Source organism: Marmota monax, unplaced genomic scaffold (genome assembly GCF_021218885.2).
Source record: "Marmota monax isolate L192 unplaced genomic scaffold, Marmota_monax_Labrador192_F-V1.1 WCK01_AAM20220418_F8-fsc00106, whole genome shotgun sequence".
NCBI lineage: Eukaryota > Metazoa > Chordata > Mammalia > Rodentia > Sciuridae > Marmota > Marmota monax.
Window position 1 is genome coordinate 6472827 of NW_026695218.1, and position 72089 is coordinate 6544915.

The 72089-nt window shown below is 40.0% G+C and overlaps 1 protein-coding gene and 1 pseudogene across 2 annotated transcripts; both read right to left on the bottom strand.

Annotated features, from left to right (window-relative positions):
* Positions 1 to 10181: 10181 nt before the first annotated feature.
* Stambp (STAM binding protein) lies at positions 10182 to 40960 on the bottom strand. 2 transcript variants are annotated; one of them, XM_046432331.2, is made up of 10 exons: positions 40898 to 40960; positions 38433 to 38650; positions 27362 to 27437; positions 26983 to 27078; positions 25155 to 25521; positions 21988 to 22112; positions 20954 to 21091; positions 13294 to 13406; positions 12322 to 12421; positions 10182 to 10821 (listed from the first exon to the last, which is right to left on the bottom strand). In XM_046432331.2, exons 2-10 carry the CDS (start codon positions 38633 to 38635, stop codon positions 10765 to 10767), a joined length of 1275 nt encoding a protein of 424 aa, XP_046288287.1. In that variant the 5' UTR covers positions 38636 to 38650; positions 40898 to 40960; the 3' UTR covers positions 10182 to 10764. The 2 variants fall into 2 exon arrangements, with proteins under 2 accessions (XP_046288287.1, XP_046288288.1); XM_046432332.2 differs by lacking the exon at positions 40898 to 40960 and adding an exon at positions 40587 to 40890.
* An 11166-nt stretch (positions 40961 to 52126) lies between these two features.
* On the bottom strand, positions 52127 to 58706 carry LOC124084835 (uncharacterized protein C2orf78-like; annotated as a pseudogene).
* Positions 58707 to 72089: the final 13383 nt, after the last annotated feature.

Below are 72089 nucleotides of genomic sequence, written 5' to 3' on the forward strand. Positions count from 1 at the left end.
TAGTCTCAAACTCCTGGGCTCAAGTGATCTTGCCTTAGTCTCCTGAGGGCTGGCACTACAGGTGGATGCCACCATGCCTGGTGCCATTAACTGTTTTTTAAAAAAAGTGAAATGAAGATAGGAGACTGCGTTGCTGAGGATGGTGAAACTAACTACAGGGAATGGTGGAGGAATATCTAAGAATAGACTTACTTCCTTCAGCCTAGGAGATGTTTCCACTTCTGTCACCCACCAATAACCCATTACAATTTGTCCAACAGAAGTAACATCCTGTGTTCTCACTCAGGCCCAGAAAAAAAGACAGAAATAAAACCTGAGCCATTGTGGGAGTTCTTTTCTGGAGAAGGGTGAGGATGGTAAAAGCGATTCTTCCCCATGAACTGATTATAGAGAAGATATGCTGAATATCCTGAATATCTCAGGACTTCTGCAGGCCACAGACCAGTAATTCCCTGTTTAGGTCAGTTCTTTCTTGGTTCTCTTTCTGCCAGGTTTTGTCCAAAGATCTCCACTAGCTCTTGCAGGCAAGGTTTATGTTGAATGGGTTCCAGCGGTGAGGTCACCCGCATGGAAAGTTTCCATATATGACATGTCTCTGCTTCTACGCCCAAGAGTTTTCCCAAGGCCCTTTCACTGATGCTGTCCAAGAATAAGTCCTTGGCTGGATTCCCACATTGATGGGACAGTGGTGTCGTGGTTTCTGAAATGTAGGAGGTATTGTCCTTTTTGTCTAATTTTAAATGCAATACATGCTCCTGAAAACTAATATTAACATACTGATTACTCCTCCTCCTCCTCCTCCTCTTTCCCCCTCTTTCTTCTTTTGGTACTGGAGATTGAACCCAAGGGCATTTTACTGGGTTACATCCCCAGCCCTTTCTATTTATTTATTCATTTTTTAAAATTTTGAGGAGCTTGCTATGTTGCGATCCTCTTGACTCAGCCTCTCAAGTTACTGGGATTACAGACATGTGCCACCATGCCTGGCTCTGATGATCTTTCTTGTAGTTTTTCTGAATACACATGTCTTATCATATTGTAGGAGGCAGTATTGCAGTATGTTTGAGTATTGATTTGGAAGTTCAACACCACTTGTTTGGAGTTTTATGGTCTTGGGCAACTTAAACACTTTAGATCTTTCTTACTCCCTTCAACAATAAAATTTGCTAATTTTTACCCTTGGACAGCATCATGTTATTTTAACTTTTAGGTTTATAATAAGAGATATCTGGTAATAAAATTTCCTCTGACATTCTTCTTTTTTCAATTTTTTGTTGGTTATTTCTTGTACTACAGATTAATTTTAGAATAATCATTTCAAGTTCAAAAGTAAGGTTTTTTTTCTTTAGTAGACTTGCATTTAAATTTGTGAATCAACACCTTTAAAGCAGTGAGTCTTCTCCTAGGATGTAGTGTGTTGGTCTTTCCACTGATTTTCTTCATGCAGTTTTCTTCATATAAGATTTATACATTTCCTATTAACTCCATTCCAAGATATTTTATATTTTTAGTTCTAGGATGAATGAAAATCCTCTTACCTCAATTACAACTGGCTATTACCCTGTACTGGAAATCTATTTACAAAGTTTTAAAACAATCTCTTGTGGTGGGTAACCTTGCAACTCTTTTTTATTTGGTCTAACTGCTTCCTGGAATTGATTATCTTCAGATTTCTAAATGGATACTTAGTTTGTAGCCAAAACCTGTGTGTCTCCATTCCAGCAGTACACTCTTGGCTAGATTATCCTTTAGGATACTATTAGTAGTTAGAAATGGGTTTATATTGTCTGTGACAACACTATTTGTTTACTAAGAATGATGCTGGGAGAAGATATATTTTCTCATGTTAATGAAACCTATTTCTTTTCTAATTTATTGGAGGAGTTTAAAAAAGAAAGAATAGGGAACATAACTCAGTGGTAGAGTGATTGTCTAGCATGCATGAAGCTCTGGGTTTGATATCCAGTACCAAAAATTAGTAAATAAATGGATATGGATTTTCTATCTTAAAATACTTTTTTAGGACAGACTCTTGTTCCTTGTTTGGTCTTTTTACGTGATGTATTATGCTAGTGGATTTCTTTTAATGAGGCCATGATTCTCTTCTAGGGACAAAATCACCAAATGTATCATGGGCTTTGGGGTCAGGTAGACCTAGGCTACCAGCTCAACCCATTTCTTACCAGCTAGGGAATCATGGGCAAGTTCTAAATGAGGATACACAAAATGTGCTGGCAGTTATGATCCATTATTTCCTTACTATATTGATAAATTTATTAATGCTTAACTTAGGATTTTTGCATCTGCATTATTGATATTGATGTGAAATATATGTGGATCTACATTATTAGGTTATGTTCATTACAAATGAATTATGTTGGTTTTCTTATTTTTCCCATGCCTACAACAGTTTAAAAACATGAGATTTTGTATACCCAAGTTCATAGGGGCATTATTCACAATAGCCAAGAGGTGAATGAATAAAATGTGGTATATACATGCAATAGAATATTACTTAGCCTTAAAAAGGAAAGATATCCTGTCACATATTATAAATCAGATGAACATATAAGGACATTATATGAAGTGAAATATGCCAGTCACAAAAAACAAATACTGTATGGTTCCACTTCTATGAGGTATTTATTTTTTATTTTTTTAGTTGCAGTTGGACACAATATCTTTATTTTATTTATTTATTTTATTGTGGGGCTGAGGATCGAACCCAGTGCCTTGCATGTGCTAGATGAGCGCTCTACCACTGAGCCCCAGCCCCAGCCCCTCTATGAGGTATTTTAAGAAGTCAAATTCTTAGAGACCAAAAGTAGAACATTGATTAACAGGAGCCGAGGATGAGGGAAAGGGGAATTACTGTCCAGTTTCAAAAGATGGAAATGTTGTAGAGATCTGTTTTACAATAATGTAAATATCCTTAATACTACTGAACTGTGCACTTAAGAATGATTATGTTCGTGCTATGGTTTGGATATGGTTTAAGTGTGACTCAAGGGTTCATGTGTTGAAACTGAATCCTCATTAGGTATTAGGAGGATGGAAACTTAGTGACTGGTGGCTCACAGGTGGGGCCTTTGGACATGAGTAGGATTACATAGTCATGAATGAAGTTCCTATGATGGAAACTTAGTGGCTTTATAAGAAGGAGAGAGACCAGAAGACAGACAGACAGACAGACAGACACACACACACACACACACACACACGATCCCCATTTCTTGCCATGTGATGCTCTGAAAGGCCTTGGGACTCTGCCAGTAAGAAGGCCATCATGAGGTGCGGGCCAATGATCTGGACTAAAACTTTGAGCCAAAGTAAACCTAGCAAATTCATCAGTCCAGGTGTACACACAACTTTCTTATATCATGCTTTCATTGCAAACCCTTGCTCATTTTCGATTTTGTTTACATTTTTCTTTTTTCTCTTTGGTTACTTTACTGCTTTTTCAAAGATTGACATAGTGATTTCATCACTATTTTAAAATTTTTGTTTTACCATTTACTTCTTCCCTTTTGGCTTTCCTAATATATTTGGTTTTATTTTTTTCTAATTTGAGCCTAGAGAACTTGATTCAATCTTTTGACTCTTTCTTTCTTTTGGTACTAGAGATTGGACCCAAGGATACTCTTATCACTGAGCTACATCTCCTTCTCTATTTTTTATTTTGAGACAATATCTCACTAAGTTGCTGAGGCTGGCCTCAAATTTGCAACCTACCTGCCTCAACCTCTTGAGTTGTTGGGATTGCAGGCAAGCTCTACTACCGCTGGCAATGTATTTTATAAAGAATATTTATTTATTTATTTTTACAGCACTGGGGATTGAACCTCATATATGCTAGGCAAGAATTCTGTCACTGGTCTACATTCCTAGCTCTCTTTTAACACTTTCTTATTAATTAAAGCAATCAAAGTTCTAAACTTTTCTCCTCTGTGAAACTTGTAGAAATTCCAGAAGTTTTAATTTGTGAGACTGCATTAATCATTCACCTCTAAATAAAAAATGAATGGCTATATATTAGTTTTTATTTTCTAACTTATTTTATTTCTTTTACATGATAAACTTCTGTGTTAGTCAGCTTTCTGTCGCTGTGACAAAATACCTTAGACAACTTAAAAAGAGATTCATTTTTGTTCATGGTTTCAGTCCATAGTCCATTGTTGTTTTTTTTTTGTTGTTGTTGTTTTTTGGCCTGTGGTGAAGTAGAACATCATGTCATGCTATGTGTGGTGGAGCAAGGGTGCTTACCTTATGGTGAGAGAGAGAAAAAGGGGAAGGAAGGAAGGAAGAGACCAAATTCCCATATTCCCTTCAAGAGTATGCTCCCAATGACTTAATTTCCTTTCACTGGGCTCTGACTCTTCAAGGTTCCAACACCTTCCAACAGTACCACAGGCTGGTGACCAAGTCTTTAGCAATGGGTCATTAGGGAACATTTAAAATTCAAACCATAACACCTTCTGTAATTAACTGGTTGATTTTTTTTTTGTACTGGTGATTGAACCCAGGGGTACTCTACCAGTAAGCTACATCCCCAATTATTATTTTCTTGAGATACGGTTTTGCTAAATTGTGGGGTTGACTTTGATCTTACACTCCTCCTGCCTCAACCTTCCCAGTCACTGTGTTACTAGTTATTTTTAAAATTGTACGATCTTTAAAATATTCATTGAAAATATGCGCACATTGACTGCTCTATTACCCCAAAAGCAAAGCTTTGCCATTTATTAGCTGATTGACTTTGGACAAGTCTGTATGTTTATTCACACCTTATTGTGTGTCAGGTACTCTTCTGAATGCTGAGAATACAAGGTGAACAAGACAAAGTTTTTATTCTTGAATGGTATACTTTATATATGAAAACTATAAATAAAGAGGACAATTCCAGTAGTGACAGTGCTATGCAGACAGTAAGGAAGGTGATGTAACAGGGTAGAAGATAGAAGGGTTTTAAGTGGGGTTGTCTGGGGAGGCCTCTCAAACTGCAAGATCCCATGGACTTGTTTGGGTTTTAGTCCAGAAAGCCTATTCTGAGCCATCTGGTAGCACTGATGTCCTTTTTCCTTTGCAGTGCTGGGGATGCAGCCCAGCCCCCGATGTCCTCCTTTAAACTATTTCCTTCCTTGTTTTCTTAAACAAGATCTCAGTGTCATGATCTCCTGTTTCCTTCTTCCTTTTTTCCTCCCCCTTTCAGCCTTTGTACATCCTATTCTAACAACCCATTAAATGGGCCAGTTGGGAAGGACAAACACCTGTCCTGGAAGCTAGAAGGAGAGCTCTGCTGTAGCACAGGCCCAAGACATGAGACTGAGTCAAGGAGCTGAGATGGCTTTTCACAAGGTGGGGGCAGAGTTTCTCAAGGCTCAGGCATGGGTCCAGTTGACTTCCTGAAATATGATTCAACACAAGGGACACTATTTCAAGGAGCAGCTAAACAATAAGGAGTGCTATACTGAGAAAAAGGCATTTAACACGGTGTATAAAGCAAACATGATCCTTGTCCTAAGAGAATTTCCATGAGAGTTCAGATATGACTCACATAAGACAATAAAAAAACACAAAACATTAAAAAAAATCTACCAAATTGTGGGAAACAGGCTATACATGCTATTAGAGTGAATTTACCAGTGAGAAAAATCACCAGAGTATGTGGGACTTGAAACCCAGTTTTAAGGGAAACAGTTTTGATCACTAAAGGACACAGCATGCAGGGCTATTGGACTGGATTCTGGATCTAACAGACTCAATGAATGCTGCTAGACACACTGTCTAAGCCCAGTATTCCATTTCTAACCTAAACTAGGCAAAAGCTAACTAAACTTCAAAGCCTAGAAGAAGGAGTAAAGACTTCAGTGACATTCAGGAGCCTGAGGCAGGAGGATGGTAAGCTCAAGAATAATCTGAGAAACTTAGCAAGACCCTAAGGGCTGAGGATGTAGCTCAGTGGTAGAACACCCTCTTCTAGGGATTTTAGAGAAGTATGGGAAATTAATTGAGTTTCTGGAGAATTAATAGATAGGCCTAGAAGCAAAGTCTTAAATGTTCAATCGGGCGCTTTCTCTCTAGACTATAATGTTCCAGTGGTTCTGATCCAAACAGGACTTCTCAGTGCTCCACACAAAGCTTCTCACAAAAAAGAAACAAGCCTTGGTCTGGGGTTGTGACTCAGCAGTGGAGCATTCGCCCAGCATGTGATAGGCCCTGAGTTCAATCCTTAGCACCATATAAAAATAAATAAATAAAATAAAGGTTTTGTGTCCAACTACAACTAAAAATAAGTATCAAAGAAAGAAAGAAAAGAAACAAGCCTTGACTCAGAAATCCCACTCTGCCAGATGCAGTGGTGCATGCCTGTAATCCTACTGGCTTAGGAGACTAAGACAAGAGGATCGCTAGTTCAAAGCTAGCCTCAGCAGTGAGGTGCTAAGCAACTCATTGAGACACTCACTGAGACCCTGTCTCTAAATAAAATACAAAATGGGGCTGGAGATATGGCTCAGTGGTTGAGTGTCCCTGAGTTCACTCCCTAGTACTCTGCCTCCCACCCCCCAAAAGAAGCCCCACTCTGGGTTTACTTGCTTTATAGATCCTTGTATAAATGGGTCTCCATACCCAGGAGAGGTTAAAGCATTGAGATCTGAGTTGGTGGATGATACAATACCAAGAGTTTTAAACTATTTTCTAGGAACAACATCTGGTCTGGTCTGTAAACTGTGTTCTCAAAATCCATTCAAAACAGACCAAAATTGCAGGATTCACTGGAATTTGACCTAAGCAGTCTCCATCCTCTCAACCCCATCTTAAAAACATCTCCTTTCACTGGGGAAACTGAAACCCAGAAAATCCATCAGTAGGCAAAGGGGATAGCACATTTAAAATTTTGTTGTACCAATAGAAAGCTGAAGCCCTTGTCTCTTAGGCAATAAACACTAGGACACTGGTCCAGCTAAATAATGCTTCTCCCACATTGCCTCTGAAGGTGTTTGGTACCCTTCAAAGTACTGTAAAGGCTTAAGGATTTCTTCTTCCTCTTTGGTCCCATTTAAGTAGGAGTATGTGTGAATGACCACATGAAAAGCCCAGTCCCACCTTGACCCCCAGCAGCCCTTCCAGAGTTCTTTCAGCACTGGAGGGTCTGTGTTTCTGAGGCCAACTGTCATGCATATGTCGCCTCTGTCTCTCCTCTCAGCTCTGATAACTAAACATGGTGCTTGTACAGCTTGGGAGAGCAGAACAAGCTCCTGGCCTTTGAGGCTCAAGAGTCCAGGTGTGTTGGTCTTTTTCAGCTGTGTAGTCATTATCCTTTCCTTTTTCTTTGTCTTTTTTTTAATTTTATTTTTTAATTCTAATTTTATCAATATGGGGTTCTGTCTTCGGGTTTCATGATCTGAATCCCACTTAATATCCCTTTCTTACTTTCCCTATAACTCTAGCATCTTTCTCCCATCAGTCTACACAATTCCCTGCTTCCTTATGGGCTGGCTTGATATCATACCTCTCCTTGAGGATAGATAAAGAGAGACACTGAATCCTGGGCAGAGTGTCTCTGGGTGGCTAGATGGTGGCAGGTGCAAAGAGGATGTCTACAGACTGATTTTCTGCACCCATCTAGTCACTAAGGTATCTTGTGTATAGGGGCAATGGTAAGAAAATAGCAAGAATACAAGTAACAATAAATGTTGGTGAGGGTGTGGGGGAAAAAGTTCACTCATACATTGCAGGTGGAACTTCAAATTGGTGCAACCACTATGGAAAGTAGTGTGGAGATTCCTTAGAAAACTTGGAATGGAACCACTATCTGACCCAGGTATCCCACTTCTTGGTATACTACAGTGATGCAGCCATATCCATGTTTATAGTGGCTCAATTCACAATAGCTAAGCTTTGGAACCAATCTAGGTAATCTTCAACTGATGAATGGATAAAGAAAATGTGGTATATATACAAAGTGGAATATTATTCAGCCATAAAGAAGAATGAAATTATGGTATTTGCTGGTAAATGAATGGAACTGAAGTCTATCATGCTAAGTGAAATAAGCCAATCCCCCCAAACCAAAGGCCAAATGTTCTCTCTGATAGGTGGCTACTAACACACAATAAGATGGGTGGAAGGAAGAATAGAAGTTCATATGGATTAAACAACGGGGAATGAAGGGAAGGGAATAGGGATGGGGATAGGAAAGACAGTAGAATTAATTGGACATAACTTTCCTATGTTCATATATGAATATACAACCAGTGAACTTCCTCATCACGTACAACTGTAAGAACAGGATCCTAATTAGAAAAAGTTATACTCCATGTGTGTGTGTGTGTGTGTGTGTGTGTATGTATGTATATGTGTGTGTATGTATGTATATGTGTGTGTATGTATGTATATGTGTGTGTATGTATGTATGTATATATGTGTGTGTGTGTGTATATATATATATATATATATATATATATATATATATATATATATATAATATGTCAAAATACACTCTATTGTCACATATACCTAAAAAGAACAGATGAAAAAAAGAAAATACAGCAGTTTGGTGATTAGTTGGTGATCAATATATGACACATTCAGTTCACTTGGACTTAATTTGAATTGATATTTGCAAATATCAGTGATATGCAAAGATTGATGAGAGCTCCTAATTCTTAGGTATAAAGAACCATTGCAGTGATTTTCAACCCTGGCTCCCCCTGAGAATTCCATCAGCTTTATAAACAAATTTTTGTTAAAAAGAAAATAAATAAGAACAATATCCTAGAAATTTGGGGGACATGAGAATCAGTATCACTTTAAAAGCTCCCCAGGTATTTGAATGTGTAGCCACAGGTAAGAAATTCAAGTGGTCACAGGAGGAAAGTTCTGAATAAGGGCTAAATTTGGGCTTTCAGGTGAATGAAAGTCATTGCCGGTTTCTGAGCCAAAGAAAAAATACAAAAATGATGTAATATGCAGAATATGGAATGAAGAAATTATAAAAACAAAGAGGCTTGGTAAAAGCCTATTGTAATAGTCTAGGTAAAAGATAATATAGGCTAGGTACAGTGGCACCAGAAACTCAGAAGGTTGAGGCAGGAGGCAGGAGGACCACAAGTTCTAGGACAACTTGAATAAATTAGTGAGACCATGTCTCAAAATAAAAAATAAGTAGGGCTGGGGTAGTGATTCAGTGGCAGAACACTTGTCTAGCATGTGTAAAGCCCTGGCCTCAATATCCAATACCAGGGGGAAAAAAGTAATATAGGCCTAAACTAAGTGGCAAACTAGAGAGTGGAATACAGGGATGGGTTCCCTAGGAAATATAGGACCAGGCAATTTCAGGACTGTTCAGGGCAAGTTGGAAGAGTCAGGCTGCCTCTGGGTTTCATCAGAGGAGTTGCTCTTCCCCTTGTCCAAATCCACTTGGCTCCCCAATTGGAACTATACCAAAACTGCAGAAGAATTTCTGGTATCTTGGGAGTTAAGAACCCAAGAGGAGAAAAAGAATATAGAAACTTGGTTCTTTGAGGGGAAAGGTTCAAGGACCATGAGCCTAAGCAATAAAAACTGGGCAAAATTCAGGACACAAAATCTAAAATGAAGCAAAATTTTATACATTTTCAGATTCCCTACACCCCATGCATTCTGATATAGACCAAATATTCTCTCCAAGGTGTTTACTCTCCTGTCCTCACATGAGGTGTCACAAATACCACCATTATTTCTAGGCCACCTTAGGACAACACTAGGCTCAGCTCATAGAAAGAAAAATGTAGTATCAAGTACAGCTTCACACACCTTCCGAGATGTTGTCCAAGTTGGAAAGAATAGCCAACACAATAAAATGAGCAGGGTAGGTGGCTAGGGAAGATAACCATTTACTTGGAGTGTACCTGGTATTCCAAACAAAGGCTCCACTATCCCCAGATGAAAGCTTGTGGTACAGAAGGAGGAAGTGAATGGGATGACCCACTTGAGATAGCACCAAAAGAACAGAGATGACTTCATGCTCCTGGAAGATGGCAGTAGGCCGAGAAAAAAACACTGAATAATTAAAAGTGAATTGGGACACACCTTTAGTGTCAGTACCTATTTTCCCCTCCCCTTTCCCAGAACCACTAGATATTTTACTTAGCCTATTTATGTGATGCTTGATCAAACAGATCACTCTAGAACACAACAAAATAAGTTGTTATTTTATTGCAGAGGAAATATATCCCAAAATATTTGTTAAATAACACAATTCCAGACAAAAATCATTCATCAGGGTTTGTGAGTCTCACTGTCCGTTCAGATGTAGTGAGATGTGCCCCACCCCTTGTAATAAGCTCCATTAATATTCCCATAAAAAGGAAAACCCAAAAGGTTTCTAGATGGCTTCCAAATTTCTGCATAGATGCCCTCATTTAGTTCAAAGGTAGATTATAAACAAGTTGGCAGATAAATTATAAGATAGCTTAAAAGAAAAAAAGGTTAACACTTGGTGAATCCAGAAAGAAGGACATATGGGTGCTCCTCATACCATTCTTTTGACTTAATTTTTGAGTTAGTTGCTTTACTGAGATTATGCTCCTTTCCAGATTTGCCTAAAAAATATAATCAATTATTTCTTTTTAAACCAGAAATAAAAAATTAATTCTTCCCCAGGTGTTGCTACCTTCCTATTCTGTCTTAAAAAACTTCCAAAGCTTTCCAGGAAGCTTAAATTAAGGGGCTACAGTACATTGATATAGTTTTATAATTCTCAGAAGGTGTTTGAGCAAATTCTCATCGAAGGTCTGTGACGGTCACTGCTCTGTCCACAACAGTCACATGGGTACAGCTCTGCAACAGGAAAAAAGAAAGGTGAAGTCCTAGAAAATTCTGAAATGTCACTTTTCAAAACCCTTTATTTAAAATACTCATTCAAGGCCATGGTTTCCTAGTCTGGAGACCAGACTACCACTTAAGTGGCGGTTACGATAACAGGTCTGGGAATCAGCACTACTCATAGACTGAATTAAGGTCTGTCCATATATCTTGTTTATTTTTCAAATGTCCATTTGAAGAAAAAACAGTTATTTAAAAACATTAGTAAATTTTTTGGTTATTATGCCAATCAGATAATAAAGTACACCTATTATTACATGGGGGAATACACACTTGTGACATGTGAGTTTTTATAACTGGAAACCTGTACATTGGTCCCTGTTTTTTTTTTCCTGGTGGTGCAGTTTCTATTTCAACATCCCAGAACTTAGATATTTATTATGTTCCAAGGCAGACTGATCTATTTTTTAACAGATTGGTCTGAAAGTTCTTCCTCAAGGAGAATGGGGGAAGGAGGAGAGATGGGAAAAGGATCTGAAATCAAATTCCATGCATATATGATTTTGTTGGGATAAACCCAACTACTATATTTAACTCTCTAATAAAAAAAGAAAAAGCTCTTCCTCATATTCAGTTGAAGACTTGTCATTCCCTGAGGTCTTAGTCTTAGTGCTGGGAGTGGTATAAAGAACTCCAGATCTTCCTGTGGTTTCTCTTCCAAACATCCCCAGTTCCTTTTAGTGACAAGGTTCTGAGTCCCTTTTTCATATTGTCTTTTTTTTTTTTTTTAACTCTGAGCCCAAAAGAAATAGTAATACTCCAGGCCAGTGTGGAATAAAAAACACTATCACATTAGATATGAGGGGCAAATTGAAACAAACTGATTTAAGATCATCATCTAAGCTTGTTATTCACAGGACACAACTTTGGGGGGAAATTAAAACAACTTCTGAGGAAGGATATAAAATCCCTATTATCTAAGCAAAATTCTAGATCAAATATAGTTAATTTAGCTATCTTAGGTTCTTTTTTCCTTTGCATTCAAATCTCTTACCAAAGAATAGGGTTGGCAATTGGTGAAGAACAAAACTAACATTTAATTAGCCAGTACTGTTTTAGATACTTTCTGTACATTACTTCTTTTGTGTATGTGTGGGGATTGAACCCAGGGCTTCATGCCTAATAAATACATGTTCTACTACTAAGCTATACCTCCAGTACCTACTTTATTTAATTCTCTCAATAACCTTATAAAGCATGTTTTATTATTATCCTCACTTTATAGATAAGAAAGATGAGACCCAGGAAGGGTAAGTAGCCTCAAAGACACACAGTCATTAAGTGGCAGAGCTAAGATTCAAATCTGTTTAGATCCCACAGTGCTTCTCATGTCTGTCCTTATTATAGAGATCTGAAAAGATAAGTGACAAAGCAGATCTTCCAGATGGGCCAGACAGGACCATGCACCTTCCTTGCCTGCAGTACAGCTCTAATTTTTTCTAACAGGATACATACACAAAACAGAGGTGGATCCTTGCTGTGGGGATGAAATCCTTTCTGGCGACATGAAGAAATCTCTTCTAGCCCATGGTCAGTTAATTTAAAGAATCCAGTTCTAAAATAAAAAGGGCAGGTTTAGAGGCAAGCAAAGGTGTTCCCCAGCACCCCCACACTACAGGACCAGGCATGCACTCTCACACACAGTAGAACAGAGGTCATTTTAAGACAGGTTCCATAGTATGCTGGCTTACAAGTCTCTTCTCTGGTGAATGAATCATACTTAGGGAATGATTCATCACTGCTACCACACTGGTTTTGCTGGGAGAACTCATAGTAAACAACAGGTTTTGGAATGAAAAAGAAGTAACACTCTGATATAATGAGTTTGATGTTGAACTTCTGTGTGTCTGTGTGGTACCAGGGATGGTACCCAGGGCCTCACACATGCCATGCAAGTGCTCAACCATTGAACTCTATCCGCTTAGCATATATTTGAAATTCTTTAATCTCAACTCACTCAACTCTTGGAATGCCTATCACTTCAAGTCAAACACTCTTAAGTTTCTTGTGGACTTTTTCTTCTTCTTATTTTTTTTTTTGGTACTGGAGATTGAACCCAGGTGTGCTTTATCACTGAGCTATATCCCCAGCCCTTTTCATTTTTTATTTTGAGACAGGATCTCACTAAGTTGCTGAGAGTCAATCCTCCTGCCTCAGCCTCCCAAATTGCTGGGATTATAGGCATGTGCTACTGCATCTGGCTCTTCTGATTTTCTCTTATAAAAGCAACAAAACTGTTGCTTATATATCTTTTAAAACAAGCATGTGTATCATAGGTTTATCAGAATAGACTTTTAGAAAGCAGCCAATTACTGCTACAATCTAGATATTTTATAAAGAAGGAGTCTCAAGTATAAAGACCTTTTGCTGAGTCTTTCTTTGCTACTGCTTCCCTATAACACCCAGAACCAAGTCCTGTGTACTCACTCCTGAAACTTGGGGGAGCAGACAATAGCTATTGACTCTGGCAGCATCATCTGGTAGGAACAGTGAGTGTGTAGGTCGACACTGGAGAGAAAGGCGGTCTGTGTGGGATGGGTCTGAGAAGAGAAAACAAGCCAGAGAACTTTTGGTGAGGATGGGCAGTCATGCCTGGTCCATGAAGAAAGGTATGGCCAAGGCAGGACTTCTCAACAATTGGCCCTAACATCCTTTTCAAGTAAAAAGCTGTTTACAACCATGAGAGGTACACTTGAAGTTCATACAAAGTAAGGACACTTCTTCCAGCCTTGTAACAAATAAATGCAATACAAGTATGTGAAGAGACTCATAATTTATTTTTTGTTATTATTAAAAGATTTCTTATACAATATGGTGACTGCATAGTTCACTTTCTTCCTCTTCTTTTTTTCTTTTTTTTTTTTTCAGAGCTGAGAATTGAACCCAGGGCCATGCATATGCCAGAGAAGTGTTCTGCCACTGGGCTAAATCTCCAACCCCAAACAATTTGATTTTTTTTTTTGTTACAGTGCTGGGAATTGAACCCAGGACCTTACCTAGAGCTAGGCAAACACTCTCCCACTGACCCATATACCTAGGGTGACTACATAGTTAAAAACAATGTATTATATACTATAAAATTGGTAAAGATTTATTTTTCCATTGGGATGGAACCCAGGGGTGCTCTACCATTGGGCTACATCCCAAGCCCTTTTCATTTTGACATAGGATCTCACTAAGTTGTTGAGGGTCTAAGTTGTTGATGCTGCCCTTGATCCTGCGATCTTCCTTTCTTAGTTCCTGAGTAGGTGGAATTGCAGGTGTACTACCACCATGCCCAGCTGCTAAAGAAATATTTTTACATGTTCTTACCATAGAAAAATGATAAAGATGCCTATGTTAATCAGCTTGATTTAACATTCTATATTTAAAATATCATGTTGTACATCGTATTTATAAATATATGATTTTATTTGTTAATAAAAAGAAACATATACTTCTATTACACAGTTTCATTTATTTACTTATTTATCTGTTTATTTATTTATATTTTGGGGGGGGGTACTGGGGATTAAACTCAGGGGCACTTGACCCTGAGCCACATCCCCAGCCCTATTTTGTATTTTTTTTATAGACAAGGTCTCATCGAATTGCTTAGTGCCTCGCTGTTTCTGAGGTTAGCTTTGAACTCATGATCCTCCTGTCTCAGCTTCCTGAGTGCTGGGATTATAGGTATGTGCTGCCATGCCCAGCCTATTATATGGTTTTGGAAAACAAGAAATAAACTGGATGCAGTGGCACACACCTGTAATCCCAGCAGCTGGAGAGGCTGAGGCAGGAGGATTGCAAGTTCAAAGCCAGCCTCAGCAACTTATCGAGGCCCTAAGCAACTCAGCGAGACCCTGTCTCTAAATAAAGTATAAAAAAGGGCTGGGGATGTGGCTCAATGGTTAAGCACCTCTGGGTTTAATCACCAGTACCAATAAAATAAAATAAAATAGCTTATAGAAAAAAGAGAAATAAGCAAAATTTTGAATTTGGAAGAGTTGCCTATAAGTGAGGAATACAGTGAGAGAGGCAAAGGGGATAAAAGTGACTAAGAAAATAGAACAACTATTAGATCTGGTCTGTCTCTGCATAATGATAACTACATAGGTGGGGATTTTTCTTGAGAGCAATTGTGGGGAAAATCCCACTTCAGTGTCATGTATCCTACTGTATCAGAGATGCCCTCATTAGACTGTGCAGAACCACAATTTGGAATTCTTTGGAGGGTCTGATAGATAGAGTGATTTTTACCCAACAGAAAGAAATGCAGTGTTAAGCCCAGGCAAGTACATACACCGCCTTACCTCACAGATATAAACAACATAGGAAATAAGCTAGCACATTTCATTTAATTCACCCATAGGACCTTTGCAGGAAGAGAGGTCTGGAAGAGTAATGCAGAATGGAGTTAATAGTAAGCTGAAGACAGAGACTTGAAACTTTCTCACTTCCTGTTTGAAGAGAGTGAAGGTGTTAAGCAGCCTGAACACTCATGATGGGGTTGGGGGGTGGAGGGGTGGTAGGCAGACAAAAAGAAGGGAAGAAAAGAATGGGAAAAACTTTTCTCTGGACTATTTATAATGGAAACTTTTATCCCACTGGTTCATGAGGTCCAATGGGTTCTGGAATTCCTGGTGGCTGGCCAGCTGTAGGCTGTAAGCTGTGGAGCTTGGGGGAGGGAAGTATCAAAGCAAAGGGCGAATAGGAAATCAATTAGTGGGGTATGGAGAGGGCAGAGGGCAGAGCTCAAAACTTCTATCTGGGATATCATAGGGGAAACATACTGATCTAAACTATTAAAATCTAAAGACCATTGCACAGAGGGAGAATTGAATTCTGAGTTCATAATGGATAAGGCAGAAGTCAATGTTGTGCCATATTCTGATTACACAAGTTCGGACCTCTCTAAAGGAAATCCAGATCTAGGTCCCAGGTTTCCCTGGAGTTGGTGTGGGCAGGCCAGGGGACTGGTGTGGTGAGCCATGTGGGGAGCCCCATTGTGGTCCAAGACACTGGGAAACTGGCTAAGAGACCCGCATCAGGCATGTAGCAGGATTCAGACCCTTACTCTGGATTTAGCAGGTATGGAGTCCAGGAAGGAGATCTCTAACATAGGTGTGGCAGGTGTCAGGGCTGTGGAGTCACATGATATTAATGTATGTGTGTGTGTGAAAGAGCATGGACATTGATATTAGGACACAGAGCTGCATGAGGCCTGCATTGGGGACTCTAGTGCATCAGGAGCTGTATCTTACACATGAGACCAAGAGACAGGCTCACGGTCATAGGCATTGGGGATATGGAGATGAAAGAAGAGACCTCATTGTGGAAATTGCAGGTGAAGAGACTAGCATTGTGGGAGTTGGGGGTGTGGATCCCAGCACATATTGTGTCTCAGACATGGCAGATGGGAAGATGTATTACAGGTGTCCCAGTAACTGCCTCTCTCTGGAATAAAGACAAGAGGGGAGACCACTGCGGCTATCATGAGATGAATGGGGATGACTGAGGCTACCTGTAGTGCAATAATCACAGGCCTAGCAGGACAGAAGACCCATAAAGGCATCTGTGCCTCAGGCTTGAAGACAAGGGAGGAGACTATTTGCTGATATTTCCTGCTCTGACCTCCTGTTTTTGAACCAAACAGGAAGGATTCAAGAACTCTAATGTTGGATTCACCTGGGACCTGAAGAACTGAAGCTTGAAGCTGTTGGTGAAGTCATCTTGGGCATCCACTGACAAGGTAGGTGGGTTCTTCTACAACTGTGAATGGAAGGAGAGTGAATTTCTCCTTTTTATCGTTCAGAAGTGTGAGCATCTCCCTGGACAACTTAGGTTTCAGTTGTTATAGAGACTCATAAGTTCTAACTGACCGTCAAGGCCTATTTGGCTTCTGGTGAGCTCTCTCTAATCATGGAGAATCATTCATTCTGAAACAGAGGGCACATGCTGCCCAATATTTCAACATGATAGAAATCAAGGACTTAATAAGCCACAAGTAAGATGAATGATTCTTCCTGAAAGGTGTTAAAAGGTCACATGTGAATCTGAAGTTCAATGGATAGTCATTCTGAGGTTAAAGCATCACACAAGAAAGATACAGGAGTTAGGAAGCTACTCAGATTCCAGGAGCTAGCTAAATTAGGCAAAGGAGCCTGTGCTGTTTAGGAGAAGATGTTGAAATTTGAGGTAATGAGTTCAAGTAATATTTAAATGTTTATTCACTTTATTTCATTTGTTACCAACTATTTCATGTTTTATTAAGCATATTTCTTGTATATAAAATAGACAACTATATAATGACATGTTCATCTTAGAGGGGGTATGGTATTAGGTAACAAAAATTGGAAAAAGAAAGTATGATTCAAAAAGGACACCAACCTCCACTGACAGAAAATAAGTGGAATCAACTAGTATATTCAAATGTGCTGTGCAAAAACTGAATCTCTTGAAGAGCTTGTCAAAAGCATAGACTCCCACACCCCACCCCTGGAAATATCCATCATGAGAGTGAACACTTTTTGAAAGCTCACTAAATGATTCTTATGTATAGCCTCCTGTTCTTGAACCAGAAGAACCACTCCACAGAAGACCATGATGAGCTCACTAGGGTTGGAGGAGGTCTTTTGGGCAGGGTCCTCAAAGGGCATGGAAGAACTTTGGTGACTACAAGGGGAAAAAAAAGTTTCTATCTGATGATAATATAATTCTTTAGACTGCTAGGGAGCAATAGCCTGTGTCAATACCATTCATTTCCCGGTTAGTGCCCAGGATTCTAAACTGGAAGCAAACTAGGCCTACACAATCAAGCTCCCAAATTTAAAGTTGGGTAGCTTAAAAGATTATAAAGGGACATAAGGACAGAGCAGGGGCTTAATAAATAACTGTAAAACTAAAAAACAAAAATAAAAAACCTTACCTTGGTTCCCTGGTCCCTCTAGTTCTAAGCAAGTTCCCTCAACAATAGCTATGTTCACGGTGTCTACCCTGCTGGGGAGAGAGGAAAGCCTTTTCATGAAACAATGTGACAAAGGAGCAAAATGAACAAGGAGAGTGAATGCCAACGGCAGCCTCAGCACCTGGATGAGAGCAGAGTGGCCACGTGGGAGGGCCAGTAAGGGTTAAGAAGGGCTGAGACAAGAAGAGAAGGAGCTTCTTCATATGGGATCTCCAATAGCTGGAGATCAACATGTGACTATGAAATGTTTTTGACCAGGGAAGCTGTTTTACAGTTGACAAAGTAAAGAAGAAAAAAAATGATCTTTTGCATTCCCCTCTTGAAATTTTAAGATCTGAGCAAACCTTATAGTGTGCTTTTGTATTGTTTTTAATCCTAAACTAGGAAGAAATGGTGCAGAAATATCATGGGAGGTGGGAGGAGCTGAACTACTATCAATTTCATGAAGTCTAAATAGTAATCATCACAAACTTTCCCCCATCTACTCCTGTTTCTAAATCTACCTCTCTCTCCCTCCTGCCCTGCAGTAGACCTAGACTCCAAACCTTATGGAAATCAAATTTTTACCTGCCTAAAAAGTTCCCTTGATTGGCCAAAATATCATTTCAAAAATCTCTCCATATATCCATCTCTCTTCCTTCAAGTCTGTCTTAGAGGAATGGATACTTTCTACCTCACAGGAAGATGAACCTCCCTTTGTACTTCAGATTTGATATTTTCCTATTGTCATAATACCTTGGCTCTCTTGTCCTTTTAACTCTATTCCTTTGGCTCACTGGTCATACATATTCAGATAACTACAATGAGAATTGTAGAATAAATTGTAGAATGTGAATAAACCTTCAGAGAGTAGAGCAAAAGAAGACATAAAAAACACATATAATTCTGTTTACAAAAAGGACAAAACCAGGCAAAGCTAAACTATAATGTTTCAGGATACACATTTAGGTGGTAAATTACAAAGAAAGCAAAGAAGGGGTGATGAGAAAACTCAGGAGAAGGCTCACCTTTTCCAGGGAGGAAGTGTGACTGGGTAGGAGCAGGCTCCTGGCAGCATCCTATTTCCTATCTTAGGTAGTATGGGTACATAGATGTTTACTTTATGATTCATTATAGTGTACATTCAGCTTAGGTACACTTATAAATGTATTATATTTAAAAATATAAAGCTTTTGAAAAAACAAAATCAAAACACATTTAAGCCTTTTCATACTAAACAATCAAGGAAACATTCTCTAAGTCCACTTTTGCCATAAGCCACCATTCCATTTCTCTTCCTCCTCTAGAGCTAAGCTCCTCAGAATGGTCATGTCCATTTCACTATTGCCACAACCTCAATCCCCATGACTTCTTAAACCTTATAGTCTACTCCCACCAAGGTCTAAAATCCACTAAACTGGGTCTTCAACAACCTCACCAAATCCAAAAGGCTGATCCAAATCTTCACCATGCTGGGGCTTTCTAGAGTATGTGGTAGGGTTAGTAGCCTGAAATTTCTTTTTATAATATCCCTCCTCCTGTGGATCTTGTATCCTAACAGGAACCTGACTTTCTCACACATCTCTTTGTCTCATTTTCACTATCAACTAATTTCTCTGCTCCTCTCAGAAGCCTGTGAATCTCTTCTTGCCCTCAATTCTCCTTAACTTCCAAGGCTAGCTCAATGTGGAAGACTTTCAGATCCCTGCTTTGATTTTGCTCCTGAGTACCTGCCTCCAACTACATGATGACTACCTCCAACCATCTGGTGTCTCACAAGTACCTTAATTCAACCTGCTCAGAATTGAAACCCACTTCCAAAAATTAGTCCTCCTTCTGGATCCCCTGTGTCTGTTTATGAGATGATCACTGCCACCCCCATGAGCCAGGATCAAAATCTCTGAGTCATCACTGGCTCTTACTCATTATCCTCTATTACTCATTTCCCAAATCCTCTGAATTCATCTCCTCCTTCCCAAACATACTGCCATCACCCCAGCTCTCATCTTATTAGATTTTATCAACGCACTAACCTCTTAAATGATCTCCCCACCTTAACCTACTTTAAAACTACCTTTATGTTAAGTTTTCTAAAGTATGGTTTTGATCCTATCACTACTCTGCTCAAAAACCTTTAAGAGTTCTCCACTTACTAAAAGCAGAACTACTTTTCCTGTCCACCCAAGATCCTCAAGAACACAGCTCCAATATAGCAGATTAAAGCATACCTACCACCATTTCCTGACATGAACCATAAATCCCAACAAACTGTACCCTTAGTGCTCTAGGAACACAGTCTACCTATTCTTAATGCCGTCCCCTCACATGGAACTCTCTTTGGCCCATCTTGCCAAAATTCTCTTAAATCATACGAGGTAGGATCCCTCCTGCCTCTGAATTCCATGGTGCACTGTTAGTACCTCTCGAGGCCCTTAGCACACTCTACCTCATGTGAAGAGTTGTTCATTGTCTATTTCTATCATCTCTTGTATGGGACTAAAATCATATCTTACATAAATGTGTATTCCTGGGCAGACAGGGGACATGTTTTCTATCCCTCATCTACTACAATGAGGGGGAAGACTACACATAAACAGGTAAGTCAGTATTTACTTCTGTAATTGGATTAAAGGAAGATCAAAGGCACATGGGACTGCCTTGTAGGTCACTATTTCTCTAGTTCTGAATTACAAGTATGTTCAATCTTCTCAAATCCAGAAATATGCCAATTTAATTGTCTATAATTCATGCATGTCACACAATATGAAAAGCAGCTTGGTATGTGAAAGTGAGGGATTGAAAACAATAGAAAGAAAAATTAAGAAATAATCTTTATGCAAGAAATTATATTTTACCTGAAAGTTACAAGAAGTATACCCAAGATATGCAAACACTTGAAAAACTATATTGGAGGCACTTATGGTTTACATGAAGGTACATGGTGCATAATAAAGACTACAGGCTATAAATAAAAAGTTAAAAAATCACTAAGTAGTACTCAAAAATCAATGGTAGACTACAATCAGTCAAGTATACTAAGAACTGTATCCAAAGGAGAGAAAAAGAATAAATAACCTAGATACAATCCATTCAAAGAAAGAAACAAGCAGTGTCTATAACAAAGAGAAGAGGGGAATCCTCAGTGAGCTCAGATTTGCTTACATGAATCCAGCCCAGTGTGATGAGACCCTGCTGATCCTGTATGAGGAAAAGTTCTTCTTCATTCTCCGTGTTGCAATAATCAGACCCAGCACTTTGCTTGGGGATGAGAACGTGGGTAATGGTAAATTCATTCCTCATCTGCCAAAGGAAAAAATAGCTTGTCACAATTCTTGGGCACTCCTGCAACCCCACACATTGGAGAGTCAAACTTCTACACAAGCAAAGGTACTTCCCACCATAGCATGAGTCTCCTTCATGTTCCCTGAATCCCTCACCTCAGTGGTTCACAACCTTGGCTGCTAATGTGCATTTCTGGGGGGCTCTGTGAAGCCAGAGATGCTGAGACCAACCCCAGGTCCCCCTCTGATGCATAGCATGGGTAACTGCCACAGCCCTGTTGAAGTGCACTCGTGGTTCTTGAAAAGCTCCAGGTGGAGTACCATTCTCTTCCTTTGCTCATGTCTAAAGCAATTTCTCTCCACTGTTAAGTCCTTCTCATTAAGACTCAGGTTAAGTTTGTTCCACTTCCTTCATGGATTCATTCAGCAGTTAGTAATGGGTTCTTTAAGCACCTCTGTTCATTGATCTTTCCTCCTCAAAATTCCTAGTGATTGTATGGTACATAGTATCAGAATGCTATTTATCTTTTATTGTATATCTCCCATCTCTCCAGAGTGATTGGACACTTTTTGTGGACATGTACTCTGTGCCTTACATATATTTTATATTCCTAGGGCCTATCAAAAAGTAGGTGCTTAGAACATAGTGATATAGGTAGTGGCTAGATTTTCCTACTAACTTTAGTTAGCTATTTCTAACTATAATACTAATCAGTTCAATTCAAAGGACTCTGAAAAGCAACCAAATACAGAGTCAACAGATCCAAAGTGACTATAGTATATAGTTCATGGTTCCTTTCTTGGAATATTTGATGTAAAGAGACACTGGCCCTGAATATCTTCTCTGAGAGTCATGGGAGGTCAAAGAAAAATAAACAGTCTCAGTTCAAAGAGTTTTTTTTTTTTTTTTTTTACCAGTTTTCCACAGAGAATTCCACATGTTTCTACTCCCCGAGCAGTGTTGGCACTGGCTAACTGGAGAAACTGTGGACACAGCCTCCCAGGCACCACCACATGGCGCAATCCATCGATTGTAGGAACTGTAATTGAGAAGGGAACATGTCTGAGACCATGAAGCTGAATCATTCCAAGCAAACCTCACAGCTGCTAGCATTGGGAGAGCAATGCTAAGTCACTGGAATCCCTGCAACTTTAGACACTGAGTGGGCATCTCACTCTAATGGCATAAAAAAGTGTTGTAAAGTCTCATCTCTACCCTGTGGCCACAGCTCATTAGGAGATGCGATGGTTAATTATAGGTGTCAGCTTGACTGCATTAAGGAATACCTATAGGGTAAAGAATTATTTATGGGTGTGACTTTCATGGGGTTTCTGAAGGAAACTGATGTGTGGTTCTACAGACTGGGGAAGATCTGCCTTCAATATGGGTGAGCATCGTGCAATCAGCTTGGGGCCCAGATAGAAACACAAAAAAGGCAGAAGTAAGGCACTCTTCTTTTCCTGCCCCTGGGAAATAAAAACTGGCTTTCTAGGCTTTGAACTCCAAGACTTGTACCAGTGGCTCTTAGATTCTCATAATTCCCAGACTGAGAAATATGCCATTAGGTTTCCTGATTCTGAGGCTTTTGGATGTTGACTAAGCCACATGACCAGCATTCCAGGGTCTCCATCTTACAAAAAGGCTTTTGTGGGACTTCTCAACCTCCATAGTCATATGAGCCAAGTCCCCTAAGAACTGTGAGACCATGTGATCTCTGTCTAGATTTCAAAATATGTTTCAGATAGCCTGAGGGTCTGGACAGAGACATTACACAGGAGCAGGGTCATCAAAAAGAGTCCTCTGTAGGGCAATGCCTATTAGATTTGTAGGAGTGGAGCAGCTCCTCAAGCACCTAGAACCATAGAGCCATCAGCCCATAACTCCAGTCTGTACAAGATGAGGACAAAAGACCCTAACTCCTATGAGAGCTGCTGGGTGAAATGAATCCAGCAAAAATATAGCAATGAGCTGTCTGAGGTCTTGAGGGGTCCAATCCTTGTCCTAGTGTGTCCAGGATGGATGCAGGACAGGAAATCAAATGAGATTGTTCTACAACTTTTCAACTTAATGTTGTTTTTCCTTGTTTGTATGTGCCCAAGCTGGCCTTGAACGTGGGAATCCTCTCACCTCAGCCTCCCACATAATGGGATTATAGGCATGCACTACCAAGCCTGCTCCAATCACTCCATTCTTCATTTGTTTCTCCCTTGACTGTCCTATACCTGTTCCACTCTTATATTTTGGAAGCATGTAACTTATTCACTTCACGGGCTCAAAGCTGGAAAACGCCATATCTGATTTAGAGAAAACTTTGGACATTTGAGTTGATGCCCTTGATACTTTAGGAAAACAGTAGGCTTTAATTATTCAAGGTAAGATGAAGGTAAACTACTATGTTCAAAAACATTTCTAAGATATTTAGGAATTTTCTGTCAGAATCTAAGAAAAAGATTAAAAAATACCCCCCCCCCATTCAACTGAACATTTTATTTTTTATCTCTCTTTGAACTCATAAGAATATCAAAGTATGATTTTCAAAGAAGCATACAATGATGTATATATTGTCTTGATAATATAATCTGACTTAGGTAGTTATTTACTTCTGAATTTAGTCTTTTAGAAGAAAGTTTAAATGCCAAACCCCACCCTGATGAAATAACAAAAAACTTAAGTCTGATCCCTCTAAAAAGACATGAACAAAGTAGCTCATAAAACTGCTTCAGGATGTCAAGAATGGACCCAGTTCCTGAGCACCATGGAGAAACCCCATGAAAAAGTCAGCAAGTTAAGGTTAGGAAGCAACTTTCATAGCCATATTTTCATATTAAGGAAAAAAGTTAAAAAGTATATTCTGTTTCTGCACATTGAACAGCAAGGCCTGAACTGCCAGAGAGGTGACAACAACAGACCAGGGGATACCATCATTTGGTAGTCTGATGATGACATCTAAGGATGATAATTAAGATCTGGCACAGTCCCTTCCCTTCAATTCAATAAATTCACTTACTAAATGCATACCAAGTAGACACTGTGCTCAGCCTACACAGGGAACACAAATGTGAATTAGACTCAAGCAAGACTCAGGTCCTAACTTTCAGGAAGTGAAAATCTAGTTATTGACAAATGACTACATGATCAGGTAAATGATCTAAATTGTATTAGAGATAAAAAGAGCCCTGGGAGTTTTACAGAGAACAGAATCAATCTGATTGAAGGGAGAGGAACTGGAAAGACTTCAAGAAAAGCAGGAAGGCAGAAACAGAGAGTAGGTAGAAGGCAAATGTTAACAAACCTCTTTAGGAAGGCAGTGCAGGGAATGTCCTGGGAACATGACAGTTCAATTTCCCCAAACTTAGAATATGTAGGAAAGAACAGTAGTGGGAGATAAGCCTGCCAGAAAAATGGGGGTGGATGTCAAAAGGTCAGGGCTCAGAGCCCAGCCCTCCTTCCCTTCTTACATTGTACCTGTAAATGGGTTTTTAGCAAAGCTGACTTCTTTAAATGACTACTTGAAAGTCGATTCTGGCCTTCCACAGATTCCTCTAATGATCAAGACATACTCATCAATTTACCCCATTATTATTTTCTTGATTGCCATTAAGGTGACAGGAGGAAAGACTGACCACTATACACAATATTTATCTTGACTAAACTCTTTAAGAATCAGAAATGCTTTCAGGGCAAGCACAATTCAGTAGCCTGTTTTTTTTTCTTATTTTTTAAAGTTAGTCACTGAATTGCACATGGTACTTATATTTTAAGATTATTTTTTACAAAAAGCTAATGGTAGTTTCTAACTCACTGACCATTTTAAATCCCTTAAAAGCTGAGGGTTTCACTTTCAAGGATAGCACCAGTTTTTCAAAAAACTGACCTGGCTTCAGGTAAACTATATGGTTTCAACAAATGCTTCTTTTACAAGACAGCCAGTGTGACAGAACACAGTATGGCAGTCCTTATTAAAGGAAGTTCTGTTATTAGAGCTTGATAAGTGGGATCACAGAGGCACTCCTAGGATGAATCCCCCAGAATGACACTGGGGTAGCAAAAAATGGAAGAAGACAACAGTAAATAGACTCACTACTTTCAGAGTTGCTCAGTGCTCCAGGTTTCAAGGACCTGTCCACCACTGGTGGCTTAGCTGGCCTTGCGGTTGTGTTACAGTCTGAAGGCTGTGTGGATGACACAGGCAAGGTAGGGAACCCATCTAAGGAGGGCTTCTCCAAGTCAGGCACCAGTGGGCCACCTAGGCCAGGGTCCACCTTTCCAAATTCCTGTACAATTTTCAGTCGCTCTTTTTCTAGCTCCTGGTTCCGGATCATTTCCTCAAAGGCATGGAACTGTTCCTGTTCCAGCTGTTGCTGCTTCTGCTGTGCTATCCTCTGTCTTTCCTTTTCCAATTCTTGCTGGATAGCCATATTCCGGGCAAATTCCTCCGCTTTCTTCTTCTACAAAGGGAGGAAAAGACTTAGGCTAACACTTCACACCTTAGAAGAAACTCTTCTCAGGGAAAGGGAGATTTCCAAAATGTACTTCTGTGCTGATCTGATTTTCCAATACAAGATCTATGCTTCCCTTGGTACCTCTATATTAACGGAATACAGTCCCCACCCCTTTCTACCCAGACACCATATACCTGTTTTCAAATACAGTTAAAGTCCCAATCCTTTCAGTTTTAGGTGTAACCAAATGTGAAACAAACCTCCACATTCATCCTCCCTTAATGACTCTACCTATTTTCTTCTGTACTGAAATTTTGATGTTCCTAATTATCTGTACCCAATAACTTATATCATGTACAGTTCTGTTCTTTAACTGTGCCATGTAAATATCCTAAGTAAGGCTATAAAATAGAATCAAATCCAAACTTATACCTGCTATATCAGGGGTCTCCACTGAATTTCGACCCAAATGAAGTTTTTCTGGTGATCAGTTCCACATAGAGTAACAATTAAAACTAATAAGAAATAATAAGTAAGCCAGGTTCAGTGGCGCATGCCTGTAATCCCAGCAGCTCAGGAAGCTGAGACAGGAGGGTTGCGAGTTCAAAGCCAGCCTCAATAATGGCGAGGTGCTAAGGAACTCAGTGAGACCCTGTCTCTAAATAAAATACAAAAGAGGGCTGGGGATGTGGCTCAGTGGTCGAGTGTCCCTGAGTACAATGTCCAGTACCAAAGAAAAAAGAAATAATAAGTAATAACCTCCTTCATTAAAGTTTTAAGTTACTCAGTGCCTTAGAAATACATACCTCATAGTTGTTCAAACCTCTGCTAATTTTTAACACTAGAGTCCAGAACAGAGCCTGGCAGACAACTACACAATAACATGGAAATTCTTGCAGTATGTATTCACATCTGAAATGACATCACTGTAGATCCCTGGCATTTCCCCAGAGGTTGAACTTTTTTTTTCTTTTTGTGCTGGGGTTGGAACCCAGGGGTACTCCACCACTGAGCTACATCCCCATCCCTTTTTATTTTGAGACAGGGTCTGCTAGGTTGCCAAGGTTGGCCTCCAACTTGAAATCTTCCTGCCTGGGATTAATTCTTAACAGGAATCATTTGAAGGCAGCTTGAATAACCAATGATTACAAACAGCTTTATGTTTAACCAAAGGTGAATCAAACCTCCAAATTCTATCTTTAAAACCTGTTTTGGTAAGAGTTTTCATTGTTTTTGATATTTGTGCCCGAGATATAGCAGACAGGCAATAGATTTTAATATCCCTCAAGTTATCTTCTTGGAAAAATAAACTAAATCTATGCTAGAATACTCTGTCTAATCATTTCTTTTTTGTTACTGACCTTTGCACCCCCAAAATGAACTATCACATTAAAATCATAATATCAGGGTATAGCCTAAGGAACCAAAATAATTTTCTTTTCTTTTTCTATACATTTATATACTGACCTTTTCTTCATTATACTGTGCATATTCTTTGGTATATCGTTTTAACAGCTCTGCCTTCAGCTCTTCTGCTTTGGGAAATGCAATCTCCTTTAATTTCTGAGATATAAAACAGAAACTAAGAATTAGAACAATTCTAATGCCAGCCAATAAGTAGAGAAAAAGATTTAGGTCAAACTTATGTGGCAACAATGTTCAAAAAAGTGATTTAAATACCTGCTAATATATCATACCTTCTACCTCATAACTGTTGTGATGAGATGGCCTTAGCACCTATCAGCCGGGTTTGATGCTAAGATGCAGAGACTACTACTTTTGTCTTAAAGTTAGTCTGTGCTGCTTTGAAGTTTTTTGATGGGCAACTATGAAAATGAAGACCCACCTTTACTGTATCTTTCTTTTCAGGAATGACAGCCGATTTATAATCTCGATGCTTAGGTAGTTTCTCAATAAAGAGCCTAAGGAAACAGATCAGAATTATCATGATTCAAGAATAATTTCCAAATATCCATAAGTCCCCAAAGTAATGCATCTCCTCTAACTTGCAGACACTGAATGAGAAGTTTCCAAAGGCACAGGGCATAGAGAACAGGCATACGTACCCAGAAAAGGTAAGTGCCCTACCCATCTCCATGCTTGGAAAGCACAAAAAGCCTTTCCCTCTTCTTTCAAACCAGGCATGGGCAGCAAGCATCAGATTCTGTTACAATTTAGGTATTAGGTGTCCCCCAAAAGCTCATGTGTGAGTCAATATAAGAAGGTTCAGTGGTGAAATGATTATGAGTGTTGTAACCTAATCAGTGAATTAATTCACTTATATGAAGTAAGTGGATGATAACTACAGGAGGTAGGGTGTGCTGGAGGAAATAGGTTACTTGAAGCATGTCTTGGGGTTTATATTTTGTCCTGGTGAGTGGAGATCTCTACTTTCTTGATGCCATGTCCTGAATTGCTTCCTCTATCACACCCTTCTGCCATGATGTTCTGCCTCAACTTGGGTGCAAAGCTATGGAATTGGCTGACCATGGACTGACCCTCTGAAACTGTGAGCCAAAATAAACTTTTCACCTCTAAATTCTTGTTAAGTCTTTTGGTCACAGTGATGAAAAAGATAACTAAATCAGACTCCTATAACACAAAGGATGGCAAAAAAACCGAAACCAAAACCAAAATTTTTGGTTTTCAAATCAAACCAAACAAAGCCTATCCTGTACCCAAAAAAGTACCTCCAAAGAAAGAGATCCTTTTCATGTTGTGACATGTCAAGACTTTCAAAGCAAAGGACCTTTGTCACAAAACATTCTTCAGAGGACAAAAGTTTGGCAGTCATGAGCAGAAAGTTAAGAGAAAACCATGTTCATTACTATTCTTTTTTGGTCATCTTTTTAAATTGATTTTTAAAAATAAATGACAGCGGAATGCATTACAATTCTTATTACACATATGCAGCACAATTTTTCATATCTCTGGTTATATATAAAGTATATTCACACCAATTTGGGTCTTCATATATGTACTTTGGATAATGATGTCCATCACATTCCACCATCCTTTTTAACCCACTGCCCCCTCCCTTCCCCTCCAACACCTCTGCCCTATCTGGAGTTCGTCTATTCCTCCCATGCTCCCCTTCTCTATCCCACTATGAATCAGCCTCCTTATATCAGAGAAAACATTCAGCATTTGAGTTTTTGGGATTGGCTAACTTCACTTAGCATTATCTTCTCCAATGCCATCCATTTACCTGCAAATGCCATGATTTTATTCTCTTTTATTGCTGAGTAATATTCCATTGTGTATATATGCCACATTTTTTTTTATCCATTCATTTACTGAAGGGCATCTAGGTTGGTTCCACAGTTAAGTTATTGTGAATTGTGCTGCTATAAACATTGATGTGGCTGTGTCCCTGTAGTATGCTGTTTTAAGTCCTTTGAGTATAGACAGAAGAGAGGGATAGCTGGGTCAAATGGTGGTTCCATTCCCAGTTTTCCAAGGAATCTTCATACTGCTTTTCATATTGGCTGCACCAATTTGCAGTCCCACCAGCAATGTATGAGTGTACCTTTTCCCCCACATCCTTGCCAATACTTACTGTTGTTTGTCTTCATTCATAATAGCTGCCATTCTGACTGGAGTGAGTTGTGACATTTAACTCTGACATTTTTTCTTTGGAATTCATATTCCTTCAAAGAATATTCTTTTACATCATACTAAGCATGAAAATGCTTAGATAATATATGTGTTATGCATATACTATACATATAGCATGCATTGTGATCTTTGATTAAGTGGTTAGATAAACATCAGTTCTACATGTTCTCTTTTAGTTATTTTGTTGGCTAGAAAGCTCAGTGGGGAACATAAATTGAATCAATTCACAGAGATTCATGGTATCTCTTTTGGGACAGTGAAAACAATTAGAAGTCCAGCAACTTGTCACAGCAAGAAAGTGGCAGACTCAGAATTTGAACTATTCCATATTGCCTCCATAAGGCTCTTGGACTATCTGGAACAAACATGTCATAATAGAATAAGGATGTGATATGTATAAACTGAGATCCCAAACAAATAATTCAAGGGTGGCTTGTCCATGGCTCTAAATACTATACTGCAGTTGAGATAAACTTTTTCAACCTTCTGCCCATGGAATAGGAGTACATGGAGGAAGAAGCCTCAGTAAGAAGACCACATCTAAACAAACCCTTTGTAGATAAGTCTTCCTCCTTCAGTTCTCTTCAGTTCTATATCAGACACATGAAAATTTCATTTTAATACAACTTGACCAGACTCCTCACACAAGGATGAATTCTAAAATCATAATGGCTCTAAAAATCTTATACACACACACACACACGGCAGGTTTCTGGAAGATTCATTTGTTCAAACTGCAAGATGCTAAAGATTTGGTAAATAACACTAGTTCTTATATTCTAGAGATTTATAATTCAGTAGATCTCCCACCTTGACCCCAAAGACCAAGGTACATATTTACTACCTTCAGACAGCTGAATCTGCTTGGGAATCTGCTTGAGATTGAGGCCATGAATAGCCATGAAAGCACCATGTCATAGAAATAACATACTTTGTGCTACCATTACAGAACTAGATGTAAACTTCTTGAGGCCAGAGATTTCTGTCTTTCATATTTTTTTTTTTTTTTGTAAAAATCTTCTAAAACCAGCCCAGTGCCTTGGGTAAAGGGATACTCAATAAAGATGAATGAAAGTGTTTTATAACCTCTGGATTAATTGAGTGAAAACATTTAGAAGTATACATAGTATGCTACTTTATGTGTAAGAGTGGTAGATATTTTATGTATGTAGGTATTTATTTTGTAAGTTTGTAAAGAAACAGAAAATATGTTTGGAAGGCAGGGGAAACAGAGTAGATGAGATCAGAGTGGGTATGAAACTTTTCACATATCCCTTTTTATATCAGTTTGACTTTAACCATGTAAATGGAAGCAAGTTTTATAAGATAAAACTTCCAGGCTTGCATGTGAATATCTTTCCCTTGTTTCAGTCACTGTAGTCAATTTTCTGGATGGGGACATATGGGCAAAAATGCCTATAGAATGGACAACATATCCCATTACAATTACTTGACGTAACAGAGCTTAACAGACAGGTGGACAGGCTCTGGAGCCACTCTGCCTGGGTTCAGATCCTTGCCTCATCATGTACTAGATGTATGAACTTAGGTAAGTCACTTACTCTCATCATCTCTCAGTTTATTTATACATATAAATTATAGACATGGAGATAAACTAGAAATCCCTAATAGTGTTGCTATGACATAAAGAGATAATAAAAATAAGGGGTTGGGGGTGTAGGTCATGGAGTACAGCATTTGCCTAGCATGTGAAAGGCCCTGGGTACAATTCCCAGTACAAAACAAAACCTATATATACAACACATAACAATCAACAACCACAACAAAGAGAAAATAAAAGTGCTGCCAAGCATAGTGCCTAGCATGAAGCATAAAAACTCACTGGATATGTGCTTATATGATTATTTTTTAGGGAAAAAAACAAAAATATGAACAAGAATGAGCATGAAGATGTGCACACCAGAGTTAGAAACTTTCCAGGCATAAAGTGGTGGCCCAGATGTATACTGTTCTCTGGGGTTATGTCTGGTTGCAGCCTAGAGAGAGGAAATGTACTAAAGCAAACAATGATACACTAGCAAAAAACACAGGCAGAACAAACTAAAAGAATCATGGAAAAATAAGAGACAAATGTAAAAGTAAATATAGAAGGTGAATAAATATGTGAAATGGTGCCCAGCTTCACTCATAATGAAAGAAATTAAATTAAGATATCATTTTTATTCTTCAGATCGGCAAAGCCTTAACAGTTGGTTATACCTGGTATAGGTAGGTGTGTAGGGAAATGGGTGTTCTAATACCTTGTTAGCAGGATTGTAAATTGATATATTTTTTTTCCTTAGGGGAGGAAAAAGATGGGAGACAATTATTCAAAATTTAAAATGTGAGTAAACAATTCCACCCCCAGGAACTTATTCTAGAGATCATGATACAGTAGTACAAAGATATACATATAAAACTATTCAATTGAATTGTTCAGAAAAGTAGGGAAAACAAAATTGAAAGAAAATGTCCATCAATAGGGGCAGTTTAAAAACTAAAGTATACCCAAATATGAAAACAATGTAATAATTTACTCATCCATTAAAAAATATTTACAGAGCATCAACTATAGGGTCAAACATTATTCTAAAAGCAGTGAATGACCCAGAAAGAAATTTCTTTCCACCAGGCACAGTGGCATATGCCTATAATTCCAGCAACTAGGGAGGCTGAGGCAGGAGGATTGCAAGTTTGAGGCCAGTCTCAGCAACTTAGTGAGGCCCTAAGCAATTTAGTGAGACCCAGTCTCAAAATAAGAAAGCAAAAAGGACTGAGGATGTAGCTCAGTGGTAAAGTGCGCCTGGGTTAAATATCCAGTACCAAAAAAAATTTTTTTCCAGAATAGTATGTACATTATGGTAGGGGAACGGTCAATATAATAAACAAAGTAGTTTAGAGAATCAGCATTAGAAAGGTCATTATTAATAGGAAAGAGGAAGGGCTGGGTATGTAGCTTAGTGATAGAGTGCTTGACTAGCATGCAGTGTAGAGCTCTGGTTGGATTCCCCCAGTACTAAAAAAAAGGAAAGAGGAACAGAGAGTAATAAGGGAGAGGTGAAATTTTATTTATTTATTTGTTTGTTTGTTTGTTTATTTATTTATTATATTTTTATTTTGTTTATTTATTTTTATGTGGTGCTGAGGATTGAACCCAGGGTCTCACACGTGAGAGGTGAGCGCTCTACTGCTGAGTCCCAGCCCCCAGCTCGAGAGGTGAAATTTTAGATAGAGCAGGTAAGGAAGGCCTCAATAAGAAGGTGGCATTTGAGTAAGGACTGGAAGAGGATAAGCCATGAAGAGATCTGGAATGAGACTCATGGAGGAAGAACTAGTTCTGAACTGGATGGTTTAGTATGTCCTCATAAGGAAAAATGCTACTGTTAAAAAAGCAAATTGTAGATAAGAACACAGAATGTGATCCTATTCATGCCCCAAGGTAAAAGGATATACACGAGAGCGTCTTTGTGCTTGAACATGCATAAACATTGTCGTGTGTAAGAGACATCACAGTGGTCACCTCTGGTGAATGGGACTTCTCTTTTCATTTTAGTATCTCACTTGTAGCATTTGAAAACAATTTTTATCATGAACAAATGTTAATTTTGTATGAAAACAACTAATTTAAAAAGTCAGTTGGGGTTGTGGTTCAGTGGTAGAGCACTGACCTAGCATGTGAGAGGCACTGAGTTTGATCCTCAGCCCCACATAAAAATAAATAAAGGTATTGTGTCTATCTACAACTAAAAACAAAATTTTTTTAAAAAAAATCAAACAGAAGTTCTATAACATAAATGTATTAAGAACCCTCATCTTGTTTTTTCCTTTTTTCTTCTTTAAATTTTCATTTCTTCCATTCTTAAAAGTTATTCAGTGAAGTAAGCAGTAGCATAGATGAACCCTTCTTCAGTCTATAAACCCCAATCCCAGTAAACGTTTTCAACACAGTTCATATTCTGAAAGAGGATTTGCATTAAAGGAGCAGAGCAGACAAGAACTGTGTGAATACTCTCAGTCCTATCTGTATAGCCTAGTCGATGACCATAAAAAGCTGTGAAAGAATCCACAGCCTGGTTTATTGTCTGTGCTCATCATGAAAATATGTACTGATTTAATATGCTGAAGATCTTTCTTCTATGCTGGGGTCTGCAAAAGGCAAAGCATTCCTACGCAGAGAAACTACGGAGCAGGAAAATATGTCTGAGATCATTAAGATGCCTGAACTGCTCCAGGAAAAATGGCAGAAATGCCTTTTAAATCCTGAAAGTATCCACAAAAGGTCTACAACAATGATTCTCAATAGTGGGGGAGGCAGAGGAATGGTAAGGTAGATTCCTTCCCTACTCTCTCATCTCTTCTCAGTTGTAGTAACTAGAAAAGTGAGACGCTGTTGCTGGAATATACTAAGTAAATCAAGAAAGAAAAATAGAATCACCGAGCTAGAACATCTTTGCAACTCTGCACTTGTCATTTCACAGAATCAGAATCAGGGTCTTGAAAGCAGCTGCAAGAAAATGGAGGTTACTACACTTATTGCTTCCACCAAATCAACCCAATGAAGTCCCACATTAAACCCCAAATCCAACAAATCAAGTCAATGAATTACCAAATTCCACCCTGCCAGCTCTCCTCCAGACCTAGTTCATTATATTAAATAGTCTTATAAGTGGAACCCCTTATGTAGGGTCAGACTTCCTACATAAGTCTCACTGTTAACACTGATAATTTGTGTTACCAAAGTAACACCAGGTCACATTCAAAACCACTCTTAAACTTGCCTTTTGAGGAATTCACTGCTACATTAAATTCTCTTCTGGACCATCAATCACCCTCTCCTTCACCACTGCATCCTTTACTGATGGAAAAAAAAATACTCTAGAATCTCCCATCTTAAAACACACACATACATATTCACATATTCCTTGTCTCCCTTCAGAGACTTCCCCTTTTTCTGTTTTCCTTCCTATCCAAACTTCCCCAAAGAGTTGTCTGCACCAGGGCTTGGCAAAGTACAGTTAGTGGGCCAAATCCAGTTAACCATCTGTTTTTGTAAATAAAATATCAATGGAAGCAGCTACATTTATTTGTTTAAGTTATTACCTATGGCTGCTTTCATATTACAAAGCAGAGGTTGTGACAGAGATTAAATGGCTCCACCAAGTTCCAAATTTTTACGATCTGACCCTTTAAAAAAATATTTTTAGTTATAGACGTGGACACAATACCTTTATTTTATTTCTTTATCTTTATGTGGCACTGAGGATTGAACTCAGTTCCTCAGACGTGCAAGGAAAGTGCTCTACTAACTGAGCTACAACCCCAGCCCTACTATCTGACCCTTTTAAGAAAAAGTTTGCTAACTTCTAGTGTATACTCACTACCTCCACTTTCTTATCCTCCATTCACCTTTCCCCTCACTCTACTCTAGTGTCTCCTTAATCCTGTTACCAGAAAGGCCATACTTCTGTAGTCATTCACCTAATATTCTCCTTCAAATAATGAACTCTTTAGGATCCCATGATAGGATCCCACTCCTTCCTGGATTTCTTTCTGCCTCTCAAACTTTTCTTCAAAATCTCCTCTGTTGGCTCTCCCACCAACAACCAACCTCATGCTTCTGTCCTAGGATCCTTCTCTTCTTATCAAGAATTTTTGATCCTTCTATGTGTCATGGATCCTTCTGGCATCTAATAAAACCTATGGACCCCTTCACAGAATGATACTTGTAAGGTATAAAGTGCAAAAAAGTACAAAAGAATACAATTGTCAAAACACAAAAGAAAAGTGATATGTGCTGCTTTATTAATGTAGTTATTATATTACATAACAGGATCAAGTCATGGGTTTAATAATTCTGTACCATGATTCTGAAATTGAGGTAAATTTAGATGCTATTCTATATCAGAATAACTGTAAAGTGACATGAAAATATCTTGATTTCTATTGGTGACAAGGTTATAAATATTTTCAATATGACTACATTCAAAATGGAAAGAAATGCTCAATTTCAGTCAATGGCTGAAAAATCAAGAACCATTTTCCTCATCCAACTTCATGAATCCCCTGAATTCTATCCATGAATCCCTGAGAGGTTCCTGGACCCTGGGTTAAGAACCTCTACACTAGAAGGTCTCACCCATTCTAATGGCTTCAGAAGCATCTGCATGTTGAGGTCACCCTTATTTATATTTCCAGCCCAGATCTCTCAGACTGTACATTCAACCTCCTACTGACATTTCTACATGAACATCTCATAGGCATCCCAAATTTAACATGTCAAAAAAACCCATACCTGAACTCTTAGATCTCATCCCAACCTAATCCCTTCCCCTGCCTTTTCTTTTCTTTTCTTCTTGGTACAGAGAGATTGATCCAAGGGTACTACCCCTGAACTACATCTCCATTTTATTTATAAATACTATTTATTTATATATTTTGAAGACAGGGTCTCAGTAAATTGTTAAGGCTGGCCTCAAACTTAGAGTCCTCCTGTTTCAGCCTCCTGAGTAGCTAGTTTTACAAGTGACACAGCACCTCAACTCTTTTTGATACACTCAGGAAACAGACTACCAAGCTGCTCAAGGCATAAACCTAAGGTCAACCTTGTAATCATCTTTTTTTGTTTTTTTGAGTATAAGTAAATCCCCTGGAATCTACCTCCGTTTACCAAATCCATCTGCCTCTTCCCATGCTGCCACGCCACAATACTCCAAACCACTAGCTTTTTCCTCAATTGCTGAAAGAGTATCCTAGCTGGTTTTCCTGCCTTCTCTGAGTACCCCTCCACCATTTACCACACAATAGCTAAAACTCATATTTTAAAAATACAAGTTTAGGACACAATCTCACTTAAATTTTCAATGGCTTTCTGTTGTTCTCAGGATAAAAAGCAAACTCCTTACTATGGCCTATAAAGTCCTGCAGGATACAGCCCTGCTTGTCTCTCCAACTCACCTGCAATCTTTCTCCCTCTTCACTTGCCATACTCCAAATACAATGATCATTCAGTCCTCAGAACACACAAAGGTCTTTCCTACCAAGACTTTCTGAACACAATTACCTCTGTTTTAAATGCTCTGGAATCCTATGCTCCTGGAATGACTAACTTGATTGCATCCTTCAAGTCTCAGTTTAAAGCTCACCTTGTCAGAGAGACCTTACCCTGAACATATTTAATTAGATACCGTGGTTATTCTGTCACAGCACTCTGTTTCCTTCACAGGATCTTATTTTGTAACTATATATATATGTGCTTATCTATTTGCTGTCTTCTCCCATAACTATAAAAGAATATCAATAAAGCCATTTTACTCCTTATGGTGTCCAAGATATGGTGCAGTACCAAGTAGACTATAGGCATACTCTATATATTTGCAGAATAAGTAAGGTCCTTGCTCTGAAAGCACTCTCTATATAGGGCAGTAGGACCCAGAAGACCTTTCAGAGCATATATGGTAGAGTAATTCTGTGATTCTACTGAACTTTTTCAATTAGTGATTCTCTAAAGAAATTGTGCCCCTGGGTTTCATTTTGAGAAAACAATCTACAAGATAACTGGAAATAGACAAGAATAGTATTTCTTCCAGCAGTCAAGTATGAAAAGAGGAGAGTCACCACCAAAACTTCTCAGGAAAATAAGTACTGTGTCTAGGAATGAAGAATTCCTACTAGCAAAGGGAAGCAGAGTGTAATGATAACTTTATGAAACTTTATTAACACTAAGACCACATGAGAGGGTATGATAGCATTACTCTGAGGAAATGGGCAATACTTCTGTCTTAGACAACAGCAATCCCTTTTCTCCACTCTAAAATTATGAGTCCTAGGCAGTCCCCTGGCCACATACTTTTCTTCAGAGCATTTGTTCTCAACCAGGATAATTTTGTATTATGTAATGTCTAGAAGACTTTTTTGGCTATCACAGCTTGGAGGCAGGTGTTGCTACTGGCACCTAAAGGGTAGAGAACAGGGATGCTGCTACAGAGCAGCACAGGACAGCCCATAACAAAGAATTATTCACTTCCAAGGTCAGAAATCTTGCTTAAGATGAGTATGTAATCAAAAAATTAATGTGACATAATTGATACACATAGATCTCTTTGGGAGGACATATAAGGAACTAATGAGAGCGACTTTCTCTGGGGAGAGGAACTGAAGATTGGAAGGAAAAACGAAATGGTTAAGGAGATTTACTTTTTAAATAAATATATATACATACATATATTCTTTTTGACATCTGAGTTCTATATCATAGGTATATGTTATCTTTTCAAAAAACAATAACCAAAAAATATAGTGGCTCATGACAATGATCTCAAAAGAGTAGCTTCAACTGACAAAATATTACTATATGGAAAACAAAAAACTTATGTTATAGAGTGAATCCTAAATTGGGAATTACAAAACATAGGTTTTGTCACTCTAACCTGGGGAACACAGATATATCACTAAACTCTGATTACCTCCTATGTAGAATGGGAGGATGATGTCCTCTACTCAGTGCTCACTGAACTATGAAGACCAAAGTGAAATTATGTAGGTGAAATGACCTATGAAGTACAGAGAGATGTACAGATTCATGTAGTTATTTTTAAAGGTCCTGTTATTATGAAAGAACAAGACTCGAAATGATCAATAAGACCTTCAATAACATTATCCCCTTTATAAATTACATGTCACTTCTTTGTCACTGGGGCTTTAGAAGTTGTTCCCTGTCAGTAGTACTGAAATCTTCTATCCATACTGCCTACCCAAAGATGATAAACAACTCAAGGGAAAGGTCTTATTATGATGAGCCATGCAAATTGTAGGTGGTTGATAATTATTTGAAGATTTTCAGGATTGTGATCAGGTTAAGAAGAACAACTTCTTCCTATATTACTCAATTTGCTACAAAATAAGTAGAGGCAAAGAATTTTGGGTCTGCTAGACCCTAACAATAATCCCATTATCAGCTGCTTTAAGAGAAAAAGAACAGTAAAAACATTCATCAACACATAACACATCTAGTTTAACTACCAAATCTTTTGTCTAACAGCTGGGCCATGTAGGCATAGCCTGAAGGACTAAGTTTCTTACTCATGAAATCACTGAGTCATGAAAACAACACCTTCAATACTCATGTCTTTGAATGGCAAAGACAAGCAATATGTAGGAGCTGCTAGCAAAAAATGATTAATACTGATGATGCTATAAAGTTCTCTCATTTTAGCAATTGTGAACAGAAAAAGTGAGTACAAGGGCAGGATAAGTGAGGCATCAGTCACCAGAAAAGAAAAAGGAAACTGTAGGTGTCTTACGTGATGTACTTGTTATAGAGGATGAAGGCATGTTCGATGTTGCCTTCCTCACAGTAAATGGATGCCATTCGGATCATCTCAACTCCAGAGCGGAAGTATCGACGAGGTGGAATGTCTTCATTCACCTCCACAGTACTTCCCAACTGGGACAGAGCCCTCACCCGGTCTTCGGGTGGGAGGCTCACATCTCCATGGTCAGACATCAGGACCAAGATGTTCTGAAACAGAAAAGTGAAAACAGATGGCATCAAAAACAAGGGCCCCATCATGCCAGCACAGTCCACAAAGTGTGTTTACCTCACAAACCTCTACTTTAAGAAAACATATAAAGAAAAAAATATACTGTGGTTTTGATCAAATAAAGTCTCTCTCCTACGAGAAGGCCGAAACCCTCCAGGAAGCTCAAATCATGATGAGAAGATTGGCAGATTCAAAAATCCTTGTGCCACAACTAGGCATTATGATGAATATAACAAGAACAGGCCAAGGGGGTTCAGTTCTACCTTTCACGTCAGTCATTCCCTGTTATTAGGTAGTCCTGCCTAGAGCATCATAAAAGTAGGTACAGTACCTTGTATTTCTTCCATCATTTCTCCTTCCAGCTACCTACTTGCATTTACCCCAGTACCTGAAAGAGCACATTCAGTGAACTTTCAGGAGGATTGTTAAGTGACTTCATGTATGGTCATTTTAATTTACGGAGTATCTGACATTTTCTCTGCTATACTTTTTCATATTTGTGTACAAACTTAGGGAAACTTGTTTGAGGATGAATGTTCATAATTATAATTCTGCTCACTAAACCACTATTCCTTTCAGTATAAAACATTGTGCCTCATTTTCATGGCAAGGTATTTACTTTTTTTTTTTTTTTTTTGCACTGGGGATTGAACCCAGGGGTGCTTTACCACTGAGCAACGTCCCCAGTCTTTTTAGTTTTTGTTTTGAGACAGGGTCTCACTAAGATGCTTTGGACCTTGCTAAATTGTTGAGGCTGGCCTTAAACTTGTGATCCTCCTGTCTGAGCCTCCTGAGTCCTTGGGATTACAAGCAACATGCCCACCTGAATTTTACTTTTTTTTCCCCCCCAACTAGAGAAATATCACCCTTAGTTCTAATTATAAGTGGAACCCATTCTTATTTATTCTGCTATTGATTGTTATGACCACATATCCCAGTCATCAAATGCTATTTTTTCAAGGTGGGGGGAGACTGGGATTATAGGCATGTGCCATCATGTCAGCTTGATATTTGGATCTTAAGACAACAATTTATTCATCTTCAAAAACTAAGCATTCTTTTAATAACAAAAGGGCACAAAGGTATTTTAGTAATGTGGAGAAACATGGTTCCCAGTCTGGAAGTTTTCCTTCCCTGTGTCCCAAACTCCAATAATTCTACAATCTTTCCAGGTATTATTGCTGTTAGACTCTAGATTTCCTTGAGAGTATTTTCCATAATCTCCAAAAGTAAACTGGGTATTTGATATGCATTGAATTGTAGTATACCCTAAGCAACATGCCCTAGAATGTTCAAGCTATACAATTCATCTTGTAATTCACAGCCAGTGTCAACTGTCTCTTGTTTTTTCCATAATTGTATCTTACTCCTCCTGATTGTAATGCACCCAGGAACCTGCACATTTCTGCTTCATTTGTCTGGGCAGTTTTTCTGTTTTCTACGCCAACCCTTCCCTCAGAGTTTGTCATCTCCAGGCCAATTCTATTTCGAGGTTTCCTTAATATTCAGGTCACATTTCCCTCATTAAACGTCCCCTCTAAAACCCTTCATGACCATGAAACGCTGGGGAACTGCTAGTAATGCCAAAGCACTGCATCTCCCACAAAGCCTCTTGCAAATCTAAAACCTCCCCAAGTTGCTTCATTGGTAAACTCAGTATCCAGTCTATCAGAGCTAACGGAAACAGGATGCTCACTGCATCTCAGTACCTCTACGAGGAGGTAATTGTGGGTGAGGTAAGGACCCCTCCCCTGCCGAGGCCACCAAGCGGCACTGGCCAGCAAGGGTTGAGCAACACTTCATAGAGGAAATATAGCATCCACAAATAAGGGGGGAGGTGGCGGGAAGAACCGGAGGGAGAAATTACGGAGGCAGCGAAAGGAAGTAGCAGGAATGAGCAGAGGGGGCGTTTACAGTAGAGAGGGATGCATCCACAACTGCTTGGGGTGCCCTTCTTGAAGGCACTCAAGCCCAATTGCCATTCCCAGGCAAAATCATCCAAGGTTGACGGGTCTTTCAAATGTAGTCGACAGGAAAGCGCTGGGCCTTGCTGGTCAGGCGCCAGCCCGCGGGGACCGGAGCCTTCAGTGGCCTCGCGCGACGCGGGCCGGGCAGAGGACACGAGGAAGGAGAAGGCTTCAGGGCCCACACTCACGGCGGCCGCTCCTTTCAGAGTTCGACAATGCTCAGAGAGCCTACCCACCACATCCAGGACCCTTCCCCACCTTTCCTCCAGGATGACACCCGGCGCTTCCGGAAACGTCACATCCGGCGTCACGCCCACTAGGGGCCGGTCAGGCAATTATACTCCTAAGGATTTAGGACCGGAGGTGGGAAGTTGGTGGGTGGGGCTATAACGTCACTGCGTAAAATCTGACCTATGAGGAGCGAGATCCATCTTGGTAAAGGAAAATAAACCCGGAAGAAAGCGGACCCAAGTTAAAGAGACCTATGGCCAAACTGACTCTTGTTTTTAAAATCATTTTGGTTTTGAGTAGGGGTTTCCCAACAGATAGTCCCTCCGATACACTCACATAAACCTCATATTCAAGGAGGGATTGCTGATTCAAGAAACACTGCAGACTTGCTAAATTGACCAGGGATTGAAACCCAGGACGGGAAAATTTTTGAATTTATTTTTCAGTTTTTTTGTGTTATTTTCTGCGCGAGATTTGTCGCCTGAGATATTAGGAAATAAATTTTGTTGCTCGAAAGAGAAAGTAGGACTACGTAAGAATACCTATAAAATGTGTTGAAAGTGTTTAATCTCTAAAAGTTATGGTGCAAAAGCAATGAGTTCGCAAAGACCTGTATGATATGTATGATAAAATATCTGTGTCTGAAAACAGGACAAGCTGGTTAAATATTCAAGTGCAAATAGAGAGGCAAATTCTGCATGTAGGTATGCATATACACCTTCTTTCCAAAAAGTTCTGCAGGCTTGCTACCCATTCTGTCTTACGGGACTTTATATATCACCAGTCTGAAAATTTATGCTTTGGTTTTAGAGTTTTACTCTCTGGGGACATTTTCTTAAAATTTATTTGGGAGCTCCCTGGGAGCTTGTTAACCTCTTTGTCACAACCTCTTTAAGCTTAAAGACCCAGCTCAGGTGTTACCATCTCCAGATGTCTTCTTTCTGCCAAACCTCGTTGTGGTGTATCTCTTGGGATTTCTTCAGGTGGCTGTGTGGTCATTGAGTTTTATTTTCCCTATATTTTATTTTTATGTGGCGCTGAGGATTGAACCCAGTGCCTCACACATGCCAGGCGAGTGCTCTACCTCTGATCCACAACTCCAGCCCTGGTCATTGACTTTTAAGACTACTGAAAACACATTGTAGGTCATCCTTCCACCCCCAATAAACATTAACATACATGCCAATGCTAGGGTTCACTATTTAACTCATGGATCCTTTGCAGAAAAAATTGGGAAGACAGTTGTACAGGGCACATGGTAGAGAGTACCCAAGGTAAACTGTTCCCCAAACTACTTCTCTGTTGACTCTTTTCCTTCAGAATCTGAGTGTAGTGATTTAGGCCTAAAGAAATTGAGACATTAGAGATAATGGTCAAACAGAAGGCATAGAGCATGAGTCAGGTCCTGTCAGGAGCCAATACAGGACAAATTCCAATCCATTCCACCTCTTGGTAAATGCTAATGGAACATCCATGTGGCTGGTTCTAGGTGTTATGGGTATAACAAAGAATTAATCTAACAGGTGGATACTGTTATTGTGGAAGGGCTGTTCTTGTGGAAGTAGAGCTGGTAGGATAGGAATCAGGCTCATCTGCTCCCATTGAGCACAGTCCCCAAAGTAACTCTTTTTTCCTAATGTTTTACTTATCAGGCTAACATAATTTGCCACAATCTTAGATGTTAATATTATGACAAGAAGACTTTAAGAAGTCCAGAGAGAGACACAGAAGAGGGGTGTGAATAATCAGAACACAATAATCAGCACACATAGGCTGTTCTTGATCGTACAGAGTAAATTAAAAACTGGTAGAAGTTCTTGGGATAATGGTTATGAGACTGTAGGAATCAGGATCTATTTCTTTGCGGGGGAGAATTTGTAAGCTGACTAGAGTTTTTGGCATCTGTGGCATAGTTCAGCATTCTTGTCTTTCTAGGAACCAGTTATTACAAACAAGAAGACCTTGGGAAGATAAACATTGAAAACTATACAATTTTGTACATGCAGGTAGGAAACTAAGGCTGTGAAAATTCTCATATCTCTTAGCACAACTGAGAAGAACCCTATCTACCCCTGCCCAAAGATTGGAGGCCAGGCATTGAAAGTATTCTGTCAGCAAATAGGCTTTGGAAGATCACCTGGTAGACCAAGGATAGGATAGGAATTGAGGTGATCTTTCTTACTGGTACCCACATCTCGTCATGAACAATTTCCTTGAATATAATAGTCTCCATCCAACCTCTTGCCTAGTCCACATCATAGTCCCCTGCACTTCTGCATGCTTATTCCTAATTGCTCATTCCTGGGCAGCATCAAGAGACTCCTAGAAGATTAAATTCCTAGCTTGTAATATAAGCTAGGAATTTAATTTAATTCCCCCAACTGCATATAAAAAAAATACATGCTCAAAGCCTGGCATGGTGGTGCACTCCTCTAGTCCCAGCTGTTCGAGAGGCTGAGACAGGAGGATCACAAGTTCAAACCAGACTCAGCAATGGTGATATGCTAAGCAACTTAGTGAGATCCTGTCTCTAAATAAAATATAAAAATGGACAGGGGATGTGGCTCAGTGCTTGAGTATCTCTGAGTTCCAATTCCCAGCAGCCCCCCCACAAAATACATGTTCAAAGATGACTATGGGGAACCCCCAAACAAAGAAGATTCCAGGCCTATGTCACTTGCCTACTTTTTACTGCTGTGATAAGTGCCATGCCTAGAGGGACACCCTCATTAATATGGAAGAGCATACTCCTTACTTGAATACAGTGGATTCATACAAGAGCAACTAATGATCTTTTTAAAACAAAAATTAGATTCCATAGCACATGGACTTAAAATCCTCCAATGCCCTCCCATGATGCTTAGGATTAGAAATTCAAACTCCTTGTCATAGATTGCAGAGTGCTTCAGCCACTATTGCCTCTCTGACCTCAACTCCCACTTTCCTACTTCCTTGCTATTCCTCAGTCACACCATCAGAACATCTGCAGTTCCATCTTATCATTCATGTCACCTCCTCAGAGAGAACTTCCCTGTCCATCCATTCTAAGTAGCTACCTAGTCACCCTCTATCAGTTGGTTTTGTTTCAGCTTTCTTGATAGTCCTTACCACTCTCTGATATGCTTTGGGTTTATTGTCTTTCATTCCCTACTAAAATATGATGTCCAGAAAAACAGGAGATTTTCTGACTTCCTTATAGCTCTCTTCTCAATTCCTACATTGTTTTGTGACCCCAGTGGATAGTCAATACATATTCCTGGTTATTCACGTATTTCTGATATAAATGTTGTCTCACTGTGCCCAAAATCAATTGGATGGGCTAGCCAATTATGGTGATAACCAAGATATACAATGAGAAACCAACTTGTAGGTTCTTGGGACCAAGTCTTCTGCATAAGAGAGTCAGAGGTATAAAGCCTCAAAGCTAGATGCCTTCATTAGCTATTGTGGTCATGAATCCATGTTAGCCAAAGGATCTACAATGAAAAAGAATAGATCCTGCGGTTTTAAGGATTTCATCAATGAGGACTTAGAGCCATCTGAAGGACAGATAACTTTAAAGTTGAGCAAGATTCTCCAGGGAATGCTAGGTGAGTTGCATGCATTGCAATGCTACAGCATCCTATGTGGAACATTGCTAGGGAATAGGGGTGCTCTGAAAGCAGAAATGGAATGAAATTATTCACAAATTGTTCACCCTGGTAAAATGTTTGCTGCGAACCCATTGGGAATATAAAATGATATCTTATATTGAGAATACTTGGGAAGAAAAATAAATAAATACTTGGGAAAAAAAGGTGGGACGAACTGGTTCAAATATAGGGAAGTGTCTCAAATACATTGGATTTTTAAATTGTACATTATTATAGCATGCAAATTATGTCTTTTTACTTGGAGTTGGAATTACCTGATGAAGTTGTCCCTTAAGAAGAAGGCATGTGACTTCATGACCAATATGATTCTATAACATGTACACTCAAAAAAATTAGAAATTATGTCTCATCTCTGTATGATATATCAAAGTGCATAAATGCATTCTATACTGTCATGTATAACTAAAGAAAGAAAGCAAGCAAGCAAGCAAGCAAGCAAGCTACAGTAAAACCAGCATGGAGATTAATCTGTGCTTTGGAGCGCCACCTATAGTTTCTTTAAGAACTGTATCTCCTGTCATCAAGAAAAATGACAAGTTAGGAAAACATATTCTTATGCATGCCTGGAAAGATCTTTAATATGTGTGTCTGTTAAAATTAATAATTAAATGTGTACATGAGGAATCAGTTGTATTTAGACATATTTTGTTCCTTTGTTTCTGGCTAGTTTGCTATGAGTTATACAATTTATTTCCTAAAAATTCAAATTTTTGTTTTAGGTAAGAGTTCCAATCTCAAGGTTGAGAATGTCAAAAGGAGTTAAATGACATAAGAAAATTTAGGGTCCTTTGGTGCACTTCAGGTTAGGGATTTATGATTTTATATTTAGTTTACACATTTATTTTGTAAAGTGGCTTATAAGTAGACACTGTAACATTTTTGTATTTCTAATTATTAACTTTAAAAAATATTTCTTCTTTTTAGTTATATATGATAATAGAATATAATTTTTTGGGGGGTGGGTACAAGAAATTGAACTCAGGGGCACTTGACCACTGAGCCACATCCTCATCCCATTTTTGTATTTTATTTAGAGACAGGGTCTCGCTGAGTTGCTTAGCATTTCACCATTGCTGGATCTGGCTTTGAACTCGGGATCCTCTTGTCTCAGCCTCTTGAGTCACTGGGATTACAGGCGTGTGCCACCGTGCTCAGCGTAGTAGAATGTATTTTGACATATATATATACATGGATCATAACTTCCCATTCTCGTGGTTGTACGTGAAGTGGAATTACACAGGTTGTGTATTCACATACGAAAATAGAAAATTTATGTCTGATTCATTCTACTGTCTTTCTTACTCCCACTTTCTCCCTTTCCTTAATCCCCTTTGTCTAATCCATATAAATTTCTATTCTTCCCTCTCCCACCCGGCTTTGTGTTTGGGGATCTGCATATCAGAGAGAACATTGGTCTTTGGTTTGGGGGGATTGGCTTACTTAACTTAGCATGATAGTCTCCAGTTCCATCCATTTACTGGCATATGCCATAATTTCATTCTTCTTCATGGCTGAGTTATATGCCATTGTGAGTTATATGCCATTATATACCACACTTTCTTTACCCATTCATTTGTTGAGGGGCTCCTAGGTTGGTTGCATAACTTAGTTATTGTGAATTGAACTGCTATAAACATTGATGTAGGCATGACACTATAGTGTGCTGATATTAGATCCTTTGGATATATGCCAAGGAGTGGGATAACACTATAACTTTCAGTGAGGCAGAAAGAATTGCAGGCTACTCTATTTACACTCCTTCAAAAAGTTCTTTTATTCAGTCATTCAACAAACATGTCTTGATTACCTCTATGTTCTAGACACCGTTTACGACATGGAGCACATCGAAGTGAACAACACAGACAAGAAAATTTCTTGCCTTCGAGTATGTTACATTTTAGTGATGGGCAAGGGAGTGATGGAGAGTATAAGCCATAAAGATAACAAAGAACTAAATTACATAGTGTATTTAAAGTTTAGAGCTCTACAGGAGAAGTGGGCTCTAGTGAAGAGAATCAGACAAAAGTCATGGAGAAAAAATGAGAGGTGATTGCAATTTCAAATAGAGTAGTCAGAGAAATCCTCATTGAAAAGATTCAATTTGACAAAAGGCTTGAAGGATGAGAAAAGCGATCCAGCCATGGAAACAGCAAGTGGGCTCAGTAGGTCTGGAGTGCAGTGAGTGAAGGGATCACAGCAGTAGATCAGGCGGAACCAGTGAAGCAGTGCAACATGTTTTTGTGAATAAAGTTTTATTAGAACATAGCTAATGTCCACGTGATTAACTATTTTGCAAGGCCACATTCATTCTACAAGTGCAGAGTGGAGTTGTAGAGACAGAGAAAATCTGGCTCACAAACATTAACATATTTATCACCAACCCAGCATTTTATACAAAATATTTGTGACCCCTAACATGGGTAGAGACAGGCAGGAAATTGTAGGGGTTATGCGAGAGTAGAAATGAAGGGATGTAGTCAGAAATGGATAGGTTCTAGATGCAATTTGAAGAGAGGGCAGATGGTATTTGGAATTTGCTAATATTCTGAGTGTGCAGTTGGGAGAGAAAGAAGTCAAATAATATCAAAGGATTCTGGCCTGGGCAACTGGAAAGATGACATTAACTAAAGGAAATTTTGCATAGACCAGATCACCCTCCCAGACTCCCCTCCACCAGTTGAAGGAAAACAAATTGGAGATTCCTTTTCATACATGTTTAGAAAGTAGATACAAAGAAAAGAAAAACACACATTTGGACTAGAGGCCATGTCCCCATTCTCCACCTGTCCCGCAGACTACTCCCTCTTCCTGTGGCCAGATGTCCCTCCCCCTGAACCCTGAGATTGTTGTTTTAACTTCTCGCTCAAAACATGAACAGAAAGCACAAACACGAAGTACCATGTTAGAAGGGACTCACAGTCTGCCTCAGAGTCTTAACTAGTTTGGGGTAATGGAGCTTTTCTTTAGGGAACTGAAAATTGCAATATCCTAAATGTAAAATAATTATGTTAAAAGATTAATCAGGATATCAGAAAGATGGAGGCAGCAGTGCAGTTTTGAGTGTCGCCAAACAAAGAAAAGAAAAAGACATATTTGGCCTAGAGGCCATGGAAATAGAAGAAAGAAAGCCAAACCCTGGGGTAGCATTTATCACAAAAGTATTGAACAGTTTTCCCTAGGAACCTCAGAACAAGAGGACAGGGAAAACCCCCAGCAGGAGGCATCAGACCTGCATGGCAGCAGCACTTGCACCAGACAAAATGGGAGAGAGGAGGCTTTCAAAGCTCCAGTAGGCATTCCTGCAAAGCACTGTGGGCCAGCAGAAGAGCAGCTGACACACAGAGGGGTTAGCTGACACTAACCTGGAAGTTAGTACATTTGGTCTCATATATCCATAGGTTCTACATCTGTGAATTTAACCAACTTCAGGTCAACAATATGCAAAAGAAAAATCACATCTCTACGAATTATGTACAGATTGTTTCTTGTTATTATTCCCTAATCAATATAGTACAACAAGTATTTACAAATTATTGATATTGTATTAAGTATGATAATTAGAGATGATTTAAAGCATACAGGAAGATGTGTGCAGTGTCTATGCAAATACTACCTCATTTTAAATAAGTTTACATAATAAGGATACAGTTTCTAATGGAATGGAACAATGACTTCATCCCTTTCTCTCTCTACCTTTTCTCTCCCTGTTTCCTCCCCTCCGCCTCCTCTACCCTACTTATTCTCTTTCTGGTCTCCTTCTCATCCTTTTTCTCCTTTTCCTTCTTTTTTCCTTCTTGAGTATCTGTGGATTTTAGTGTCTGTGAGGGGTCCTAGATGCAATTCTCTGTGGATACTGAGGAGCAGCTATAAGTACAACTGTTCCACGTTCAAATCTAAAGGGATGACACTGTCCAGCCCCTCTACTCTCTTGAAAAATGAACAGCCAACGCTCCTTTTCAGAACATGGCCCCGCACAGAAGAGAAATTGCTGGGAGGAAAAATAGACACAAAGGATAAAACTTGCAGGTGGGAAATGGCCAGAAGATCTTAGAAAGCAAGCCACCATGTTTTTGAATAGTACAAAAAGAAGGGGAAGAAGCAAAAGGAGAAAAAGGAGAAGAAGACCAGAAAGAGAATAAGTAGGGTAGAGGAGGCGGAGGGGAGGGAAGAGGGAGAGAAAAGGAAGAAAGAGAAAGGGAGGAAGTCATTGTTCCATTCCACTAGAAACTGTATCCTCTGACACACTTTTACAAAGACAACGAATTTCACATAAAAATGCATAGCAAGAAAAGATGGAAACCAGATCCCATATAAAGGTATTCTAAGAAAAAGAATTGCATTCTCTCAATGATAACAAGTCCAAAAAGAACTCACCAAGCAGATCAGATGGTAAACAACTCTTTCAAACCTAGCTCAAAGGCATTACATAAAACAATGCAAAATGTGACAGAACATGAAAGAGGAATGGGGAATTATTATTTCATGGATAGAGAGTTTCCGTTTGGGATGGTGAAAAGTTTTGGAGATGGATAGTGGATAATGCTTGAACAAGATTGTGCATCTACTTAATGCTATGCCATTATCTACTTAAAAATGGTTGAAACGGTGAGTTCTATGTTATATATGTTGTTTCACAGTAAAAAAGAACAATGTAGGGCTGGGGTTGTGGCTCAGTGGTACAACAGTTGCTTAGCATGTGTGGAGCACTGGGTTTGATTTTCAACACCACATATAAATAAATAAAATAAAGGTCCATTGACAACTAAAAAAAAAGAAAAACATAAATGGAAATTAGATGAGATGGTAGAACTCAAATGAAGGCAAAACGGGAACACAGAAAGTAAATGAACATAAAAATAGTACCTAAAAGATGATTAAAAAATATTCCAGAGAGAATGGTAAATATAAAATTAAAAAAGCCAGGCAAGTTCTACAATCAATAATGCAAACACACATAGGAATTTAGTATGCCAAAAAGTGACATTTCAAATCAGTAGGACAGATTATTCAACTAATTGTGATACATATATTTTGGGGTTAAATAAATAATATCTCTGGAATGATCCAAAAAGTAGGAAAAGGTTATGTCTCCTGTGGGAAGAGTGGTGAAGATGGTGGCTGGAAAATTGGAGGGAATGGGTGGATTTCCATTGAGTACTCTTTTGTATCTTTTTAAGTGTTCTATTGTGTGAATATATTACTTCCAAATGTTGAATGCCAGAGTTCAAATCCCACATTCCCATTTAAATGGTAGTTCTTAATCTTGAGCAAATATTGACATTATCTCTTAAAAATCAAGAGGCTGAGCATAACTTTCAGTCCCAAAATCTCAATGAATGAAATTACTAGTGAAAACAACCCAATGCCCACAGGGCATGTGTGGATAAACAAAGATGGTGTATCCACACAATATGATATCAGGCAGTCTTAACTGGGGAGGAAAGACTCACATTTTACAGCATGGATGATGATCCTTGAAAACAGTCTTCTAAGTGGGAGAAGCCATATATAAAAGGTCACATATTGTATGATTCCTCTATATGCAATGTCCAGAAAAGGCAAAACCAGAGGGATTAATGGTTGCCTGGGGCCACGGGGTGGTGGGTGTGGGAAAGACCACTAACACGCACGCACAGTGTTTCTTTCTGGGATTATGAAAATGTTATGAATTAGAGAGTGCGATGGTTACACAAACTTGTGAAAGTCCTTAATGCCCATGAACTGCACGTTTTTAATGAAGAATTTTAAGAAAAAATTTAAAAATATAAAGTACTAATCTTTCCATGGTGATGGTCTGCTGCCTCCATCATCCTCTTGCCCCACTCCATTTCTTCCCTTTTCTCCCGCCAGCTCCCTCACTGGGCATCTGCGCCCCAGGACTCTTACCTGGCACAGAGGCTGCGCAACTAACCCAACCCTTGGACTGCTGGGTACCGCAGCTTAGGCTGCTTCCTGCGCATGCGCACTTTACTCGCGGTGGGTGGAGATGGACGCCAAGAACTGATTTTTTTTCTTGTGAGCTTCGGTTGATGGCAATGTTCTCTGAAGGGGCACGGTCCGGAATCAAAGGAGGAGGACCTGACAGCCAAATAATTCAGTGTTTATCCCCCTTTTGAAGTGTGATCTCTCAACTGGTAACCTCTGGAAGCTGTGCTCTGAAACCCAGATTGGCTGCCTGCTGAGCGCTTGCCAACCCTGAGGGGTTGAGGCCTTCCTTCCCTGCATACAATTTGATCCTAGAGCACTAGATCATTAGTGAAGTGTCAGAGTGATACTGGCCTTGTGTGTGAATGTTATTGAAGTAGTGCCTCTCTGCTGCCCTGGTGTATAAGTGTTGGGTAAATGATGATTTATTCCAGGCCATGTTCTGGGTGGGCCTCATACTGCTGCAGTTCACTTGGCCAAGTCTCAGGTTATCAGCTGCCCTTAGGCTAACTGTGAACCCTTGGGACACCCCTGGTAGATTCCCCATGTTTTGTATTCACCTTTCCCAGCTGGGATCTTCAGTGACCCAAATATGTTGGAATATGCCATGAATCTTATTTTGTAAAATGCCTCTCAGGTAGGTCATAAGACCTAGGCCATTCTCCATGAGAAATTTTGCTTTGATTCTTGCATTTTTTCTGATCAACATGAACCCGTCTTCTGGCATCTTCAAGTTGCTTCACTTTTTATGCTTTTAAACCTACCCTCAAACTTTGTTTTTTACTACCACCATTTTGTCTCTTCCTGATTCTTCCAGTAATCTCATAATCTCTCTCTTTAATGGATCATATTCCTTCCTCTTTCCTCAATTCCTAGCCTTTACCCTTGTTATCCTAGCCAAGTTTTAGTTCCTTTCTTCTCAGGCAGACTGTGATCCTCACCTCTACCAAACAATACCAGAGTTAGTGGCAATTCAAACTCAAGAGTCCTCTTTATTACTTATCTATTAATCAATTCCATTACATTTTTTTATTCAATTTTATTGTTTTTAAAGTATACCTGTGTGAATAAGTTTTCATACTTCTATGAGGAAAAATATTTTATAGCTAAGTGGTTATAGAAGGCTTCTTTATTATCTGTTAACCAATTCTATTACAATTCTTTATTCAAATTTGAATATTTATTGGAATAAATAAATTTGTACCTACATAACTACATATTTAAAAATATTTGTATCTACATATACGTGCAAAACTATGTGGTGCCCAAGTGGTGCCAGGAAGCCTCTTTTTTATTTACCTCTCAATTCTATTACATTTCTTTATTCAACTATATTAAGTCTTAAAAATGTATAAGTGAATAATTTTGTATTTATGTACCTCTCTCTATATATATATATATGTGGAAAACTATTTGGTATTCAAATGGTACCATAAGGCCTCTTTATGACTTACCTATTAATCAATCCTACAGCATTTCTTAACTCAACTTTATTACATTTTGAACAGTGTCTTAATGAAAGAAGTTCTATCTATCTATCTATCTATGTATATATGTGCAACACTATTGGTACCCATGTAGTACCCAAAGGCCTCTTTAATTTTACGAATTCTCAGTGGTACCAGAAGGCCTCTTTATTATGTATTAGTGAATTATATTTCATTTTTATTTAATTTTATTAAACACTGATCTCTCTATCTACATACATGTGGAAAACTATTTGGTCCCTAAGTGGCACCACCGATCTCAGCAGCTCTAACATTGTGTAGCCATAGTAGTGAGAAATCTCCATCTCTCTTTCCCTCTCAATGAAACACTGCACTCTCCCCAAAGCAGTGTTCTTGGCAGCATTCTCACGCACTTGTTGAGCCTTCTTCTTCATGGCTTCCCGCTCTGGCCTCTGCTGTCTGGTGATGGGAGTTGATACTACTTGCCCAGGAACATTGGGTTTCCTCCATGGAATTGGTTGTAAGGCAAAGTCTTGGAGTAGATATTGGTTTTGAGGCTTGGGCAGTTGTGACTGGGGCTTGGTCCCAATCATGGGAACGGGTTACCAATGGAGAGAGGTGCAAGATGATGTTTTGTATGGTGCAGGCCCATGAGAAGCAGACCGAGGGACACTAGGCTGGGTAGAAGCTGTCACACCAGACTAATTGGCATGGGTCAAAACGGGCTGAGCTGGCTTGGCAGGACGCAACCAAGATGGGTTGGCAGTAGCTGGTTGGGATTTGTTGACTGCCATGGGTTGAGCTGAGCTAGCGGGACCAGGCTGGGCAGGGTAAGCCCCAGTGGGTCTCTGTGAGGCCAGAGACTGTGGCCTCTGATTGATTACTGGTCGAGGTGGAGGTTTCTCCAGGGTCAGAAAAGGCAAAGGTACTAATTTTACCTTCCCATGTGGTGGAGGCTCATAAATGTATGGAGAGGGACCCTCTCCTTCAGCACTGATATCTGGGTTCTGGGCTTTGACTTTGTGTTTTCTCAGGACCCTTAACCGCCAGCCATGGGTCAGGGTCTTGGGTACTGCCTGAGTTTCCCGGGGCCCGGGAGGAAGAGAGCACAGTTTTCTTATCATTCTTCTTCCCTAGTGCATGGAAAACCTGCACCGACTCCAGCATGTGCATGCCGAGACAGCTCCGAGGCTTTTTAAAGGACTCTTGGCAAAGCTCAGATTGGTTCCTCTTCCACTTCATCTTGGGCACGGTTGGCTTCTCTTCTGCCTTGACTTTGTTGCCTGGCTACTTCCTCTCCTCGGCTTTCCTGGAGTTGTATTCTCTGGTCCTCTTGGTCTTTTCCTCCTCATGGCCCTTAGCCTTGCTGTTCCTGCTGGATGCAGCTTCCTGAGCTTTGCTGATAGAGTGCTTGGCTGTGTGCACAGGGGCCCTACTACTGTCTGCATCCCTGTGAGCAACTTCTCCTCCTAATGCACACTCTAGGTCCCTTGGCTGCATTTTGGCCTGAGGAGTTCCATCTGGAGACTCTGAGGCTTTATGTTTGTTCTTCCTCAATGGATCACTAGGACCCTTTAAGGCACTTGTGATTTCCTGCCCCTGATTCACCATGATGGCTCTGGTATCATTGGATTTTGTTATTATGGGACTTTCAGGTTGGTCAAAGTCTTTTAAGGAACTGAAAAGCTCAGGAAGTTGAGTATCCCCCAGCAGTGCAGTGAGGTCTGCAAAACCACTGCTAGAGTCAATCCCATTTTCAAGTGTGCCTTGGTCCTCAAGACTCAGGCTATTTCTTTCTAGATGGATATTTTCAGAATGTGGCTTCTCCTCTTGGTCCAGAGGACCAATGGAGGCCAGAAGCTGGTGGTTTTCAGGGATTTCTAAAGGGAGTAGTGGAGGATCCTGGTTCTCCATGGCAATCTGGTAGGCATCCAGTGGTTCTGAGAGCATGGTGTTAATCTCACACAAATTCTTAATCTCTGTTTGTTTCTGGCTTTGATTTGGAGGCAATGCCAACAAATCTGTAGAACTCTGGACTGGAGGTATTGTGGAAATGTCCCCAAGTTCAGTTTGTGAGTTTTTCTCAATTATTTGGCTTTTTCTGTTTTTGCATACAGGAATTCCGGAGGCTGTGGCAGACAAAATGTCTGACTTGGAGATTGCAATCCCAAGGAAGCCTCCATCCCTAGGGAAGTTTCCATCACTGCAACGAAAGGAATCAAGGATGATGGTAAGTAGGATGCTCCCCCTGCCCTGCAACGCACTAATTAGGGAATCTGTGGACTGTGGATAAGGCATTTCTATTAGCTCTTTTTAAGGACTGCAAACTAGTCTTTGTTAGGAGGTGCCTGTTAGTTACAAGTGATCACTTGATGACACAGTTTTGGGCTGACACATCATCATGGCAGCATGGCTCACTGGTAGAGCATTGTCTACTCTGTGTGGAAATGCACGAAAATTGTTTTATGAAATCTCTCATTCTCATATAGGGCCTCTTAATTCTCTCTACTCTTCCCAGAATGTAAGAACACTTAACACCATGAACTAGGAGAGCGTGAGTTCTTGCTCATGAAAAATATGTGAAAGGACAGATTTTTAGACCCCTGCTTTGGACAGCATCATTGCATAGAAAGTTTAAGTCCTGCAGTAAATTAAGGAAAAATTATATTGTCACACCCTTGTATGTTTTGCAGTGTCTTCCTAAGAGATCAAATAAAATTAGGGAAATAAATTCATAATGTTGTGGTGTAGGGGGATTGATCTGCAAAAATTGTGACAAGTAATCTCCTTCAGTGTCTTGGAGGTCTCTTAAATGCATCCTGGGTGGCCATTATGGTATCCTGCATTCTTGTTTTCAGAGTCTGAAAATGTGGAGTGCTAAACAAGGATGGTGGTTAAAGTCTCAGGACTTAAATACTACAGGTCTTTGGACCCACAGCTACCAGTTGCCATCTGGACCCTCAATTGAATGGTAATCTAATCCTTCCCCTTCTTGCTGATTGTACTCACCTTGAAAAACATTTTCTGTAATAGGTTGAGCGAATACCGAGTAGTAGATCCCAGGATTAGAGACTGATGGTAGGGCATTTGTGGGCTGAACCTTCTGCAGCACTGTCACCATTTCTGGTTGAGGGGCAGCGGCACTACTTCCTGCATATGGCACACAGTCATAGGATTGCAGACAGGGACCATGTTCTCCAGAGAGCAGAGTCCCCAGAGTGTTTTGATCAGAGTAGTAGGCCTGGCTTCCTTCTTGGTAGAGAAGTGAGAGACTATGTCCCTGATTTGGAATCTGAGATGGTGTCTTCTGAACAAGCCTGGCACATAGTGATGGACACACAGAGACCATGACATTGGTTTCGGAAGTTTTGTCGTATTGGGATGTCATAGTCAAGGAAGAACCTGCTATGTCCTGGTCAGTGAGAGTCAGATTAAAGTCCCTGAGTGAAGATGAGCTCTTTTCAGCACTTCCTGGGATATACCACTCAGAAACACTTGGATAGGAGGTAGGTGCCGTGGTGATCTGGTTCTGGCTAGTAACCCCAGACACCATGGCTGTGCTAGAATGTTGACAAAGGTAGGCACTGCCCATGAGTGGCTGGAAGGAGGGGCCACAGTTGAGGGCAGTAACCATGCTGAAGTGGCAGCTGGAGCAGAGGCTCTGGAGAAGTTGCAGACACTTCCTGTCAGGGAAGCTGCGTTGGTCACACAGGAAGAGAGGGCTGCAGAAAATGTGCAGTCCCATGTAAAGAAGAATTTTGGAAATTTTCTGTAGGAAGAAAGAGAGTGGTGAAAATGTGATGAGACTGAGAGATTCTTACAATATCTGAGGACAAACATCATCCTAAGGTTGTGGCAGTCAGAAATCATTGAGATACCCCAAATCAAACCATTTAGGATGGCTGCAAGTGGGGGAGCAGTTTGGTACTCTTGTGATCAACTGTCTTTTCTGTCCCATTGGGCACAGTAGACCCAAGTGATCTGCTTCACTCATTGTTCCCTAAAAGCATCCTTCTCTTTGCCCTCTCTTTCCTTTGAGTGGGCCATAATATTAACTTATGAATATGCCCTATAGCTGAAGCCTTTTAGGACTTTGAGAACACTTAACATTAAAGGTTTGTAAGTGAGGAAACAGAAGCTCAGAGAAGTAAGATTGATTTGTTCAGTATCAGTACAGGGTCATAGAAAATTACTCCCTTGCTCGGACTCTGTGCTATAGACAAAGAGCACAAGTCAGGGAAATAGAATTTTATTTTTCCCTCTTTATAGAAAACAGTCCTGGTATCATCACTGTTATCTTTAGTGTCTTGCTCACCTGCCATTTTCTAGAGTTTACTTGTACCCTTCAGATGGTATATTTAGTGGGTCTTTCTTTACCCTCTTAAACCTGGCTTTTGATGCTACATCAAAATGACTACCTGAGAGTAAGTTTCTCAAGAAATGCTTTCTGGAAGAAAAATGTTATTTAAACTCTATGAGCTTCAGGTTACTACTCTGGAAGGTGGTTACAATAATACTAACAGTGATAATTCATCCATGAATCAAAATCATATATTACTTAAGGTTCATATGAAGGAATATAAAGTATGTTCTGGAAAGACAGAAAGGAAAAAATGAAAAACAGCATAGAACTAAAAAGAATGCATAGATACTGATGAAAACTTGGAAATGTAGCAAATTTACTAGCAAATGAAGTTCGGTTATCATGCATAAAATATTATGAAAGAGAATGTTTCTAGTCTATTTTCCTGAATACTGTTAACTAAAACGCTGCCCACCATTGAAGGTGATTTTAAATGAATTTCTATGAAGTACACATAGGCAGAGAAACTCTATCAGCCAACTTAAGCCGCAAAATTAAGAAAAAGTAGACATATAAGTAGCCACAATGTTTATAGCTACCTATTTCAAAAACAGTGTTATGAAGCCAGCTGCAGTGGCACAAACCTGTAATCTCAGCTACTCAGGAGCATGAGGCAGGAGGATTCCAAGTTTGAGGAAGGCCTTGGCAATTTAGTGAGACACTGTGTCAAAATAAAATTTTAGAAGGGCCGGGGCTGCAGCTCCTTGGTAGAGCACTTGTGTCGTACATGTGAGGCACTGGGTTCAATCCTCAGCACCACATAAAAATGAATAAATGAAGATATTGTGTCCATAAAAAGGGGGGGTGCTGGGGATGTAGCTCAGTGGTAAAGTGTCTCTAGGTTCATTTCCTGGTACTGTAAACCAATCACTTTCCCACCAGATGCAAAAAGCAAAAACCAAAGCAAAAGCCCACTATGAATGGTGGGGTGGGCCTGTGGTCCCAGCATTCAGGAGGCTGAGGCTATGGGGTTGTTGGAACCCAGGAATTCAAAACCACCATGGACAATTTAGCAAGATCCTGTCTCAGGACCTCAACAAAATGTGCTGGGGATATAGATTGTGGTAGCATGCCTGCCTAGCATGAATGCGACCCTGCATTTCAATCCCTGCATTCATTCCCCAGCACTGGAAAGAAGAAAGAAAGGAATGAAGGAAGGAAGGAAGGAAGGAAGGAAGGAAGGAAGGAAGAGAAGGAAAGGAAGGAGGGAAAAAAGGAAGGGAAGGAAGGAAGGAAGGAGGGAGGGAGGGAGGGAGGGAGGGAAGGAAGGAAGGAAGGAAGGAAGGAAGGAAAGAAGGAAGGAAATTTTGGCCAAAGTATAGAATGAAACAAGAAGTGTAAAGTAATTTCATCACTGTGCTTGTTCATCTTCCTCTAAATATTACCCACACCAAATAAATGGTATGAATTTTACTAGTAGATATTTCAATTAATATAAAAACATTTTCTGATAAACATTTCAGTCAAAAAATCAGGAAAAATGCTTGAAAATAAGCATAAAATTTACTTTTGTTCTTCAAAATCTAGTTTATAATCATGTTTAATAGGAATATGTTGTCTCTAAAGTCTGAAAAAAACATCACCACTAGAATATCATAATACATTTAAATCTAATTTTTTTTGATGGTTACTGGTGCTGGGAAGTGAACCCAGGGCTTCACACATGCTAAGCATGCACTCCGCCACTGACCTACACCCCAGTCCATATAGAACAACCAAAAAGAGGGGCTGGGGCTGGCGCTCAGTGTTAGAGAGCTCGCCTAGCACACATGTGAGGCACTGGGTTCATGCCTCAGCACCACTTAAAGATAAAGGTATTGTGTCCAACTGCAACTAAAAAAAATACAGAAATAAAGATAAATATTGCATTTATAGGCCTATTGTTCCCATCTCTTACACTGCTAATTATGGAATATAATTTTTTTTGCTGGTTGTGTGTGGGATAATGCTTAGCTAAGAGGGATTGTGGAATGTTTGGCTGTATAAAGATATGGCTTGAACTATCTATGTCAACTTTTTCAGGGTATTTTTTTTTCTTTTTATCTCAGCTGCATACCTCAGATAGCTTACTTCTATAATACTGGAATGTAATATGAGACTAAGAACATACAGTGAGTATCTGCAAGCCAGATCATTCCATAAGTTCTCTGAGAAATCAAGGGTATCCACAGCTACTATAGGTTAAGAGTATAAGCACAAAATGGTGGAGACAGGTGCAAACCTCATGAATTCAGCAAAGCCTTTATTCAGCTGTGGAGTCGGGCATCAGATGGGCAGACTTTTTGGTTAGAAATGGCTGCTGGTCTGGTTTATATAGGTTACACACTGGGAGGTAACTTACCCATTGAAGATTTTAACAGGACGTGGGCATTCAGGAAAAAGGTTGCAAAACCTAGAAATTTGTTTTTATTGGCAGTGTTTTCATAGGGCAAGAATGGAGGGTGCATTGTCCTATCACTGAGAATGGATATATTGGGAAAGGACCAATGCTTGCCCTTTTCCAGGGATGTCTTGTCACCTAGTGATGTTTGCTTCCTTCCCAGGGATTTATATGTCACTGGGAAAGGAAGTATTGGGGAAGGATCAATGTTATCAATGTTCTGCTTTTCCCTCCCTCCCTCTTCCCAGGCCACACTGTTTTGGAGGTTGTCATTTGCATATCCTTCATTCCAGACTCTGAAAAGGCATAATGAATAGGGGCAATGATTTCAGATCTGGCTGCTTCTTGCTGAGAAAGGGTGAAGTAGGAGGACCCCTGCTTTCAGAGTTCTGGAAAAGAACATGGGATCTCTGGTGGTTGAGGCTTAAGAGGAGTATATGTGGGAGTAGACTTGGGGCTCGGGCACAATCCTCCTTTTGTGGTTTCAGAAAGTCGGACTGTGTTCTGGAGGGGGCTTGAGCCAGACAGGTCACCTCATTAAGAAAATGTTTTTTGTACACAATTAAGAATAGGGAGAAGAAAGGTTATTATAATAAAGGTGAAGATTAACTGATTTGCTAGTGCTAGGAAAACAATTTTAGCAGGTAATATCATTGGAGAGCCTATTTCCTTTAATCAAGGCCACTGTATCCCTTTCAACCTAAGGGTGCACTTTCCAAGATCTCAGGAGTTCGGGTCCTTTGGAGCACTGCAAGCATGATTAACTTTGGAACCATATTTCCCTGATGGTTTAATCATTTCCAATCTACTTGACAGACTGGGTAGAACAAGAAGAGAAATTAACAGTATAGTTCTAGCTCGTAGCCCAGCTATATGTGTAAGAGACATATTTCAAAGGGTTGAGGGAAGAAATCCATTTAGCTAATCTGCCCCAAATTTCTTATCAAAACTAGGTGTTTTTGCATTAGCTATGGCAGAACCTGAGATTATAATTTTAATCCAAACACGTATTGATATGAAGAGGATCAAGTCCCATTAGGTGATTACATATATTTTGCCACTGAATCTCAGTGTCATCATATGAATCTCTAATAGCACAAAATTGGGTGATGTTACAATGACACTGAAGTCTCTGAGCCCATTGTAAATCTTGTACTTATTCTCCTAGTCAAATAATAGAATTTTTATTTGTATATTTTTGTTTGAATTATCCGGATCCCTATGTTCTTGAGTTTGCCAAGACTCGGTAAAATTCTTATGGAATTGCGGAAGGTAATGGGTGTTTGGACCTGCTGATGCAATGTCTCCGCTGCAGTGGAGGCAGAGGTAATGATGCCAGTCAAAATAACAGTCCCAGCTCTCAGACACCAGATGAGGCATTTAGCATGGTGTTTCAGTGCCTCAGTAGTTCCTGCATGAATGACTGAAGGGGCCTCCTGCCATGGTCCTTTTAATTTTACAAGGAGCCTTTTGAGAGTCACAATAGTTTGTGCTGAATTTTGCCATAGAGTTCAAATGTTGTTGTAGCACACACTTTACACATTTAACATAATATAGTTTTTGTGAGGCATCATATTGTATTTGAATGGGTCTGGAACCTAAAACATAGGGATTTAATACACATACTGGGAGATACAATTCCTTATGGAAGGAAATGTTATGATAGATAACATTTTTCAACTTATTATATTGAGAATCAGCATTCCAGATCCCAAATATCTCCTCAGTCAGACCTATTTTCCATATCCTATCCTGAATTGGTCCAAAATGCATTCTAATGGCAGGTAATAATTCTCCCTAAGACCAACATCTAATGGAGTTGGAATGTAAAACAGTTCTATAAACAGATCTAAATTGTCCCTATAAGGTAATTTTCATCCTAAAGCTCTAGAATCAGCATCAGTCAGTTCCCCAGGAGAACCCCAATCTATAACTTGTTTTCCTGCAACAGAAAGATTCCAAGGATGGGGTGTATCACCTTCAGACCATTGTAAAACTTTTGGTGAATGATTTCTGTGCCAATGGTAAGAGCATATGGGTCTGCTTAATGAGTAATTAACATTAACTTCCTGGCATGCAGGTGAGCCTCTGCCAGTGAGGAAAATAAGCCTGGCCTCTTGATCCTGTTATTTTGGGACATATGTGAGCCACGTTTTAAGGCCCAGTGTGGTAATAATATGAGTTTTTGAGAGAAATGCAAAGAGGGGGTCAGGAGAATAGTCCTGAATAATTGAACAAAGATTGTTGGGAGGACCTGGTTGTCAAGAAAGGACCAGGCAAGAGGCTTGGAATTAAGACAGATTGAAGGGGGAGGATCAAACCATGTTACTGGGTGAGCAGTGACAGGCTGTAGAATGTGGGCCCTATAAGCCTCTGTGTCTCTAGCCATGCTCGCAGTTGTGCATATTGTGATGACCAGCATGAGGAACATCTAATAGGAATAATAAACTGACCTGTTTTCCTCAATTGCCGCCCCCCCCCTTGTCTCTCTTGTTTTCTTAACCTAACCCCATGGCCTGGGGTTTGTCTTCCAGGCTTAAGACATTAACATTTTTGCCTGTAGAGAGAGGATTCTCACTGAGTACATCAGCCACTTCTTGTCTCTGCTGTTTCTGGTCTGGTGTGGCAGTTTGTGAAGTTAAAGATGATATGTGGAAAACACAAAGAGAGGAAATAAATTTGGGCGGGGGTCAGGACAATGACTGATCCTTGAAGCCAGGGATCTCAAATGAGTTCTAATGTTTGAAGAGGAGAAAGATGAAGGGGGAGTAAATATGATGAATTTTATTTGACTCTTGAGTGCTATTAAGAAAAATTAGTAGAGGCTGGGGTTGTAGCTCAGCAGTAGGCACTCACCTAGCACATGCAAGGTGCTGGGTTCAATCCTCAGTACCACATATAAATAAACAAGTAAAATAAAGGTATTGTGCCCAACTATAATTGATAAAATATTTTTTAATTGTAAAAGGATATTTAAGACAGCAACACTAAAATTCTGGGTATGAGGATCAGCGCTTTTCCTCAGGAATGTCTGGGAGGTGGATCATGTGTAGTAGTGTGAGGCCTGTGAGAACAGAATGGTAAGTGGCATTAGCATGAACAAATTTGAAATTGCTTAAATGGATTTGGGATGGGTGGCCTTGTATTTTGGCTGTGGTGGGTGTGGTCAGAATCACCTCAAAAGGGCCCTTTCATTCTTTTTTTTTTTTTTTTTTGATAAGGGGACGATAGGTTGGAAAGGGGAGAGGTAAACTAAGTCCCCTATGGAAATAGGAAGAGGGGATCTTGAAGATTGGGGGTGGGAAGATGAGTGTGGGCATATTTCCAGAGGGCATCCCTGAGGTGAAGTAGGAGGGTTTTGGGACATCCGGAGGAATGCTAGTTGGTTGAGATTGAATGGTGGTGGGGGACCAAGGGGTCTCCCATAAAGAAGTCCAAAGAGGCTGATCATAAGAGGTTTTGGGGGAAGTCCCTGGATCCAGAGAAGGGCCAAAGGGAGGAGCTTAATCAAATCTAAGGAATGTCTCTATATAATTTGGTTAAGGTTGCCTTTAAGGACCTATTTGTCCTTTCAACCTTTCCTGAGGACTGCAGACCATAGGGAATGTGGAAATTCCATTTTATATTTAATCTTTAGCCAATTCTTGGGTAATAAAATAACTTGGGGGCCTATATCAGACCAGAGAGAGGCAGGTAAATCAAAACGTGGAATTATTTCTGGGGAAATTATGTTGCAATGGTAAAAGCCTTCTTATTGTTAACTGGAAAGGCTTTGACCCATCCAGTAAAGGTGTCTACTGAGTCTAGGAGATATTTGTTTTTCTTACAGGGGACATGTGGGTGAAGTCAAGTTTCCAGTCAGTGCCAGGAAGGTCTCCCCTAGCTTGGTGTGTCAGAAATTGGGGTGGTCTCACATTGGGGTTGGGGTTATCCTTGAGACAAGTGGTGCAGGATTGAGGAACTTGTTGGAGATACTGTAAATCTGAAGAGGACAGGTTTAGTGAATTATTCAGGGATCATTGGAGGGAGCACATATCAGTGTAAGATAATAGGACTTTAGTTTCATCAGGGAGAAAGTGGAGTTTTGTGGGTATAGAGGCTTGTGATGATTGAGGGTGGTGGTGAGAGAGAGCAGCCTGCTTCACTAGCCAGTCCCCTGTATTATTTCCTAAGGAAATGTATCCCTTGCCAGCCTGATGTCCTTTACAGTGCAATGCTGCCATCTTGTGGAATAAAGGAGCAGCTTCAAGCAAATTTCTTATGTAATTAGCATTAGAATTCCTGCCTGAGGAAGAAAAACTCTTTCCCTGCAGATTAGGATATTAGAATGAATTATGTTATAAGTGAATTTGGAATCAGTAAAAATATTGACTGATTTGTTTCTGTCTCATGATAAAACTTGAGTGAGAGCAGCAAGTTCTGCTTGTTGAGATGTGGTGCCTGAGGGGAGGGGAGCAGCCTGAATTAAATGGGTGAGGACAAAAGAAGAATCTGCTGTAATCTTTCCTTGAAGTATAGCATAGCTTGCAAGATTTGGGGACTGTTAGCACAAAAGGACCAGGCTGGATACAAACTTCATGGATCAGCACAGTTTTTATGCAGGAACAGAGTGCTGCCTCTGATGAACCCACTTCTCAGAAGGTGGAAAATGAGCCATGGGCCCAATGGGGAATCAATGCTTATGTAGGTTACAGAGAGGTGACTTAATTAATGAGTACTCGGGAAACAGTTTTGGGATAATTTGAAAATTTTTTTGTACTGTACAATGTTTTTACTTGGAGTAGAATGGAGGGTCTGGGGTCAGCATTCAGTGTATAACTCTTTCCCTTCAGAGTCCCATTGTAGTGTTACTGGGAAAAGATTTATTTGTGGAAGTATCAATGCTCTGGCTTCCTTTATAGGGATTTTTCTGTAACTGGCAAAGAGTGCAGTGGGAAATGATCAATGCCATCAATATGCTGCTTTTTTCTTTACCTCCTCTACCCATGCCACACTATTTTGGAGTTTGTCATTTTCCATATCCAACAGGGACTCTTTCTGGGAGCTTCCATTTATGAACCAGTCTGGGGAGTCAGGGATTGGCTGATCAGTTAGTGAAAAGGGGTTCATAAAGAAATCAAGGGTGGGGCTGGGGTTGTGGCTCAGTGGTAAAGTGCTCTCCTTGCACAGGCCAGGCCCTGGGTTCGATCCCCAGCACCACATAAAAATAAATAAATGAAATAAAGGTATTATGTCCAACTATGACTAAAAAATAAATAGTAAAAAAAATAAAATAATAGAAATCAAGGGTTCAGGACAAGAGTGAGAAATCACAGAAGCAGAGAGGTTTTTGGTTGGGAGAAGAGTGGCAGGTGCCTGGGTCAGTCCAGGTAAAGGCATTAGTGAGCATGAGGCAGGATGAAGGGGAATAGAGAACAAGGGAACTTTCAGGTGGAGCACTGAGAAATGTGTGGTGGAGGCTGGGATATGAGATAAGGGTATAGGGACTGGATACTGCAGGATATGTGGGAATACTTGCCTCATTGATTTTCCTGACATTCTGTATTAGCCAGAATTGGCCATTGGGTTTCTTTATTCTGAATATGGGGGAGTTGTGAGGAAAGGTGGTTGGTATGAGGAGATGGACCTGTAATAAATGGGAGATGATTGATGTGCTTTAAACCACGGAGAGTCAGGGAGTTAATGGATATTGGGGAAGGGAACATAGTAGTATTTTTTTTAGTTGGATATGAACAGGAGAGTGGTGTTTAGCTATTTTAGGTTGAGAAGTACTCCATACTGTGGGGTTGATTCCAATGGGCAAAGAACAATCAGACGCTTAGGGGGCTCAGGGACTAGATCTGGGCCAGAATGTATTAAGAAGATGGTAGTGGAGTTTAAAGGGGGGATGATGATTGAGGCTTTCACTTTGTGGACCCGATACTGTCCCAGTAGGGAGAAGGGCAATGTGGCATAACTATAAAGAATGGATAATGAGAAGGATCAAATTGCACAAAAAATGAGAGTGGCTTTAGTGGAATGTAGGGGTTCCTGAGAGTCCTATAATGGGGATGTCTGCCAAAAAAAGTGGGTTCATGCCATTGTGTCAAAAGTGAACGGCTTGCCCCTGTGTCAATCAGAAATGAAACTGCATTGCTGTACACCCGCCATGTAACCTGGGGTTCCTCAAATGGACAAACTGAGGAGGTAGAGGCAGTGGAGCCCAGGCCCCCTCATTCTAGAAACTCAATGAATGGGACATGGGAAGAGGTAGCTGCACCAAGGGTAATGGTGTCCTTGCCTGGGGATAGCTCGCCTTCCAGTGTCCTCATTGCAAAAATTATATATATTTTTTTTACTAAGCAGTGTTTTTACAGGGCAATAGTGGAGGGTCTATTGCACTGCCACAGGGAAGGATATATTGGGAAAGGATCAATGCTTGTCCTTTCCAGGGATTGTCCTATCATTGGGTGATGTTTGCTTGCTGCCCAGGGATTGTCTTGTCACTAGGAAAGGATGTATTGGGAAAGATCAATGTTATTAATGTTCTTCCTTCTTCCCCCTGATTTCTTCAAAGGCCACACTCTTTTGGAGGTTTGTCAAGTCCACATCATTCAAAAGCAGTAGGCCTAAAACCAGGAGGAATGAGGTGTATCCTTAGCTTTCTGTTACTATAACAAACACCTGAGATAATCACCCTATAAAAGAGAAAGGATTTCTTTTGTTTCACAGCTTTGGATGATTCAGTCCATAGGCAGTTGGCAAGGCAGGACATGATGAGAAGGAGTTCATGGTGGAACAAGCTGCTTACATTATGACCTGGATAGAAGAGAGAGAAGGATGGGGAAGAGGACATATTGGGCCCTATTGTCCCCTTCAATACTGGAAACCCTCAAACCTCAATGACCAGAAGATATCCTGCTAGGCTCCCCCGGTTTTTTCTGGTACTAAGGATTATGAGCTGTCACCAGCTCCTCTTTTAGAATCTTATTTTGAGACAGTATCTTGCTCAGGTGCTCAGACCAGCCTGGAATCTGAGATCATTCTGCTCAGCCTCCCAGGTAGCTGGGATTATAGACATACAACATTGTGCCTGGTTTGGGCCTCACCTCTTAAAGGTTCCACCATTTCCCACTAGTGCCAAGCTGGAGACTATGGGACATTCTAGATAAAACTTTATAGCATGTGGTAAGATCATTATTGACAGCAGTATAATTTGTGCATACTGAAATATGCAGGTTCAAATGCTGTTTGCCACTCCTGTTACCAAGCTTCATCACATTGTTGTTTTCCATGCACTTAATTCTATCTTGCAGTCTCAGCATCATCATACACTAGTCTAAAATGTGGTCTGAAGAACCTAAAGAGCCTTGGTATAACATAGCATCAAGTCCTCCCTGACCTAAACCATCAGTTTTTATACTGAGGTTATTGTCCTAAGGGACAACCCTATCCCTACATTTTGTACTGATCAGGATGACTGGACTCATCTTCGTTCACCCTACCGTACTATCTGTCACTGAGGTCCTTCCATATTCTCTTCTCAGTTTTATTAAAGATTGGAAACCCTCAAGCATCCATATGGTACATAGGTCCTACCAAAACTGTCACATTTTATTAGAGTCAATTACTTCACAGTTGCTCCAAATATCCCTTACTCCTGTCTCTATTTTCCTGTCCATGTATTAGGTATCTGGAAAAAATACCTAAAATCCTCCAATGACCTCCCATGAGGCTTAGGATTAGAATTTGTACTCTTTACCTGGATTGCAGAGTGATTCAGCCACTGTGGCCTCTCTGACCTCATCTCCCACTTTCCTTCTTCCTTGCTACTCTCCAGCCACACCATCAGAACATCTGCAGTTCCACTGCAGACCTTTGCCCAGCTGATTACTCTCATGAAGTGCTTTTGTAGTGCTCTTCACTTGGCTGGTTCCATCTTATCATTCATGTCACCTCCTCAGAGAGAACTTCCCTTCTAAGGAGCTACCCAGTTACTCTGTATCAGTTGGTCTTGTTTCAGTTTTCTTGATAGTCCTTACCTCTCTCTGATATGGTTTGGTTGGTGTATTGTCTTTCATTGCCCACTAGAATATGATGTCCAGAAAGACAGGAGATTTTCTGACTTGCTTACAGCTCCCTTTTCAATGCCGACATTGTTTTGGGAGCCCAGTAATATTCAATACATATTCCCGGTTGCTCACATATTATTGAGGTCAATGTTGTCTCCTTGTGCCCAAAATCAGTTCCATGGATGGTGTAGCCAATTATGGTGATAACTACAATGTGCGAAGCTAAACCAACCGTTATGTTCCTGGGACCAAGAATTCTTCAAAAGGCAGTCCTTGGTAGAAGCATAAAGCCTCAAGGTTAGATGCCTTCATTAGCTATCATGTTTGGGAATCTATACTTGCCAATGGATCTACAATGAAAATGAACACATCCTGTTTTGATAGATTTCATAGATGTTGGCTTAGAGCCATCAGAAGAACAAATAATTTTAAAAGATGAGCAAAGGGTCTGAGGTTGTGGCTCAGTGGTAGAGTGCTCACTAGCATGCATGAGGCACTGGGTTTGATCCTCAGAACCACACAAAAATAAAATAAAGATACTGTTTCCACTTAAGCTCAAATATAAATATTTTTTTAAAATTCAGCAAGATCCTTGGGAGGATTTAGGTGGGTTGCATGCATTGAAACACTACAGCAGCCTATGTAAAACATTGCTAGGGAACACAGGTTATCAGAAAGCAGAAACGGAATGTGTATTAAAGACAAAGTGTTCACACTGGTAAGATGTTTGCTGTGAACCCATTGGGAATATAAAAAGACAGAATTTGAAAAGTAGATACTTGGGAAGACAAAGATGGGATGAACTGGTTCAAATATAGGTAAATACACAAATGCATTGCAATTTTTAAAATTGTACATTATTATTGTAGGTAAATTATCTTCTTTATCACATGGAATTGGGATTACCTGATGATGTTGTCCCTTAAGAAGGGAGGTGACTTAGCCTTTGAAGAGGTGGGCATTAAGCCCACAAAATGTGGGCATTCAAGAAAAAGGTGGCAGTAAAACCATACATGTAAAACCATAACATGAAGAGTAATCTGTGGTTTGGAGCACCACCTATAGTTTCTTTAAAGACTGGTATCTCCTGTCAGCAAGGAAATGACAGATTTGGAAAACATGTTCTTCCTCATGCATGGAAAGATCTTTAATATGTGTGTCTGTTAAAATTAATGATTAAATGTGTACCTGATGGATTGGTTGTATTTTATAAATACTCTGTTCCTTTTTTATGGCTAGTTAGCTATGCTGTATGTAATTTATATTAAGTAATTCAAAATCTTTGTTTCAGTTAAAAGTTTCATCTCAAGGTTGAGAATTTCTAAAAGAGTTAAATGCCATAAGAAACTTCAGGGTTCTTTGGTGTACTTCAGGTCAGGGATTTTATCATTTTCTATTTGGTTTACACATTTACTTTATAAAGTGGGTAGTAAGCAGACACTGTAACTGTTTTGTATGTATAATTTTGAAAAGTTTTTAAAATTTATTTGTTCTTTTTGTTTATACATGATAGTAGAGTGTATTTTGACATATTAGGCTTACATGGAGTACGACTTTCCATTCTTTTGTGTTTGTTTGGTTTTGGGGGAGGAGTTTAGAGAAACATCCTTTAATGGTGTATACCTCAGCACACTCCCACACCCAGATTGGAGTGGAGTCAAAGAAGCAGGGATGAGTGGGTGACCCCACAGAGCCTCACATGGCAAAGAGGAAGAGGAAGGTGACCATCAAACAGAAGAGCCGATGGCCTTAAAAGGCATAGGAGAAGAACTGTTGCTTGAGAGATGGGTTCCTACCAGGGACAGAGATCAACGCCAACCCAGGGAGAGGAGAAAATGAGAGTGGGGGAGGGTGGAGGGCACAGGAAGGTGAGGGGAAGGTGACTGTGAGGGTCTAACCTGCACATACCCTGGGGATCTGATAGATAACAATTTGGCAACTCCAAGTGAACCTGGCTGGACACACATTTAGATTCTGGTTTAGATGTCACTGGCATAGCCAGTGGTCAAGCTGGCTTTATAAAATGGCTAATAAGCAACCTGGTAACATTTTTGTATTTCTAATGTTTAAAAGTTTTTTTTTTTAATTATTGATCATTTTGTTTATACATGATAGTAGAGTGTATTTTGACATATTAGGCATACATGGAGTATAACTTTGCATTCTTTTGTGTTTGTTTGGTTTTGGGGAGGAGTTTAGAGAAACATCATTTCTCTAAATACAGTTCCAAACCAGCCTCTGATCTGGTCACACCAACAGTGGCAGCCCTGCCACCAATGAACTTGTCTGCTGAGTCAATGTCCCAGGAGACAGTCCTGTTCTGGAACTTCTGTCTGGCCACCTGGAGAGGAGCTGGTGTAGGAAGGCTGTTTAGATGAGTCCTGTGGTCTGCTCAGAAGGGAGACAGTCACAGGCCTGATTAGACCCCTGGTACAACAGCGGGTCAGAGCTGGAGAAATAAGCAGTGCCTGGGTGGTCTGCATTTTTTCAGTCTCTCAACTTTAGTCCTTGGTCTCAGTGTTCAGCTGCCCAACCCACGTATTTCTAACTTCCCATTCTTGTGGTTGTTTGTGGGGTGAAGATAACTGGTCATGTACTCACACATGAACACAGAAAACCTACGTCCAGTTCATTCTACTGCCTTTCCTATTCCCACCTTCTTCCATCCCTTCATTCCTCTTTCTCTAATCCAATGAACTTCTGCTCTTCCCTCCCCCATCCCCCAACATTCTGTGTTAGCATCTATGCATATCACAGAAAATTCAGCCTTTGGCTTTTGGGGGATTGGCTTATTTCTCTTAGCATGACAGTCTCCAGTTCCATCCATCTACTGGCAAATGCCATGATTTCATTCTTCTTTATCACTGAGTAATATTCCATTGTATATAGATACCACATTTTCTTTATCCATTCATCTTTTAAAGGGCTCTGTTGGTCCCATCGTTTAGCTATTATAAATTGAGCTGCTGTAAACATGAATGTGTCAGCATTAGTATAGTATGCTGATTTTAAGCCCTTGGGGTATATGCCACTCAACAAACATGTACTGATCAGCTCTTATTTTTGAGACACTGTTTAAGACATGGGACACATGGAAATGAACAACATATGAGAAAATTTTGTGCCCTCAAGGGTCTTACATTTTAGGAATTGACGGGCAAGGGAGTGATGGAAAGTCTAAACCACAAAGACAACAAAGAATTAAATTACACAGTGTATTGAAAGGTTCACAACACTGTAGGAGATGTGGTCCCTGGTGAAGGGAATCAGATGGAAGGAAGGGAGAAACCCTGAGAGGTGATTGCAGTTTCAAAGAGTGTAGTCAGACAAAGCCTCCTTGAAAGGTACAATTTGAGAAGAGGCTTGAAGGAGGTGAGGAGTGTTTTTTAGGCTTAGAACAGCAGGTGGGCTCAGGGGGTCTGGACTGGAGTGATTGAAAGGGAGCATAGCAGTGGAGCAGGCAGAGCCAGAGTCTGTGAAGCAGTACAGCCTGTTTTTGTGAATAAAGTTTTATTAAAACAGAGCTAATGTCCATGTGTTCTCCTATTTTGCATGGCCACGTTCATGCTACAAGTGCAGAGTGGAGCTGTGGAGACAGAGACAATCTGGCTCACAGACAGTTATGTATTTACCATCTATCGGTCTTTTTATGGAAAATGTGTATGTCCCCTATCATGGATAGAGAAAGGCAGTAAATGGTTAGGGATTACGTTAGAGCAGAAATCGGGGAATGGAGTTAGAAGTGGGTAGGTTCTAGATGTGATATGAAGAGAGGGTAGATGAAATTTACTAAAATTCCAAGTGTGTAATTGGGAGAGAGAGAAAGGAGTCAAAGAATGTCGAAGATTTCTGGCCTGGACAACTGGAAAGATGACCCTATGGAAGACAAGGAAACTGTGTATAGACCCGACACCCCACCCCCACCCACAGGGGAAGGAGAGCAAATAGGAGATTCCTTCTCTGATGTGTTCAGAAAGAAGATACAAAGAAAAGAAAAAGACACATTTAGACTAGAAGCCATGTCCCCATTCTCCACCTATCCAGCAGACTACTCCCTTTTCCTGTGGCCAGATGTCCCTCCCCCACGAACCTTGAGATTGCTTCTCACTCAAACACCAACATAGCAAGCAAAGACACCAGGTGCCATGGTCGTTACAGGTGACTCACAGTCTGCCTCAGAGTCTTAACTAGTCTGGGGGAAACGAAGCTCTGCTTCAGGGAACTGAAACCTGCAATATCCCCAATTTAAAATAATTATGTTATCCATCAAGATTTCAGAAACATGCAGGCAGCAGTGCAGTTTGGAGTCTCCTAAAACAAAGAGAAGAAAAAGACACATTTGGCCTAGAGGCCATGTAAATAGATGAAAGAAAGCCAAACCCTGGAGTAGCATTTACCACAAAAGTAGAGAACACAGTGTTCCCTAGGAACCTCAGAACAAGAGGATAGGGCAAACCACCAGCAGGAGGCACCAGACCTGCCTGGCAGCAGCACTTGCAGCAGAGGAAATGGGAGACAGGAGGCTTTCAAGGCTCCAGCAGGCATTCCTGCAAAGCCCTGTGGGCCAGCAGGAGAAGAGCAGCTGAAACAGAGGGGTTCTGGCCAACCCCAAAGTGAGTGCAGTAGGTCTCCTACAATATGTATTATACGATGTATAATCAATATGGTACAACAGCTATTTACATAGCATTTACATTGTAGTTACGATAAGTAATTAGAGATGATTTAGATCATTTGAATGTGTGCAGTCTCTCTTCAACTCTGTGGAATTTGGTGTCTGTGAGGGGTCCTGGGTGCAATTCTCTGTGGATACTGAGGAGCAGCTGTAAGTACAAATGTCCCACATTCAAATCGGAAGGGCTGACGCTGTCCAGCCCCTAAACTCTCTTGAAAAATGAACAGCCAATGCTCCTTTTCAGGACAAGGCCTCACCCAGAGGAGAAATCGCTGGGAGGAACAATAGACACAAAGGATAAACCTCCGTGTGGAAACAGCCAGAAAATTTTAGAAAATAAGTTGACATGTTTTTAATACTTCAAGAAGGAAGAGGAGGAGGAGAAGGAGGAGAGCAAAGGGAGAATGGGGAGGGACAGAACTGGAGGGAAGAAGAAGAGGTGGAGGAAGGAGAGGTGGAAGTTGCCGTTCCATCACATAAGAAACTCTATCCTCAACCATGCTTTTACAAAGAAAATGAATTTTGCATAAAAGTGCATAGCAAGAAAAGAAGGAAACCAAATCCCAAATAAAGGTATTCTAAGAAACAGGAGAATAGCATTCTTTCAGACGATGAAAACAAGTCAGAAAAGAACCCCCTAAGCACAACAGATGGTAGCCCACTCTTTCAAAACTAGCTAAAAAACAGAAGGCCAGGCAATGCAAAATAGGACAGAACCTGAGAG

Bases quoted from the DNA above. Each gene is read 5' to 3' on its own strand.
- Stambp (XM_046432331.2), bottom strand. From the start codon at position 38,635: ATGTCTGACCATGGAGATGTGAGCCTCCCACCCGAAGACCGGGTGAGG. The intron at 22,113-25,154 runs GTGAGTCTATTT...TCTCAATTACAG, and splicing joins ACTGAGCAACTCTGAAAGTA to TTCCTACAATCGATGGATTG. The intron at 21,092-21,987 runs GTAAAAAAAAAA...TTCCTTTGGCAG, and splicing joins GAATTCTCTGTGGAAAACTG to ATGAGGAATGAATTTACCAT.